The sequence below is a fragment of the Salmo salar genome, chromosome ssa06 (assembly GCF_905237065.1).
Source record: "Salmo salar chromosome ssa06, Ssal_v3.1, whole genome shotgun sequence".
NCBI classification, from domain to species: Eukaryota; Metazoa; Chordata; class Actinopteri; order Salmoniformes; family Salmonidae; genus Salmo; species Salmo salar.
This window is the reverse complement of record NC_059447.1, coordinates 44321179-44393267: the sequence shown is the minus strand read 5'-3', so window position 1 is coordinate 44393267 and position 72089 is coordinate 44321179. Positions and strand designations below refer to the sequence as shown.

General features: G+C 42.6%; 3 protein-coding genes across 14 annotated transcripts in view; 1 reads left to right on the top strand and 2 right to left on the bottom strand.

Annotated features, from left to right (window-relative positions):
• LOC106607483 (coatomer subunit zeta-1) overlaps window positions 1-2229 on the bottom strand; it is an 11712-nt gene extending 9483 nt beyond the window's left edge. For 7 of the 10 annotated variants that reach the window (XR_001329205.2, XR_006770247.1, XR_006770246.1 and 4 more), the window contains exons 1-3: window positions 1950-2229; window positions 329-397; window positions 89-173 (exon numbers count right to left, since the gene is read on the bottom strand). Coding sequence is in view for 4 of the 10 variants with exons in the window: in XM_014204475.2 (XP_014059950.1) it covers window positions 89-173; window positions 329-397; window positions 1950-2009 (214 nt within the window). In the remaining 6 variants the exon portion in view is untranslated. The remainder of the gene's footprint in view (window positions 1-88; window positions 174-328; window positions 398-1949) is intronic. The other 3 variants (XR_006770250.1, XM_014204476.2, XM_014204478.2) reach the window with 1 other exon arrangement.
• A 222-nt stretch (window positions 2230-2451) lies between these two features.
• On the top strand, window positions 2452-16550 carry LOC106607482 (endoplasmic reticulum membrane sensor NFE2L1). Its single transcript, XM_014204474.2, has 6 exons — window positions 2452-2822; window positions 4357-5124; window positions 10163-10330; window positions 12740-12829; window positions 12929-13084; window positions 13224-16550. Exons 2-6 carry the CDS (start codon window positions 4606-4608, stop codon window positions 14562-14564), a joined length of 2274 nt encoding a protein of 757 aa, XP_014059949.1. The 5' UTR covers window positions 2452-2822; window positions 4357-4605; the 3' UTR covers window positions 14565-16550.
• Window positions 16551-23602: 7052 nt separating this feature from the next.
• On the bottom strand, window positions 23603-57138 carry LOC106607485 (chromobox protein homolog 1). 3 transcript variants are annotated; one of them, XM_014204479.2, is made up of 6 exons: window positions 56914-57138; window positions 54598-54750; window positions 48661-48835; window positions 24410-24593; window positions 24210-24304; window positions 23603-24060 (listed from the first exon to the last, which is right to left on the bottom strand). In XM_014204479.2, the coding sequence occupies exons 2-6, from the start codon at window positions 54698-54700 to the stop codon at window positions 23916-23918; spliced, it is 702 nt and encodes a 233-aa protein (XP_014059954.1). In that variant the 5' UTR covers window positions 54701-54750; window positions 56914-57138; the 3' UTR covers window positions 23603-23915. The 3 variants fall into 3 exon arrangements, with proteins under 3 accessions (XP_014059954.1, XP_014059956.1, XP_014059955.1); XM_014204481.2 differs by lacking the exon at window positions 56914-57138 and adding an exon at window positions 56584-56886; XM_014204480.2 differs by lacking the exon at window positions 56914-57138 and adding an exon at window positions 54991-56550.
• Window positions 57139-72089: the final 14951 nt, after the last annotated feature.

The following is a 72089-nucleotide window of genomic DNA, read 5'->3' as shown; positions in this document are numbered from 1 at the left end:
TATTGGTTCATTAAAACTATAACATGGAATAGAATATCAGGCCTCAAGCTCAACCATCTACTTCAATAGTCTCCTGGGCAAAACTTACTGTCAGCTTTGTGTGTCTTGTTGAAAACGTTCTTTTCAAAGTTCTTCTGCTCCTTCATGGAGGGGTAGAGCTCTGTGTCGTAGTACTAAAACGCATCAAAGACAGATGCATTAGTTATGGTAAATACACCATCTACAACAGTGCTCATTTGGGGCAGATATTTGGGGAAGTTCTCACAATGTCTTGACTCCACAACAACAGCCAATGTGGGTCGCTATTGGACAACTGTTATTAGCATACCTTTGATAGAAGTCTATTGCCATCGTTATCCAGAATGAAGACCGCTTTCACCGTGTACAGCGAGGGTTCCTGAAAGACAGTATGACCAACACGTTGACTAGAATAAAGGACAATTTGCATTTCCATAGGACCTAGGCATACTGAACACGTTCCTAACCGTTATTAATAGAACAGTGATGATGAAGATGATATTGGTGATGACAATAAAATCTAGTCACGTTATTCAAAAACATGGAGGAATATGACAATATCAGAAAGAGATGTGAGTGTAGATGTCGATGGTTCCAGATCCTTCAGTACTTTCCATCCCACGGTGGCTTGGTTGAACCAGGCCAAAGTTCTGTTATGCACTGACTACCACAGACTCAGAGCCTAAGTGTATCACAGAACTTGGGCCAGGAACATCACATTCAGGACTTTAGACCTTGAATTGAGATGAATTGGAGGAAAGTGCAAACCAGTCATCCAGATGTCTGTGCCAATTAGAAACAGTCCATAAGTGGAACTAATTCCTTGAAAAGTTCAATGAGGTGCAGGTAACCAGTCCTATGGTCCTTTGTGCAACATTGTCTTATGCATTAAGCACAGTGAATATCAATATCAAGAGTGCATAACTTATGTCCACATCCTGACACTGTACTGTGCAGCCATAATGACTCTGCCTATTAACAGAAAACACTGCCAATTTACATTGAGCAATACATCAGATAAAATTATATCAGTAATTGTTTTATATATATGTATGTATATAGAGAGAGGTATTTTGAGGCCGAGGGTCAGTTACGGCAGGTTGGTTAATCAACGAAAAGTTATAGCGGCCTTGTCCAGCGCTGCTTGATTTAGTCTAAGTTTAAATTACAGTAAAAAAAAAAAAAAAAACTAACACAAACAATTTATCTTAGTGCAATGATCATCTGTCTAGAGTTTAGTTCAAAAGTGTAAAATTATTCTATGCATATTTAGTTGAAAAACCCACCTGTGGAATCAAGTTTTTGGTAAGCGTAAAATGCTGCGGAACGCAGCTCCTCCGGTTGAAACCAAATATCGTAGACGTGGCAGACAATATATTCACTGTTCACCCTTCAATGCTTGGGCAGGCTGATGTCACAGTTATAATAAAAGTATAACGGATAGCCGACAACTCATGCCATTCATTTAAGTGTAAATCATAACAAAGTAGGTTATAATCTCAGATATGTGACACGGGGTAGCTTTTTAGACAGTATGCCCCTCTCTCTGGGATAATTTGGCAACTGTTCGAGTTTGTACAACAGCAATTGCTCATTGACGAGGAAAAGTGCAACACATGTTGCTGCTGGTAGTGGAATTTCAGTACGCTACACTCAAATACATTCAGATTACAACGATAGTCACGCAGAATACAATACCTCCTAATGTCTGCTATCGTACCTGAAAATATTAGATCCAGCCAGTCAGAGACCTCAAAAAAAATCACTTAGGCTGGGCATGATGCAGAAATACCGAATACAACATTTTACGCAGCAAATGGCTACAATGAACGCTATTCAAGCAATGGCCAACGAGGCCTAATCATGCATTTGCAAGGTAATACTCGTTTAGAAATATATATAAAAGCTCCATATCCCTACCGATTGCTTACCAAAGACGCGATCTCCATAGTGGTTCTCTGGTGTTGACGTGGACAGGTTTGAGCTGTCATTCTAGTAGACTTCGCAAAATCCTCTGACTCATGGGTGGGCGGATCCTCTGCTGGCCTAGAGGCTCCGCAAAACCAAGCCCCTCATTCGGCCATGTTGGCTCCCTCCAATTGGTGAATGATGTTAGGTCCTTGTTCTCTAGGAACCACAATGGCGTCAGTTTCTTATAGTGGTGTTTTTACGCGTTACTCCAAAATGAACACCGCTAAGGTTTCGATGACCACCCACTTCATATGGCCAAGTAGTGAATTATGGGACATTATGCATATACATCCTATCAGTAGTATCTTTAATCTCATGTGTATAGAATATGTCATAAATGAACTACTCTTGTTACAAGTGATAGCCTACTTTATTTAAAAAAATATATGTTATTCAAACCATGTTGCGAGGCTCGTCTGGATTAGCCAGCGTGGATGTCTTTCTGTTCTAGTTCATTCTAGCACGGCAGATGGCAGCAATGCACATTGGGATGGACTGACAGACAGACAGTAGGATATTCTACTTTGGAGCCTGCGTACGGTGTGGCTGTGTGTGTGCGTCTTCAGTTGATTTGGCAGGGTTGATATAGACTGGCGGTATAGCCTATATGCGGGGTATGGTTTTTGACGCCGCGAAGTTATAGAAGAACAGAAAAGTGAAATGGTAGCCTTTACGTCATGTAGGGAGGGGACAGCAAACTGCTCCGTGAGCTGAGCAGGGTTTAAAATGCTTCCCTCTCTGATTTAGAGTCAGAATACAAAATCTTCCAAAAGGATTGGGCTTGCTGCGTTTCCACTGATGTGCCCATTTTTGACTTCTGTCTCCATAGTCCGGTAAGAGAGTCAAAACAGGAAACTAACATTATCGACACTTGTTTGTGTTATTTGGCAGTTATGTAGGCCTAATATGGGTGTTATTACTGTAAGTAAATATGTAAACAGGCTATACACATTGTATACCTTACATTGAGATGAAGTGGAGTTTATGGTACAGTTCATAAGTTTTACATGGGATATTCAGTTGCTCGACCCATTTCTATTTGCCAATAAAAGTGGAACATTTCTGAAGCATGAGGGTGAACAATTACTGTCAACGGTTTTCAGATCCTTGACGTTCATACATAATTCCAGATATTTTCAAATGAACTTCTAATGATTTCGAGGGGTCGTTCAGTGCCCTTTGATGAAGAAGCCTACAGGTTAAATTATCAACGCTCATCCTGTCAGACAGGTTCAAATTCAGTCATTTAAACCATCTTTGGTTGAACGGTCGCCTCATAAGACATGATGTTTCATGCAGGAACAACTGCAATAGACATGCCTATTAAAAACATCTAGCAGAATACCACTGGTCACCAGTTTATTTACATGGCGTAATACATTACAAACAGTTGCCTACAGTTACCGAAGTATTGCGTTGTCAAGTTATTCATTGATTGGCAGAATATGCTTGTTATTTCCCGGGTAACAGTGTGATTCACATAATGTGGTGTAACATTCACCACTGTCTGTCTAGTACCCGCCCTGGCGCTAACTACTGTACCAAACAACTTCTAGAACGAATAGAAGGAAGTACGTGGAAGTGAAGTATCTGGAGATTTATCTGGTATCTGTTGATAACAAGAACACTCCCCTGTTTGTTATCTTTAGGAATATATATTTTTAAATTCGCTTTGGGTCATACTCTTAAGTATACAATAATCATATATAGGGCACACTTAAGCCTTTTGGGGCACCGAAGCAAGATTTGGTTGGGTGGCCCCCCACCTCGCTCAAAACATTTTAGTGGCCCCCCTCTTGACAGTGGAGATACATTTATTTGTTTTTAAGTTAATTTCCCGCAACTCTACACATTTTGCCATGGAGCATAGAAAAAAAATCTGTTTTATAGCAAATTTCCTGCAATTCTACACATTTTGCCATGGGGTGGAGAGAAATTTCTGCAGTTTTAAAGCACATTCATGCAATTCTACACAGTTTGTAACGACTTAGGCATATTAATATAATTTCTGAGTGAGAATGACTAACAAAATCATTGTGGGCCCCATGGAGGTCAGGGCCCACGTGCCCAGTCAGTATTCGGCCATGATTACTACAAGTCTAGATTGCAGGCTAGACTAACTACCAATCAAAAAACATGTTATTTTTGGGTTATGGGCCCCCTAGTGGCCTTAGGCCCTAAGCGACCCTGATCTATTAGCATGGTGTTGAATTCAGCAGCCTTTTCCTCTGCTATTTCATCAATTACGTTGGATTCACTACTTTTTATTTTATGAATGGTCTTTTCAATGTGATATTCTTTTGAAATAACTAATCAATTAATTGTATTATCTAACTTTATTCTTTCATGTTGTGTTTGTCCGTATAGGATTTAACGATATTTGGAAGAGTGAAGAGGAGAGGATACATCACTTTTTTTATCTCACCATAGTGTCTATTTTAGTGTATCCAAAATAGCTTTATTTTGCCTCTTTATTACATTGACTTGAAGCTATAGATAACCCATCAACAGACAATAAGTCTTCTGAGGCTTACACTTGGCATTTTTCCACCCACCGCGTCTCCATTCCCTTTCCCTCATTTCTTGCACTCACCCTGTAAACTCTGAAGACAAGACATGGTGTGTCTGAAGAAATATTTTACAGAGGGCTTGATCCAAGTAGCCATCCTGCTTAGCCTGGTTGGCATCAGGGTAGATGTGGGCCCTTACTTTCCCCCCTCGCACGAGATGATCCTGGGCCCCACCTCGGCCCTCACCCAGACCCAGTTCCACAACCTCCACCCCAAGAGTGTAGACCTGGACGGCTTCTTCACAGCCCGGAGGCTTCTAGGCTGGGTCCGCTCCCTGGACCGCCTCCGGGTGCCCAGCTCGGAGCTAGAAACCTGGCTGGTGCGGCGTGAACCTGATGCCCTGGTGGTGGGGGCTCCTGGCCAGCCAGCCCCCCTGGAGGGAGGTGCAGGTGGGTTGGAGGTTCATGCGGGTGTCCAGGTGGGGTCGGTCATGAGGTCAAGCGTGGTGGCGGGGTCGCTGGAGTCGGATTACGGGCCAATCAGAGAGGACAATCTGGACACCATGGCGCCCCTTCTAAGAAGAAGCCATGAGGAGGAGGATAAGGATGAGGATCTCTATGAAGAGGTAAACTATGGTGAACTCTTCTACACTCTGTCAGTAAGACCAGTGGCAGCATAGAGTGGTGTTCAAGAGAATTGGCTGTGTCAGAGCTTATTCAATGTTCAAATACAATGCAGTGCCTTAAACAAATTAATACACAATAGTGAACTACATTACTGCAAATCAGTCCAAGACTCTGCCACTGGAGAAATGTGTTCAATTAGGCAACTATCAAACTGTTGATTTACGGTAGGCAAGTGATACACCGGTCATATATCACTAGGGATCAAGGGCAGGATTTACCGGAGGCTGAGATCACTATAAAAAGAGGCTTAACTGGGAGAGAAGAACACCCTTGTATGAAAACAGCCTTTCAGTAAACAGAGTGGGGATTCCCACCCTCCTCGGATTCAAGCAAGCGAAAGCTTCCTGGTTGTATTTGCTGTGTCATGCTGTTAATTTCAAACCTGCATAACTAAGAGATTGCGACGCACACGAGGCAAGATATTTACTATTTATAACTCCCTTAATATACAGCATTAGGGAATGCATCTAAGATTGCAAGTCAAGAATGAAGTGTAGGTTATTTTTCAGAATAAGTGGCTGATAACAAATCCTCAAGGCCTGCAGACTGTACGATTTTAGCCGTCTTACGCCACAATTTTGCCGTCTCAGACAAAATGTCCACGTCGTGCGCAAATTCTTAGGTCGTCAACGATTGTCAGACGTCTTGGCTTATTCATTGTGACCAACATAACTTAGCAGGCGTAAAAGACATGCCTGAAATTAGATCCCCTACATCTTGACGAGAAGGGGGGAAAAAGATGTCGGGGGGAGGTTCCCTTCTGCACTGATCTAGTAAATGTGGAGGAGTTGTTAAGATGGAGTGTAGCCTTGTTAACGTCTAAAAGAGGAAGTCTCGTCACAGGCTCTTTCCATTTCCCCTGAAAACCGGAACATCCGGTTGTTGTCGCGACAGGGTCTAGGTCTGCTGATGAAGTTCCACTATGTACGATCGTGGGCTCTGACAAAGTGTCAAGCCTTTATCGTGTAGTGTGGCTGGTGTTACGAGCCAATCCCAGTGACTGACCAATAGGAACACAGCCGGCACGGAGTACGCGCACAATAATATGATTGAAGTGTCAGATGAATATAATAGTTTGATTTAAACGTTTACATGCTTTGGAAGAAGAACGATTTCTCTAATAATCTTTCATCTTTTACATGACATCAGAAAATCAGGCTACCTAAATGGATTTTGATAAATGCACAAAAATCGCAACTCAAAATAAATGTTTTACCACAGTGACCATGTTCTTTTTGGGACGCATATTTGATTCTGACAAAGTTTGTATGTGAAAACAACTAGTAGACACATACTTTCACTTCACTCGTGCAGAAGCGTAGAAAGAGGTTTGCACTGCTGGTGCCGGCACATGTGCTGATCAAATACACCGCTGCGGTTGGCCTAGCCTACGTTGGCTGACGTAAACCTCTCAAGCCAATCGCAGAAATGTGACGACAAAACTGAAGCAAATCATACAATCTGATTTGGTTAACATCTCACAGTGTGACATGTAATAATCGTAAAAGACTGAATCCGACGTACAGGGTGGGAAGGCCTTAAAGTGACATTTTTTTCCTGTTCTAACATTTGTTTTATTATAGTAAAAAAGTTCCTAGGGATTGTATATTTGGCATGGTGTTTGGTGGGCTGCCCTCTTCAGATTTCAATAGCAGAAGTATCATGACGAGGCAAACCATTTAGGTCATTAGTAGTCAATATTTCCTCTCTGAGGACTTGCTGAACTTGAAAACACGACATAAATCACTTTAAAGACAGGAAAAACATCAACAGTCTTGTTTTATCCAGTCTATTTTTGATAAGTGTGGATATCCATCTGTATTGCAACAGTTACATTTCAGTAACTGTAAAAAATTACAATTAACCCAAGTCACAACCCCATCATTATGTTTTAGCATGTGCTCACTTTTGTTCGAGCCTGTGTTTTGGCACCCAAAACACTCATTGAGCAACAGTGTTGGGCATTGAATGACAGAATCACGGGGAGTTACTGCAGCAGCATGCCAAAAGCTTGGCTGGACATCCCCTTGTTTTTCCGACAGCTGAGGGAGAGCTGCTTGTTGACATGTTCCACTAACTGTGAGGGGCACGCTGGCCGGGCCCCGGCTACTCTGCCAGGGGAAAGTAGGCCAGAGACGGGTGTGTGACTAGAAATGTGTCCCACTTTAGCCACTGGCTGTTCAGTCTTGCCCCATACATACAGCTTTCGATGCCCATCACATCCCAGCAGATTTGGTGTAGGAATAAACTGTAAGAGTACACACATTCCATGTAGGACAATTGTATTTGTACACCAATCATATTTAGAAGTGCAATCACAATAATACTTGATTTTACTATGGAAATAAATGTATCTGAAGATACCTAAAATATTACAGTTAAAACATGTATTTATTCATTTACTCTCCATTTGTTGAATATTGCAAACACAGGGGACAGCTTTTTCTGCTCCAACCTAGACTTTGAAGGGGAATTCCCAAATCACTTTCATTTAGCACTGAGGTACAATATTAGTCACTTTGGGAGTGTAGGGAGTTTTCAGTCACTTCAGGGTCTAAACATATATCTGCTTGGCAACATGCCTGAGTATGCACCCTTCATTAGACTCATCAACACTCCATAATGAGCTTGTTTTGGATTGGGAAATGTTTTGTTTTAGTCCTCCGCTTGTCATTGTCATCTCCTGGCTTTTGGTCTTTCGGGTTATTGGACTGCGTACCCAGTCTCAGCCACGATGACTGCAGACATCCACAGACACTGGAGGCTTTAGTTTTAGCCTCCCAAATCAGCTGTCACTCTCCGGGCAGAGAAAGTGGTGGCATTTGGCCTGTCCACTGTCACAGTTGACCAAGTACGCAGTCCAGACTGGACGTGTAGCCCGGGTTGGCTATTTCTGGACAGGTTGGCATGTTTTTTTTGCATTGCTAACTGGTACTCAGTTTAAAATGTACATGCCTCATGTTTTCCCACCAACCCCCCCCCCATGGATGCAGTCCTGTTGACAAATATTTTGTTTTGGAACATAGTTAAAAATATATATTCTTGAGGCTTTTCCTACCATAGATGGTTATGCTTTCTGGGTCAACCAAGATTCCAGTAAGTGATATTGAACTGAGCATCTGAGACCAAGTTAGGTGCTGCAATCGTGATGTAACGATTCACCCATACCGATACTCTTCGTTCCTTCCAAGGATCTAAGCGTCCCTGATAACGATCTTCACCCAGACGAACTCATCAGTGAAGCAGCAACCCTACCGAGACAGCTGGGCTGCGTCATATTATGGCAGCAATATGTGGTACTGTCTGGGGAATGCCACCACATCTCCCCCTCTTATAGGTGTTGGTCTTGTTACAGGGCTAGGCTGGACATGTCTAACGTGCCAGACATCACCAGTCCTACAGTATTATGTGAGAGGAGAAAAGTCAACAACGCTTCCTCTGGGATAGTGCTCTGTGAACCCGTTGCCCTCCCCTCTCTCTGTGCATTCCTACAGAGGGGGGCCAAGGACCTCTCCTAAGGCCATGTGCTATAATTTGTCTTAACTTCCAAGACTTGTTATTCAGTTCTATTACAACTAATCTCTGCTCTATTACCTTGACTTGCTCAATGAAACACAAATGCTGCCAAGTTCATTTGACTGAGCATCTCAGGGCAGTAATATTGTGACATGTCAATATTGTGGAAGGTGGCAAACTGACAACATCAGTATTGACTCACCAGCTCTGCTGTAAACCACAGATGTTTGTCTTGGAAACTTGGACTCAGAGCTCAAATAGCACTCAGAGAGCTTTGTAGTTCTGTTACAATCAGAGCATTGGCCCTGTGACCACAGCTTGTTTGTTTTGTAACACGAGTTGGCATCATTCTAGCATACAGTTATACCTTTGATTTCGCAACGCTTGTTTACTGACTTAGGCTAGTAGTATATGACCTCTTCAGACAGGTGCATGTATATGTATAGCCCTATACCCAGAGCCCTCTACACATAGCCCCATGGACCCAATCCACTGCCCAAATCTGTCCAGAGCTGCTGCCTTTGGCCTCACACCCCCCTTACCTAACACTTCTCATGTTGTGCTTATGCTTGAGGAAAACATGCTGTGCAATCCCTTCCAGTCACATTCAAGTACACATTGTCCCAAACCCATAAGAGTGATGCCAGAGTAGCAGGACCACAGGCCTCAGGGAATGGTCAGAAGCAGGGATTGGAACCGGTTCAGGGAACAGAACAGAAAACCAGAGAAAAACATTTTGAGGAAGGGAAACAGAACCAGGAACCAAAGTGATCTCTATTCTTCAGGAACAGAACCGTTATTTTCTAACCTTGAGAACCGGTTAAAAATGTTATTTTCTGTTACCAAAATATTCCTAATGTGTAGTATATAATTTCGTTTCCAACCCCTGGTCAGACATCAAACATGTTGTCAAATACGGTTCAAGGGGTCACAAGATCAGAATGTTCCAAATCAGTCAAAGTGTCAAAGCCAAGGACAGGCCAAAGACAGTTAGTCAGTTTCACTCAGGTCGCTGTACTGTAAGGTAGAATCGAGGCATCACAAAAGGGCAACATGCCGAACTCCAGTTGTCCCTTTCAGCGGAGGGCGAGAGGATCAGCTGCAAATTTAGAACTGGTTTTCAGGACATGACTGGAGCAGTTGGTATCACTAAGTTCCAACTTAAGGAAAAGGTTAAGTCTATTCATAGCCATCTCACTGTTTGTATGCAATGTCTACTAATGTATGGGCCTTCATGGAAAAATTAAAACTATAGTAGATAAAACGCAAGGTGGCTCCGATCCCCTCTTTTTGTCCCTGGCATGTGTCCCATCTAAAAATAGTACAGCGATAACTTAAATCAAACATACAAGGATACATAGGGCATTGTATGGATGATTGAATGTCAGTTATTATGCTTAATAAGGAGGTGCAGATAACAATGCTACGCCTAACATTTCAATTATTATTGTGTGTTCACAGGATACAGATACGCTTTGGCAGGATCACTCTGATCGTGGACGCCATCAGTGGCCTGAGGAGGGAGAGGAGGAGGAGCTGGTTGGGGACACCTGGAGCGAAATCTGGAGGGATGGTGGACGCTCTTACGACCGTGCGAATAGAGAACTTGCACAGGATTTATCTGATCAGGTGGGACTCAGTCCTGAGGCTTACTTACAGTGGCAATAAAAAGTATGTGAACCCTTTGGAATTACCTGGATTTCTGCATAAATTGGTCATCAAATTTGATCTGATCTTCATCTAAGTCAGAACAATAGACAAACAGTGTACCTAAACGAATAACACACAACTAATTGTATTTTTCTTGTCTATATTGAATACATCATTTAAAACATTCACAGTGTAGGTTGGAAAAAGTATGTGAACCTCTAGGCTAATGACTTCCCTAAAAGCTAATTGGAGTCAGGAGTCAGCTAACATGGAGTCCAATCAATGAGACGAGATTGGAGATTTTGGCTAGAGCTGCCTTGCCCTATAAAAAACACTCACAAAATTTCAGTTTGCTATTGACAAGAAGCATTGCCTGATGTGAACCATGACTCGAACAAAAGAGATCTCAGAAGTCCTAAGATTAAGAATTGTTGACTTGTATAAAGCTGGAAAGGGTTACAAAAGTATCTCTAAAAGCCTTGATGTTCATCAGTCCACGGTAAGACAAATTGGTCTATAAATGGAGAAAGTTCAGCACTGTTGCTACTCTGCCTAAGAGTGGCCGTCCTGTAAAGATGACAGCAAGAGCACAGCGCAGAATGCTCAATGAGGTTAAGAAGAATCCTAGTGTCAGCTAGGACAAGAAATCTCTGGAACATGCTAACATCTCTGTTGACAAGTCTACGATACGTAAAACACTAAACTAGAATGATGCTCATGGGAGGACACCAGGGAAGAAGCCACTGCTGTCCAAAAAAAACATTGCTGCACGTCTGAAGTTTGCAAAAGTGCACCTGGATGTTCCACAGCGCTACTGGCAAAAATATTCTGTGGACAGATGAAACTGCAGTTGAGTTGTTTGGAAGGAACAAACAACACTATGTGTGGAAAAAAAAGGCACAGCACACCAATATGAAAACCTCATCACAACTGTAAAGCATGGTGGAGGGAGCATCATGGTTTGGGGCTGCTTTGCTGCCTCAGGGCCTGGACAGCTTGCTATCATCAACGGAAAAATGAATTCCCAAGTTTATCAAGACATTTTGCAGAAGAATGTTAGGCTATCTGTCCACCAATTGAAGCTCAACAGAAGTTGGGTGATGCAACAGGACAACGACCCAAAACACATAAGTAAATCAACAACAGAATGGCTTCAACAGAAGAAAATACACCTTCTGGAGTGGCCCAGTCAGAGTCCTGACCTCAACCCGATTGAGATGCTGTGGCATGACCTCAAGAGAGCAGTTCACGCCAGACATCCCAAGAATATTGCTGAACTGAAGCAGTTTTGTAAAGAGGAATGGTCCAAAATTCCTCCTGATCGTTGTGCAGGTCTGATACGCAACTACAGAAAACATTTGGTTGAGGTTATTGCTGCCAAAGGAGGGTCAACCAGTTATTAAATCCAAGGGTTCACATAATTTTTTCCCACACGGCACTGTGAATGTTTCCACGTTTTGTTAAATAAAGACATGAAAACCTATAATTGTGTGGTTGTTATTAGTTTAAGCAGACTGTGTTTGTCTATTGTTGTGACCTAGATGAAGATCAGATCAAATTTTATGACAAATTTATGCAGAAATCCAGGTATTTCCAAAGGGTTCACAAACTTTTTCTTGCCACTATAAATGTCCATATGGCATATATACCTGTACACTTGGACATCCTGGTTCAATTATGTTATAAACGCACATGCTGAAATGTTAGACATGGCAAGACCGGCATTCAAGATGGAATAGGAGCCGCTTTCCCCAAACACTGGAAACTTTCCGCCTCAACTCACAGACCGAGTGAGAGGCCCTGACAGGTGCACTTTGAGAAAGCGTAACACTCTGGTTGCTTGAAACAAAATATGGGTTTAATATCCTGGCTGTGCGTCGTGAAGCAGGATAGGGTGTTTGGGGTAGATGAGGTGGAGATAGGAAACAGTCTTCCCAAGTGTGTAAAATAAGAACATAACCCAGAAACCTTCCCTTTTATAGGGCAGTTTCTAACCCCAATCTCTTGCACTCCTATGGGTTAGAAGAGACCTGAAACCCTTGCTAATTCGCTATACCTAATTTTGGGAACAGGGGCAGCCACATATCATTACAAAGGCATTTGCACTCCTCAGTGGTGTATAGCTGGAGCATGAGATTGCTTGACCTAAGGAGAAATACAGTATAGTGAAATGAAATTGACATTCGATACCACACTACAAAATTATTCAGATAAAGCCACGCTGTTCTGTTTAGTTTACCCTCTTGCCATAACATGCTTTGTAAAAGCCTAATCATCTCCACCATCTCTCCACCATCTGTGTCAGTTCAGCTCAGAAGAAAGGAACCATTGTCACCATCCAGAACATCCAGGTAGCTCTCTGCTTACTCCTGTTCTCTTCTCCATCAGTTTGCCAGCTTGGAAGCTCAGTCCTCAATGTCCTTCCAGGAATGTCTACAACTCTTGGAAGACACCTTCCCGTTTGAAGAGGAGACAGAGGTACAGTACAGTTGTTTTATTTGATGGTACTAGGGTAAGAGATGACAATTGATAGGTTTGTTGACCATTGGATGACCATTGTGATGTTTCTGTTTTTAGCCGTCAGACCCAGTTGGCATAGATCTGAGGGAAGCCAGCGGAGAGGACCCAACCCCTGTCCGAGAGCTTCTTCTGTCCCCCCTGTCATCCCATGAGGATCCCTCTCTGGACTTGGAGCAGCAGTGGCATGATATTCTCGCCATAATGGAGCCAGAAGTAAGTCCTAAGAGGTTTCTGATTTTATCCCCTTCATAATTTATTTAAAATGTTGAAAAGTGTATAAACTTTGAAATACCCTTGCCCTGCAAGTAATTCAAAAGAAAATCTAATCTAACTTCTTGTACTATTTTGGAAGGATATGGACCTTGGCAGAGATGTAATGCAATCTGGATCTATTCAGAGTTCCAGCTTGATGGACCCCATTCACCAGGATGTCAGCCTTCAGCAGGCAATCCTGCCCAGAAGCAGCCAGGATAGTTACCCCTTCAACCCCAGCTTCGGGGGCAGTGTTCCCCTGGACGCCCCACTCCAGCTAGCCCTGCTCAGTCAGTCCTCCAGCGGACCTGACATTGACCTTAACTTGACCTTTGGCCCATCTGACCTGACAGATAGTGCCCTTCCTTTGGCACTCAATGGCACAGTTGGCAACCCCATGCCTTCCATTCAGTCAAGTCTCTTTCTGGAGGAACCAGTCCTGCCTAGACCACTCGGCTCCCTCTTGGATGATGCCTTGCTGGATGAGCTTAGCTTCCTGGACCTGGCTTTGGAGGAAGGCTTCAACCCAACACAGGCCTCCCAACTTGAGGAGGAGCTAGACTCTGACTCTGGACTTTCTCTGAACTTCAGCCACAGCCCTGCATCCCCTAGCGGCTCAGAGGCATCCTATTCCTCTTCTTCGTCCTCTTCATCGTCTGACTCTTCTGTGTTTTCTGAAGAAGGGGCTGTGGGCTACAGCTCTGACATGGAGGTTATTGTGGAGCGAGAGGAGGGTGCTGTGGGAGGCTACTCCCCAGAAGTCAGCAAGATGTGCAGCACAAGCTACCAGAAGCCTGGACGTTTCAACAACCTCCCTTGGTTGGAACAAGTGGGCCACGACCATACCTACAACCAGCCTAGGGCCACCTCTCCCAGGCAGGGAAAATCCCTCAAGCTACCAAAGTCGCGTTACAGCAAACCCTATGAGCATGACATTTCCGATAAGCTTTGGGGCCGTGATGAGCGCCGGGCTCGCACCATGAAGATCCCCTTCTCCAACGATCTCATCGTCAACCTGCCCGTGGAAGAGTTCAACGAACTTCTGACCAAGCATTGTCTCAGTGAGGCCCAGCTCAACCTGATCCGAGACATTCGCAGGCGGGGGAAAAACAAGATGGCCGCTCAGAACTGCCGCCGGCGCAAGCTTGATGTCCTGTTTGGGCTTGAAGAGGGGGTAGAAGGATTATGCCGCCACAAGGCCCGCCTGTTGAAGGAAAAGGCAGAGAACCTTCGCTCCGTCCGGGAAATGAAGCAGCGGCTCAGTGGTCTGTACCAGGAGGTTTTTTCCCGTCTGCGGGATGAGCAAGGAAGACCCTTGCCTGCCACTGACTACACCCTCCAATTTGGCAATGATGGACAGGTCCTGCTTGCTACACGGAACGGTTCAGCCAGTGAGCATAACCGCAAGCCCCACAAGAAACAGAAGGACAGAAAAAAGTAAAAAATTATTTGGGTGTGTAGTTTGGAGTTGATTGACAAGGGGATGGCTGTAAAGTTTCAAGAATTTCTCACAATAAAGAGGGAACTGAAAAGATGCAAGAGGATGTTCTTCCTAAATCGGTTTAATCTGCTCTGATAGTTTATTTGCTGGAAAGGATATGAAGCACAAATATGATCATGCAAGAATCTTGTGAGCATCATGGAAAAACAAAGGGAAAACCGGTCTCAGGAGCAAAATAACTGTTGGGAGGTCCCTGTCAGCCTTCCAAAGAAATACAGTAAATAAAACACTAAAGGTGACAAGGAAGAAGGGCTAGCCTAAGGCCTTCAGCCAAAAGACACAAGACCGGGCCCTTACCGCAATGAGGGCACATTGCCGTTCCGGTTTTCCAGTGCCTATATGTTGAGAGGTTGGGCCTAGGTTCCTTGAAGTCATCACTCACTGGACAGTTTATTAGGTATACATCTAATACAGGCTCAGACCCCCCTTTGCCTCCAGAACAACACAAACTCTTCTGGGCATGGATTCTACAAGGTGTCGGAAACCTTTGTTGCTCAATTGGTATCAAGGGACCTAACGTGTGCCAGGAAAAACATTCCCCACACCAGTACACCAACTAAAACCGCCTGTACCAGGCAGGATGGGTCCATGGATGCCAAGTTCTGACTCTGACATGAGCATGACGCAACAGGAACTGGGATTCAGCAGACTAGGCAATGTTTTTCCAGTCCTCAATTGTCCAGTGTTGGTGATGACATGCCCACTGGAGTCACTTGTTTTTAGCTAATAGGAGTGGAACCCGGTATGTTGTCTGCTGCAATAGCCCATTCGTGACAAGGATCAACAAGTTGTGCGTTCCGAGATGCCGTTCTGCACACCACTGTTGTACTGCAGCGTTATTTGTCTGTTTGTGGCCCAACTGTTAGCTTGCACGATTCATGCAATTCTCCTTTGACCCCTCTCATCAACAAGCTGTTTTTGCCCACAGGACTGCTGCTGACTGGATGTTTTTTTTAATTTGTGGCACTGTTCTCGGTAAACCCTAGACCCCGTTGTGTGTGAAAAGCTCAGGAGGGTGGACGTTTGAGATACAGGATCCGGCGAGCCTGGCACCGACGATCATGCCACGCTCAAAGTCAGTTAGGACACTCGTTGCCCATTCTAACGTTCAAACAAACAGTAACTGAATGCCTCGATGCCCGTCTGCCTGCTTTATATAGCAAGCCTCGGCCACAAGACTCACTGTCTGTAACGAGTGAGCCATTTTAATGAACGGGGTGGTGTACCTTAAATTGACCGGTGAGTGTATACCCAAGTAAAAAGGGTAAGACAGGGGAGCCTGGTTGAGAACAAAAGGGAACCAAAAAGGTTTGCTCCTGTCTAAAGCCTATCGAACACAAGTTGCCATTAACTGGCAGTGAAGGAGTTGGATAGTGCCTTTAGTAAAGCCTTAGTTACCCACACAGCTATCTGTGGTTCTCAGGGGATGTGACTGCATGACATGGTACAATGATATTCAGGAAATAGACTAGTTTAAAGTACCTGGAAATATTATCTACTCAGGCCCAGGGCCAACAATATTGTGTTAATGATACAGTTGTGGACTTTTATTTGTAACAAGTTGAAATTGAATGCCTTATCACCGGTATCATACTGGAAAACAACAACTGTTAAAGCTGCATCAAATATCACAGCATTTTCATAATGTTAAAAAGTTTTAAATGTATTAAATGCCACTACAAGTACTGTGATTGTGTCCTCACACTACTGTTATGCTTTGTCAAGCACTTTCCAAGTGTCCAATATCAGCAACAGAAAAGTATTTAACAAAAACACTGAATTAGAGGTGCTTTATTGTATTATTGGTTTGAAAAGAACAAGATTTTATTTTAGGAGGTGTTCTCACCCCATTCTGTTTCATACTTTTGAATACTTGCTGGCAACCAAGGGATGTTACATTTGGGTGAATAAAACATTTTCAACCTACATCTCTTTTTGATCCCTAATTCCTTGACGATATTTAGTGATATTACTAAGAATTCTAATACGTACTAAAGAATTACAAGTTAACGTGTTTCGACAAATTATATGAAACACCATTGTTAACAAAAAAGATTTATTGTCCAAAAACGTTTAAACAAGTAAAAGTAACCACTGCAAATGGTGACTGATTGAAAGCAAGAAACATGCAACAAGAGATGTATCTTCAGTAGACACAAGAAAGAGCCAAAGACAAAATAACTAAAAGGTTACATATGAGCCACTTGACTAGGATATACTGTATATATAGAAATCTTCCGGTCTGGTATATTAGAAAAGATATGCAGCCCTCTTAGACTTGTCCTGTTAAAATGAGCAGTAAAATACCAATTAAAAATCAATCCAAGGCAACAAGCTCTATACCAGGGCTGTAAAACCCCTGGTGTAATGGTGGTTGTTTTCAGTATCTAAACATTTAAATGTTAGTCACCATTACTCAGTTAAATCGATGAACAATTTTTCATACAAGCTATTGTTAGCTGTGATGAATCAATTAAATTCATTACTTAACAATTTAGGATTTAAAAGATGCCAGAAGAGGGATATTCAGGCGCAATAGAGCAGTGAACAATTCTTCAATTAATCCAGAGGTAGCAAAGCCCCACAAACCAAACTTGAGTATAACCCACCCACCTCTGTGAGGGTGTCAGTTCTTTAATTGGCAACTCATTTTAATCTAACAGATCCAGACACGGCGAGAATTAACATCAGAGCTCAAAGGTAAAGTCTGAAAGTAGAATTAACTTGGAGAGGTCGTCTTGATCTGGTCTTACAATTTCAGTTTGTCAGTTGTGTGAGATGAATAAGTTGCTAGATTGATCTATATTCCATGGCTGCCAACACCTTGGATAGATTTACTTTACACTATAAAACAGACCACCATAAAACCGTTGTATTTACTTTGAATCACAATATAGACTACCTAGGGACCCGTCGTCTGTATTTAAAACAGGGGTTTAGTAAAACAGAGGTGCATGTGCATAGACCAGGGCATTATAACCCTGTTCCTGGAAAGCTACTGTCATGTACAGTTGAAGTGGGAAGTTTACATACACCTGAGCCAAATACATTTAAACTCCGTTTTTCACAATTTCTGACATTTAATCCCAGTAAATTCCCTGTTTAACGTCAGTTAGGATCACCACTTTATTTTATGAATGTGAAATGTCAGAATAATAGAAGAGAGAATGATTTATTTCAGCTTGTATTTCTTTCATCACATTCCCAGTGGGTCAGAAGTTTACATACACTCAATTAGTATTTGGTAGCATTGCCTTTAAATTGTTTAACTTGGGTCAAACTTTTCAGGTAGCCTTCCACAAGCTTCCCACAATAAGTTGGGTGAATTTTGGCCCATTCCTCCTGACAAAGCTGGTGTAACTGAGTCAGGTTTGTAGGCCTCCTTGCTCGCACAAATTTTCTATAGGATTGAGGTCAGGGCTTTGTGATGGCCACTCCAGTACTTTGACTTTGTTGTCCTTAAGCCATTTTGCCACAACTTTGGAAGTATGCTTGGGGTCATTGTCCATTTGGAAGACCCATTTGCACCAAGCTTTAACTTCCTGACTGATGTCTTGAGATGTTGCTTCAATATATCCACATAATTTTCTTTCCTCATGATGCCATCTATTTTGTGAAGTGCACCAGTCCCTCCTGCAGCAAAGCACCCCCACAACATGATGCTGCCACCACCATGCTTCATGGTTGGGATGGTGTTCTTCGGCTTGCAAGCTTCCCTCTTATTACTCCAAACATAACGATGGTCATTATGGCCAAACAGTTCTATTTTTGTTTCATCAGACCAGAGGACATTTCTCCAAAAAGTACAATCTTTGTCCCCATGTGCAGTTGCAAACCGTAGTCTGGCTTTTATTTTTTAAATGGAAGTTTTGGAGCAGTGGCTTCTTGCTGAGCGGCCTTTCATGTTATGTCGATATAGGACACTTTTTACTGTGGATATACTTTTGTACCCGTTTCCTCCAGCATCCTCACAAGGTCCTTTGCTGTTATTCTGGGATTGATTTGCACTTTTTGCACCAAAGTACGTTCATCTCTAGGAGACAGAACGCGTCTCCTTCCTGAGCAGTATGACGGCTGCGTGGTTCCATGGTGTTTATACTTGCGTACTATTGTTTGTACAGATGAACGTGGTACCTTCAGGCGTTTGGAAATTGCTCCCAAGGATGAACCAGACTTGTGGAGGTCTACAATTTATTTTCTTAGGTCTTGGCTGATTTCTTTAGATTTTCCCATGATGTTAATCAAAGAGTCACTGAGTTTGCAGGTAAGCCTTGAAATACATCCACAGGTACACCTCCAATTGACTCAAATTATGTCAAATAGCCGATCAGAAGCTTCTAAAGCCATGACATAATTTTCTGGAATTTCCCAAGCTGTTTAAAGGCACAGTCAACTTAGTGTATGTAAACTTCTGACCCACTGGAATTGTGATACAGTGAATTATAAGTGAAATAATCTGTCTGTAAACAATTGTTGGAAAAAATTACTTGTCTCATGCACAAAGTAGATGTCCTAACCGAGTTGCTAAAACTATAGCTTGTTAACAAGAAATTTGTGGAGTGGATGAAAAAATTGTTTTAATGACTCCAACTGTAGGTTCTCGTCAATCCCCGTTTTAAATTTACCTGATTCACTTTATCAACCAGATAATTATTAGAATCAGGTGCGCTAGATTAGGGTTGGAGCGAAAACCTAAAGGATGGTAGCTCTCCAGGAACAGGGTTGGAGAGCCCTGGCATAGACACTACATTTTCCACTGTGTATATTTCTTGGGATAGATTTGGTTGCATTGCAATAAAAATAAAAATGCCATTTGCTTTGTCCATCCCTCATCTTCGCAACCACATTAAAACCATGGGCCTTGACTGAGCATAACCCTTCCCACCACCTTAATCCAAATCCACGTATTTCCAGTGCAGTTTGACAACAATACCAAACCTCCTAAAATCACCTCAAGGAAGCCTGTGAATGGTGAGCATGTACTGCACATGGGAATAGCTCAACAAGAAATAAGGACAGAATATGTGGGTGTTATAGTAAATAAAGCTTTCCACCAAAGATTCATCTGAGTGAAAGCCTATCTTTCGCATCTTCATCTCTAGCTTCTTACTTGGTGCCTGTTTTCTGAGGGTGTGTTATCTGGCAGGAAAGTAGATCACACCAATCAAGTCGTTTTAGCCATGGGTACGAGACCACAAACAACTCAGGTTATACTCAGGTTATACAGGTCATACTGGTGCTCCACAACAAAGTTAGTAGCTCCATACCAGGGTTTCTGTTAGCCGGTAATAGACGGTTTATGGCCGATAAAAAATGTGAAAAGCTGATAAATAAAATTGCCGCCAGCGAATTGTCTGTGAGAAAGAAAAAAAAAATCCCATTGCAAAATAATGCTCTTTTGCATATTCATTGATGGAAATACCAGTCGATGCAAATACATTTGACCGGTGAAGCTTATCGGTCTATAGGTTAATTTGCATAATTTTGTGGAATTAAATTGCTGCATGTGTATTTCCGTTAGTCTTTATGCATCTTAGTTATCACAGGCACACAGCATAGAGATGCAGAGGCTAATTTGAGCGGTAAATCTTTTTTCATAAAAATCGGTCAGACAATGGAGGAGCTGCTGGTAAAGCTTCTCAAACCGCCTGTTTGTTGCTGCTGGAGTGAAACGTGCTTTAATAAGACCAATCATTGCGCAACAATTCTAAACGCAATCGCTTGTTAAAAACGTTGATGGCCACCATTAAAATTAGCAACTATTTGTATTTCTTAACTGGTAATTGAAGCGTGCTTATTTTAAGTGCCTAGGCAACAGTATGCAGGCTTCAGTGCGCCACACACCACTTTGCAATGAAATGGAGGCAGTATGCATTTAGAAAACATTCGTAATTGTTTGAAACCTGAATGTTTTACTTCATATGAGACTTGCCTTCCCTTGCTTCAAAGTAGCCTAGCCAACATCCAACCATAGAAATGTAAAGGCAGTTTTAAAGTTCCATATGCCATTGAAACCAGTAGCCTATTTCTCTCATGTTCTATTGGTTTTCAAATCAACTCTTTCATTTTCCAGTAATCAAAGGCACAATCCTAGTCATATTAGCAACCCATGCTAGTTGTTGCATTTTTAGATTAAGAGGGGAGATCTAATGGACATTTTCATCTCATGAAACCGCTCGCATGTGCAGTGCGCATTTCACAAGTGTTTTCCTGCTAATTGCATTATGGAACGAACAGTCACGCGGCGCTTACTGCCCTGTGTGCATTGGTGCGCATACAGTGGCTTGCGAAAGTATTCACACCCCCATAGCATTTTTCCTATCTTGTTGCCTTACAACCAGTAATTAAAATAGATTTTTGGGGGTTTGTATCATTTCATTTACACAACATGCTTACCACTTCGAAGATCCCAAATATTATTTGGTGAAACAAACAAGAAATAAGACCAAAAACTGAAAATTTGAGCGTGCATAACTATTCAAAGTCAATACTTTGTAGAGCCACCTTTTGAAGCTATTATTAGCTTGCCACTAAGATTTTTGGCCATTCTTCAAGGCAAAACTGCTCTAGCTCCTTCAAGTTGGATGGGTTCCACTGGTGTACAGCAAACTTTAAGTCATACCACAGATTCTCAATTGGATTGAGGTCTGGGCTTTGACTAGGTCATTCCAAGACATTTAGATGTTTCCCCTTAATCCACTCAAGTGTTGCTTTAGCAGTATGCTTAGGGTCATTGTCCTGCTGGAAGGTGAACCTCCGTCCCAGTCTGAAATCTCTGGAAGACAAACAGGTTTCCCTCAAGAATTTCCCTGTATTAAGCGCCATCCATCATTCCTTCAATTCTCACCAGTTTCCCAGTCCCTGCCGATGAAAAACATCCCCACAGCATGTTGCTGCCACCACCATGCTTCACTGTGGGGCTGGTCTTCTCAGGGTGATGGGAGGTGTTGGGTTTGCGCCAGACATAGCATTTTCCTTGATGGCCAAAAAGCTCAATTTTAGTCTCATCTGACCAGAGTACCTTTTTCCGTATGTTTGGGGACTCTCCCACATGCCTTTTGGCGAACACCAAACGTTTGCTTATTTTTTTCTTTAAGCAATGGCTTTTTTCTGGCCACTCCTCCGTAAAGCCCAGCTCTGTGGAGTGTACGGCTTAAACTGGTCCTATGGACAGATGCTCCAATCTCCGCTGTGGCGCTTTGCAGCTCCTTCAGGGTTATCTTTGGTCTCTTTGTTGCCTCGGATTAATGCCCTCCTTGCCTGGTCCATGAGTTTTGGTGGGTGGCCCTCTTGGCAGGTTTGTTGTGGTGCTATATTCTTTCCATTGTTTTATAATGGATTTAATGGTGCTTTGTGGGATGTGTTTTATAACACAACCCTGATCTGTACTTCGCCACAAATTTGTCCTTGACCTGTTTGGAGAGCGCCTTGGTCTTCATGGTGCCGTTTGCTTGGTGGTGCCCCTTGCTTAGTGGTGTTGCAGACTCTGGGGCCGTTAAGAACAGGTGTATATATATATATATATATATATATATATATACACACACACACACACACGCACACACACACTCAGATCATGTGACCGATCATGTGCCAGATCATGTGCCAGATCATGTGACACTTAAAGTCCGCCTGTGTGCAATCTAACTAATTATGTGACTTCTGAAGGTAATTGGTTGCACCAGATCTTATTTAGGGGCTTCATAGCAAAGGGGGTGAATACATATGCACGCACAACCTTTCAGTTTTTTGTTGTTTGAATTTTTTGAAACAAGTAATTTTTTTTCATTTCACTTCGCAAATTTGGACTATTTTGTGTATGTCCATTACATGAAATAATAAAAAAAATCAATTTTAATTACAGGTTGCAATGCAACAAAATAGGAAAAACGGCAAGGAGGATTAGTACTTTTGCAAGGCACTGTATGTGAATAAATAATAGTTTAATCAACATTTTAAGCTAAATGTTCTGATCGGTTGCATCAGCTTCATTGCTTGAAGGTTATTTTTATAAAAAAATGTTATGTAGCCTAGGCCTACTGGTTATATGCATTTGGGATCTGTTGTCCCAGAGTATGTCTGGAGTAGGCCGTTTCTTTCTCGCACAGAACGACAAGCTGACCAATAAATAGGTCAAATGTTCTACTATGGGGAATAGTATATTGACATAGGCTAGGGATTTTTCTGTTCGTTACTCATCTTGTTGGCTGAGGAAAAGTAAATGTGGACAGTTATTCTAACATCTTCAAAGTGCGCATCGGAAATTCGGTAAGGATGCACGCTGTTGCATCCTCGATTTGCATGTTCTTTTAAAACAAATTACCATAATCTAAAATGTGATCTGTCATTCTGAGCACCGTGGCTGTACGCCCTAATCAGGTTACGCACACAATGCATATGGGTCGGGAAAATGTCTCAAATGTCTGGTAAATTAAAATGCTGCCAGTCAAATATCCAGCACCACGTTTTCCTAATGGAAACCCTGCTCCATACCATTGTTCACAACTCTATACACCTATGCATAACACTTAAAGACCAGAATCTAGGTTTACTCTAGTCTGAACATCCAAAAAACTCAAATAAAATCCTTCTTAGCTCGCTCTCATAATAACCAATTAAAACTAACCAAATATAACCACAACTATTTACACATTATATGATAATGATATGGCAAGGGAAGGCAGGTGCCAACACTTAAAACAGGTTTCTTAAAAAGTAGAAAGACTAACAAAATGCACTGCAAGTTGCTCGATGAGGGATGTGTAGGTACAAGATAACGTTCTGACAAGAAATCAACTTCAACATTTCACGCAAGAAAACTGGAGATTAAGATTGGCTATTTCAATTGAATTAGCTGAGAACTTTTGCTGGATCATGTTTTGGAATCTGACCATTCCATTTTGTAAACTCAGCTGCTGTAGTGATACCTCGCCAACTCAAAAGTGTATCTTGACAAAAGCTTTTCTGAGGCGAAACTACAGTAAGAGGAGCTGATGATTTTGAAGCAATTCAGTGCTCAGGGACTGAAAACTACTTATCCCATGATTCTAGCTAATGAGACCCAAAAGTGAGGCCTGATAAAGTGATCTTGAGACTTAGGAGTTCTATTTACCCATGCCCCCCCCCAACCCACCTCCTTGACAAGTCTTATCATCCCTACCCATCTGTCAACCTCTGCTTTAGTTTTAACAGTCCGGGTTTGCAGAAAGGTTTTGAGACAAATCAGCTTCCCTGTCCCACACCCTCCACCCCACCCTCTGTACCCCCTTCCCCTTCATCCTGGACCTGTGACTAGTTCTTATCATCCTTCTTCTCTTCCTCCTCAGTGGGGTAGGAGTGCCATGTCAGACGCTCCTCGTAGAAGGAGATGACCACCTGTGGACATTTAATGTTGGCCTCCTTGGCCGGCACCAGGTCAGCCTCATCACTATTCTTCCTGTGGAGAAAGAATTTAAGGGTGAAGCCACTTCAATCAGTTATGTCCCACTTTTTTTGGAGGGGATAACTAGTATTTGACAAATCTTCCACTCTCCTAGTACCGTATAGCGAAAAGTGTCAACATTTCCAATGCAGCCCAGAACTCACCATTTCATGAGGAACATCAGCTCTCCACTGGAGTCTGTGGCTCCAATGATCCGTTCGGGGTCAAGACCACGAGCAAAGCCTCTGGGCTTCTCTGCCTGAAAGAGTGATGGATAAGGAGAGAAGGTTCAGTACAGGGCTACATTCACGGTCTATAGTATCAGGCATGTTCTTTAATATTGAAACCAAGTACAGGCTCTCACCTCATCTTTCCTCTTCTTGGGTCTGCCTTCTTCACCCCCTGCCTCTGTGTCAGACTCGCCAGCTTTCCTCTTGCCACCAGACTCTTTCTTGAAACTTTCTTTTTTGTTATGATGATTCTGCATGTACTCCGCAATCAGGTCAGGGCAATCCAGATTGTCCTGCGGTTCCCATGTATTGTCCTCACTGTGGTAAACAAATACAGGTTCATTAAAAAGGCTACAACAGCTTGAATTTCCAAAATAAGACACTACCCGTAAAAGGTCAATTTATACCTGGGCTACAACCTTCAGATTCGGTTCCAAACCCCCCAGAACCAACTGATTGAAAATTCCCCAGCCCATGGACCAACTAACAATTGAGATCATTCCGATGTGGTCGTAATAGCACATGAAAAAAAAGGGGGCAGGGCCCGAGGTGGCAGGACTACCACCGCAACACTGGAAGACTAAGTAGTAAGACAGACGGATGCCAAATGTACAGCAGCTGGTCCATCTCTGTGTCACCATAGACCAGAGAAAGATGGAAATGTTTGTAATGGCTATTGACTTTTTGTAGAACGACGAGAGCAACAACAACCAACCAAAGGATAGAAGAAGAAAGAAAAATGTAAAAAAGAACTTCACCCAAGGTAAAGTTTTGTGATTTCACTCAATGGTTCAAATAATCCTAGAATTAGGTAGCAGGCCATGGGTAGACGTTTTCATTTTATTTAACTAGGCAAGTCAGTTAAGAATTAATTATTATTTACAATGACGGCCTACCCCGGCCAAACCGGACGACGCTGGGCCAATTGTGCGCAGTCCTATGGGACTCCCAATCACGGCCGGTTGTGATACATCCTGGAATCGAACCAGGGTCTGTAGTGAGGCCTTTAGCACTGATATGCAGTGCCTTAGACCACTGCGCCACTCGGGAGCCCACTGATGCAGTGCCAAGCCCAAAGAGTAGGGCCCTATAAAATCTGCGATATGGAGAAGCCGGACAGAATCACAGAATCCAGATATTAAAATGGAATTCAACAATATTCAAACATGTATTTTTGTTGATGTCCTATCATTTAGAAAATGTATTTTCCCAAGATTATAATATGACGAACTAAAAGCATAAGGGATTCATATTTTCCTTTAACTTTGAAGAGGCAATGGTCCGGGAATGCCCCTGTGTCTACCACATAGCCAACAGCGGTGATGCTAACTACAACGGGTAGATGGAAAGGCTTTCCCAAAAACCTTCTCAATTAAATGTTTACTACAAAGTAGTCTATGCCTACCTGGAAGAATTATTATTTGCATCAATCCAGTGGTGATTTGTTTAACAAATCTAAAATCATGTGTGCTACAGGTCTCTTGCTGGTGCCAGCCTGCACACGTGAATATAATAAAGGGTATCTACACCCAAAAATGACAATTTTTCCCAGACCTCAAAGGGGTCTGCGGGTGTGGTTTAAGCACTGTTGTGGACTTACAACATCCAATTTTGTTCTATATAAAAATTGGGGGAAAAACAAACTGAATTAGGCAATTTTATAGGGCCCTAAAGGAGCATACGCAAACTTGTGTAGGGAGCTGGAATTGGGTGATGTACCCCAGTTCCATAATCTTTCCCGGTTGTATCCTGAAGAATTCCATAAGCTAGTGGAGTTGGTGGCCCCTCTAAATCAGGAAGCAAGACACAAATTTCAAGGACAGCATTTCTGCGATTCCTGGCAACTGGTGAGCAATAGCTAACCTAATTTTTCAATGTTGATATTAGATTGTCATCATGACAATGAGACAACCATGAAGACAAGTAAGGGAAGACCCCGATGAAATGGACAAAAATGAATGGCATCTTACTGGCATTGGGCGAACCATATACACAATCGCAAATACCACAAATAAACGGCAGTTCTTCAAAAACATATTGCAAGCGGAACATGGCATCTGCCAAGTGTCATACTCCAAAAATCCCAATTGTGGCGGGTGCGCTCCACTGTAGATTTTCCATATGGGAAATGGTCACAAAGTCAGGTCCCAAGGGTGACATTTTCAAAATCTCAAAATAAATTCTAACTTTTAAAACCTCATAGCTCTTTCAGGACTGTTTTTCACCCCCCCAAAAAATTGATTAATTATACATATGTGGTAATTTTCTGGATATACATTTGTCTTATTTTATTGAGTTGTTCCATAAGGCCCATGTTTTGTCCATTTGCCATATATGATCATAGGAAGTCGGATTCCGAACCCAAAAGTTAGTGAACCATGTCCAAATGGCATAAGAAATGTCCAAATGGCATACATACTGACCAAATGATAGATCATTATGTTAAGCCCTGAATCAACCAGAAGGTCCATTTGTCATGTTTGATCATAGGAGGTAAGAATTTCTCGATGTCGATTCAGCATGTCCATGGGAAGTCCTTATGAATATGCAGTGGACACTGTCAACTTGCAGAAGAGCATGGTCACACTGACAATATAGCATATGTGTAATGGGCATTGTCCAATCGCTCGTTGGTGTTGATTTCAGCCTGTCCATTTGGTGATATTAAATCCCTCAGTTGTACATTTCCAATTGTACCATCACGAATTGGACATGCTGCAGAAATGCCCAATTGACTGGCTTGTTGAATTAGGGATGGCCGAGCAGTGATAGTGGTTCCTCTCCATCGCTCGTTGGTGTTGATTTCTGCCTGTCCATTTGGTGATGGTAAATCCCTCAGTAAATCCCTCATTAAGATGGCGTAGTAGTCTGAAGTGTGTTTTGTCCTTGTCACATCATGTCCCGTTGTAAATATAGTTTTCCTTGTATTTTTTCATATATATTTTAATCTCACTTCCCATCTACAGACTGAATATACTCTCCTGCAACCCACCTCACCCAATGTGGTAGGGTTCTGCTATTTTTAGACTTTAGAACCGGAATCCCCATCAGAGGCTAGCCAGCTAACTAGCTACAAGCTAGCAGTTAGCCACTGCTAGCGGACTTCACCGTTAACTCAGACACCAGCCAGCCTCAGCTCGGTCAATACCTGCCAGTCTGCACAGCGCAATATCAACCCAGAGCATTTCGGACTGCTTTTCTTTACCACATCTCCGGATTCCTACCGCAAGCTCTGGACCATTACACTGGATCATCGCAGCTAGCTAACTGCAATCCGAGTGGCTACTCCTGGCTAACGTCTCTGTCCCGAAGAAAGCACCAGTTAGCCTTGAGCTAGCCTCTAGCTAGTCCCAACTAGCCCCCAGCCCTGCCCAATATGCCTTAGATAGCCCTTTTGTCCCACCCCCCACACATGCAGTGACCTCACCTGGCTTAACCGGTGCCTACTCACATCCTACCATACCCTTGTCTGTACATTAAATATATTCTTCTGTGCCCAGAAATCTGCTCATTTTACTCTCTGTTCCGAAAGCACTAGACGACCAGTTCTTATAGCCTTTAGCGGTACCCTTATCCTACTCCTCCTCTGTTCCTCTGGTAATGTAGAGGTTAATCCAGGCCCTGAAGCCCCCAGCACCACTCCCACTCCCCAGGTGCTCTTATTTGTTGACTTCTGTAATCGTAAAAGCCTTGGTTTCATGCATGTTAACATCAGAAGCCTCCTCCCTAAGTTTGTTTTATTCACTGCTTTAGCACACTCCGCCAACCCTGATGTCCTAGTCGTGTCTGAATCCTGGCTTAGGAAGCCCACCAAAAATCCTGAAATTTCCATCCCCAACGACAACATTTTCCAACAAAATAGAACTGCCAAAGGGGGCAGAGTTGCAATCTACTGCAGAGTTCTGTCATACTATCCAGGTCTGTGCACAAACAATTCGAGCTTCTACTTTTAAAAATCCACCATTCCAGAAACAAGTCTCTCACTGTTGCCGCTTGTTATAGACCCCCCTCAGTCCCCAGCTGTGCCCTGGACAGCATATGTGAATTGATTGCTCACCATCTATCTTTAGAGTTCGTACTGTTAGGTGACATAAACTGGGATATGCTTAACACCCCGGCCGTCCTTCAACCTAAGCAAGATGCCCTCAATCTCACACAAATGATCAAGGAACCTACCAGGTACAGCCCTAAATCCGTAACCATGGGAACCCTCATAGATATCATCCTGCCCAACTTGCCCTCTAAATACATCTCTGCCGTCTTCAACCAGGTTCTCAGGAATCACTGCCTGCGTCCGTAATGGGTCCGCAGTCAAACGACCACCCCTCAGCACTGTCAAACGCTCACTAAAACACTTCAGCGAGAAGGCCTTTCTAAATCGACCTGGCCTGGGTATCCTGGAAGGATATTGACCTCATCCCGTCAGTTGAGGATGCCTGGTTGCTCTTCAAAAGTGCTTTCCTCACCATCTTAAATAAGCATGCGCCATTCAAAAAATGTAGAACTAAGAACAGATATAGCCCTTGGTTCACCCCAGACTTGACTGCCCTTGACCAGCACAAAAACATCCTGTGGCATTCTGCATTAGCATCGAATTGGCCCCGCGAAATGCAACTTTTCAGGGAAGTCAGGAACCAATATACACAGTCAGTTAGGAACGCCAAGGATAGCTTTTTCAAACAGCAATTTGCATCCTGTAGCACTAATTCCAGAAAGTTTTGGAACACTGAAGTCCATGGAGAATAAGAGCACCTCCTCCCAGCTGCCCACTACACTGAGGCTAGGAAACACTGTCACCACCGATAAATCTATGATAATCGATAATTGCAATAAGCATTTTTCTACGGCTGTCCATGCTTTCCACCTGGCTACCCCTATCCCGGCCAACAGCTCTAAACCCCCCTGCAGCAACTTGTCCAAGCCCCCCCACACGTAAATCGGCAGGGGCGGCAGGGTAGCCTAGTGCTTAGAGCATTGGACTAGTAACCGAAAGGTCCCCGAGTTGACAAGGTGCAAATCTGTCGTTCTGCCCCTGAACAAGGCAGTTAACTTCTTTGGGATAGGTGACAGTATTTTCACGGCCGGATAAAAAACGTACCCGATTTAATCTGGTTACTACTCCTGCCCAGAAACTAGAATATGCATATAATTAGTAGATTTGGATTGAAAAAACTAAAGTTTCTAAAACTTATTGAATGGTGTCTGTGAGTATAACAGAACTCATATGGCAAGCCAAAACTTGAGAAGATTCCATACAGGAAGTGCCCTGTCTGACAATTTGTTGTCCTTCTGTTGCATCTCTATCGAAAATACAGCATTAGTGCTGTAACGTGACATTTTCTAAGGCTTCCATTGGCTCTCTAAAGCCGCCAGAAAGTGGAATGGGGTGTCTGCTGTCTCTGGGCGAAGAACAGCAGGAGAATTTGTGAGTGGTCAGCCTGGGGACAGTGATACTGGAGATGCGCGGTCACGAGACTACTCCATTTTTTTCTTTCAGCCTTTGAATGAATACAACGTTGCCCGGTTGGAATATTATTGCTATTTTACGAGAAAAATAGCATAAAAATGTATTTTAAACAGCGTTTGACATGCTTCTAAGTACGGTAATGGAATATTTAGAAATTTTTTGGTCACGAAATGCGCTCACGCGTCACCCTTCGGATAGTGACCTGAACGCACAAACAAAACAGAGCTATTTGAATATAACTATGGATTATTTGGAACCAAAACAACATTTGTTGTTGAAGTAGAAGTCCTGGGAGTGCATTCTGACGAAGAACACCAAAGGTAATCCAATTCTTCTAATAGTAATTCTGAGTTTAGGTTGTCCCAAACTTGGTGGGTGTCAAAAAAGCTAGTCGTGATGGCCGAGCTATGTACTCAGAATATTGCAAAAATGTGCTTTCGCAGAAAAGCTATTTTAATATCTGACACCTCGATTGCATAAAGGAGTTCTGTATCTATAATTCTTAAAATAATTGTTATGTATTTTGTGAACGTTTATCGTGAGTAATTTAGTAAATTCACCAGAAGTTTGCTAGTTCTGAACATCACATGCTAATGTAAAAAGCTGGTTTTTGATATAAATATGAACTTGATTGAACAAAACATGCATGTATTGTATAACATAATGTCCTAGGAGTGTCATCTGATAAAGATCAAAGGTTAGTGCAGCATTTAGCTGTGGTTTGGGTTTATGTGACATATATGCTTGCTTGGAAAATGGCTGTGTGATTATTTGTGTCTATGTACTCTCCTAACATAATCTAATGTTTTGCTTTCGCTGTAAAGCCTTTTTGAAATCGGACAATGTGGTTAGATTAATGAGAGTCTTATCTTTAAAATGGTGTAAAATAGTTGATTGTTTGAGAAAATTGAATTGTGGTATTTTAGTTGGTTTTGTATTTCGCGCTGTGCGATGCCATTGGCTGTTGGCTAGGGGTTCCGCAGGCGGAACGGGTTTCCGCTAGCGGAACGTCTGTCCTCAACAGGTTAACCCACTGTTCCTAGGCCGTCATTGAAAATAAGAATTTGTTCTTAACTGACTTGTCTAGTTAAATAAAGGTAAAATTTAAAAAATCCAGATAGCTGATGTTTTGAAAGAGCTGCAAAATCTGGATCCATACAAATCAGCTGGGCTAGACATTTACATTACATTTAAGTCATTTAGCAGACGCTCTAAAACAACAAGCAAAAATTGTTGCAACCCCTATTACTAGCCTATTCAACCTCTTTCGTATCGTCTGAGGTCCCCAAAGATTGGAAATCCGCCGCGGTCATCCCCATTTTCAAAGGGGGAGACAAGACCCAAACTGTTATAGATCTATATACATCCTGCTCTGCCTTTCTAAAATCTTCGAAAGCCAAGTTAAACAGATCACCGACCATTTCAAATCCCACTGTACCTTCTCCACTATGCAATCTGGCTTCCGAGCTGGTCATGGGTGCACCTCAGCCACGCTCAAGGTCCTAAACGATATCATAACTGCCATCGACAAAAGACAGTACTGTACAGTCTTCATCGACCTGGCCAAGGCTTTCGACTCTGTCAATCACCACAAACTCAATAGGCTTGGCTTCTCAAATGACTGCCTCGCCTGGTTCACCAACTACTTCTCAGATAGAGTTCAGTGTGTCAAATCGGAGGGCCTGTTGTCCAGACCTCTGGCAGTCTCTATGAGGGTGGCACAGGGTTCAATTCTCGGGCCGACTCTTTTCTCTGCTAGTAAAACTAAATGTATGCTCTTCAACCGATTGCTGCCCGTACCCGCCCGCCCCACTAGCATCACTACTCTGGACAGTCCTGACTTAGAATAAGTGGACAACTACAAATACCTAGGTGTCTGTGTAGACTGTAAACTCTCCTTCCAGACTCACATTAAGCCTCTCCAATCCAAAATTAAATCGGCTTCCTATTTCACAACAAAGCCTCCTTCACTCATGCTGCCAAACATAACCTCGTATAACTGACTATCCTACCCATCTTTGACTTCGGCGATGTCATTTACAAAATAGCCTCCAACACTCTACTCAGCAAACTGGATGTAGTCTATCACAGTGCCATCCGTTTTGTCACCAAAGCCCCATATACTACCCACCACTGCGACCTGTATGCTCTCATTGGCTGGCCTTTACTACATATTCGTCGCCAAACCCAGTGGCTCCAGGTCACCTATAAGTCTCTGCGAGGTAAAGCCCCGCCTTATCTCGGCTCACTGGTCACCATAGCAACACCCACCCGTAGCACTCGCTCCAGCAGGTATATTTCACTGGTCATCCAAAGCCAACACTTGCTTTTGCCGCCTTTCCTTCCAGTTCCAATGACTAGAACGAATTGCAAAAATATCTCCCTCTCTAACTTTAAGCATCAGCTGTCAGAGCAGCTTACCGATCACTGTACCTGTACACAGCAAATCTGTAAATAGCACACCCAACTACCTCATCCCCATATTGTTATTTATCTTCTTGCTCTTTTGCACCACAGTATTTCTGCTTGCACATCATCATCTGCACATCTTTCACTCCAGTGTTAATGCTAAATTGTAATTATTTCACCTCTATGGCCTATTTGCCTTACCTCCCTAATCTTCTACATTTGCACACACTGTACATAGATGTTTCTATTGTGTTATTGACTGTACGTTTGTGTGTGTAACTTGTTTTTTTTGTTGCACTGCTTTGCTTTATCTTGGTCAGGTTGCAGTTGTAAATGAGAACTTGTTCTCAACTGGCCTACCTGGTTAAATAAAAAATAAAAATTGGAAATGTACACTGTCCATTTCCAATATAAAATGTACAATTCCAATATACACTGCTCAAAAAAATAAAAGGGAACACTTAAACAACACAATGTAATTCCAAGTCAATCACACTTCTGTGAAATCAAACTGTCCACTTAGACAACAGGTGGAAATTATAGGCAATTAGCAAGACACCCCCAATAAAGGAGTGGTTCTGCAGGTGGTGACCACAGACCACTTGTCGGTTCCTATGCTTCCTGGCTGATGTTTTGGTCACTTTTGAATGCTGGCGGTGCTTTCACTCTAGTGGTAGCATGAGACGGAGTCTACAACCCACACAAGTGGCTCAGGTAGTGCAGCTCATCCAGGATGGCACAGCAATGCGAGCTGTGGCAAGAAGGTTTGCTGTCAGCGTAGTGTCCAGAGCATGGAGGCGCTACCAGGAGACAGGCCAGTACATCAGGAGACGTGGAGGAGGCCGTAGGAGGAGCACTGCCAGAGCCCTGCAAAATGACCTCCAGCAGGCCACAAATGTGCATGTGTCTGCTCAAACGGTCAGAAACAGACTCCATGAGGGTGGTATGAGGGCCCGACGTCCACAGGTGGGGGTTGTGCTTACAGCCCAACACCGTACAGGACATTTGGCAGAGAACACCAAGATTGGCAAATTCGCCACTGGCGCCCTGTGCTCTTGAAAGATAGAAGCAGGTTCACACTGAGCACATGTGACAGACGTGACAGAGTCTGGAGACGGCATGGAGAACGTTCTGCTGCCTGCAACATCCTCCAGCATGACCGGTTTGGCGGTGGGTCAGTCATGGTGTGGGGTGGCATTTCTTTGGGGGCCGCACAGCCCTCCATGTGCTCGCCAGAGGTAGCCTGACTGCCATTAGGTACCGAGATGAGATCCTCAGACCCCTTGTGAGACCATATGCTGGTGCGTTTGGCCCTGGGTTCCTCCTAATGCAAGACAATGCTAGACCTCATGTGGCTGGAGTGTGTCAGCAGTTCCTGCAAGAGGAAGGCATTGATGCTATGGACTGGCCCGCCCGTTCCCCAGACCTGAATCCAGTTGAGCACATCTGGGACATCATGTCTCGCTCCATCCACCAACGCCACGTTGCACCACAGACTGTCCAGGAGTTGGCGGATGCTTTAGTCCAGGTCTGGGAGGAGATCCCTCAGGAGACCATCCGCCACCTCATCAGGAGCATTCCCAGGCATTGTAGGGAGGTCATACAGGCACGTGGAGGCCACACACACTACTGAGCCTCATTTTGACTTGTTTTAAGGACATTACATCAAAGTTGGATCAGCCTGTAGTGTGGTTTTCCACTTTAATTTTGAGTGAGACTCCAAATCCAGACCTCTATGGGTTGATAAATTGGATTTCCATTGATTATTTTTGTGTGATTTTGTTGTCAGCACATTCAACTATGTAAAGAAAAAAAGTATTTAATAAGATTATTTAATTCATTCAGATCTAGGATGTGTTATTTTAGTGTTCCCTTAATTCTTTTGAGCAGTGTATTATACTGCAATAAGGTCAGCCATCAGTCAACAAGATATCATACTGACACCAAACTCACTTTGTCCAACTCTTTTAGAAGCCAACTATCACATATTTCAGAGTCGGCCCACAATTCACAGCGCCTCCTGTTAAAATCTTTTTAATTTTTTTTACTTCAAAAACAGTTACATTCAAGCTGCGGGTCCAGTTCTGACATTATGTGTAGGGCCTAGCTGAGGCGACCCCGAATCCCGAGTTTCAGCTTGATAGGTCATTCGGAGACCGAGCAGCGACCTTAATTAGTGCTGAAAATGCACTTTTTCTGGGCATTGCAACGGGGTCCCTGAGAACTATCGGACAGAAACTTTAGGGTCCGTCTCTATGGGCCGAGGCAGTTTCAATGCGTCTAATCTTGTGATTCTGGGACTTTTCTAAATGTCGTCACTTTCGCGACGTTAAAAATGAAGTTAATTATTTCAAATGGACGAGGCTGTTTCTCGGCCTGAGAACCTTCTAGAGCCACATAACTCACCGTGCACTACCAACTTAAGCTCTAGAACAGGTTTGTAAAGTTCCAGAGATCTAGGTCTGACGGTTCTTTGATGGTGTGAACGCCAGTAACTATTGCAGGCTCTGCGTGTCTTTAAGCCCCACACTGTGTCACTCCACATTGACTGTGTGTGAGTACAGAAAAATCACAGAAATCACGTAGAGCTCCGAAACCCACCTTAACGGATTCGCCTTAACACGCCGTAACTGGATCTATAACGTTTTTGAAAAAACAAAACATTTGTTTAACCCTCAAACGAACGTTGTACAATTTCTCGTAAATTACGATAGATAAATGGCTGGTTCTATTTTTCCTTACACCGTAGGTTTCGGTACTTTGACGTGAAGCGGTCAAATTAGTGCTGTATTACCGTTTTCTACCTTTAATCCCAGAAAATGGGCATTAACTCAGAGCGTTGAGGCATCAACGCCATCTTGTTTCTGGGCTAAAAGTACATTTGGCCAAACCTGTGCTCACCGAGTTTTGTGTGCTCAACTCTTTTCTGCTTACGAGAAATGGCCATGTCCATTTGATGATGTTTTGTCCATTTGCAATATACAGCCAGTCACCATCTGGTGGAATTTTCCAGCACAGCAGAAAAATGTCCAAAAATGTAAAATTTTATAAACCAAACGTCCTAGAGACTTTATTTGATGACTTCCCGGGCCCTGGGGGAAGACCTTAGGCCGTCGGCCTATTTTAATAACACCCACAGACATCTAGTGAGGGACCGTACATTTGCAATATGGAGATCCTCATCAATCATACGGGAAATGCCACTCGCGTCCCTTAATTATGTACAACCTAGCCAGCTGACTGTGTATGCTCACTTGCTAGCCACATCAAACATAAAAACAATACATCAGCTAGCTAGCTAACATTATTTAAAATGTTTCTTGCAGCTATATTTCAAATGTTTGGTGTTGGCTAGCACGTGGGAATCCATAGCCAGCTGGCTTCATGGTTGTCTTTTTCTCACAATGTCCATGTAAATGTTCTGAGCTCCTAAATGCTAAATAAAGCATGAGGTCTATCTGTTAGCTGCAAACTTAACTAGCTAGCTGGGTTGACTTGTCTTGGTTGGTAACCCTTATTTTGTAAGCTGTCTTTGTGCAGGTGAGACCTACAAGATAATTATTGTGTAATTTATTATACATGAGGTTGAACTCTTTTAATAGTTCTGTGCTCTAGTCCAGGGGACGCAAAAATGTTCACCCATTTGATTGCCCAGCTATAGGTTACAGTTGTGTTCAAGTCATATTCATTTTGTTTCCAACCTCCAGTGTCCAACCACAGTGGCAAGAGGTTGCCCGGTGGATTAGAATGTTGGAATTCCTATGTTGTTTGGGGCCTCTTGATGGGAAACATATCCCTATACGGCCCCCACCAAACAGTGGATATACAGTCGTATGAAAAAGTTTGGGCACCCCTCTGAGGCTGCATAATAATTTTCTCTGTCGTCACAGAAAATGATCACAGTGGCATGCCATTTATTTTCTAATAAAAGCTGAGTGCTGGGGTATTGTCCAGACAAAGATTTTTAGTGTAGCAATATTACGTTGTATGAAATTAAATCAGATGCGAAAAGTAGGCTATGCAAAAATTTGGGCACCCTTGTCATTCTGTTGATTTGAATACCTGTAACTACTTAGCACTGATTAATTGGAACACACAATTGGTTTGGTGAGCTCATTAAGACTTGAACTTCATAAACAAGTGCATCCAATCATGAGAAAAGATATTTAAGGTGGCCAATTGCAAGTTGTTGTTCTCTTTGACTCTCCTCTGAAGAGTGGCAACATGGGTGCCTCAAAACAACTCTCAAATGACCTGAAAACAAAGATTGTTCAACATTATGGTTTAGAGGAAGGCTACAAAAAGCTATCGCAGAGATGTAAGCTGTCAGTGTCCACTGTGAGGAACATAGTGAGGAAATGGAAGACCACAGGCCCAGTTCTTGTTAAGGCCAGAAGTGGCAGGCCATCTAAAATATCGGAGAGGCAAAGGCGAAGGATGGTGAGAATGGTCAAAAACAGCCCACAGATCACCTCCAAAGACTTACAACGTCATCTTGCTGCAGATGGTGTCACTGTGCATCGTTCAACAATTCAGCGCACTTTGCACAAGGAGAAGCTGTATGGGAGAGTGATGCGGAAGAAGCCTTTTCTGCACACATGCCACAAACAGAGTCGCTTGAGGTATGCAAACGCACATTTGGACAAGCCAGCTTCATTTTGGAATAAGGTGCTGTGGACTGATGAAACAAAGATTGAGTTATTTGGTCATAACAAGGGACGTTATGCATGGTGGCAAAAGAACACAGCGTTCCAAGAAAAACACTTGCTACCCACAGTAAAATTTGGTGGGGGTTCCATCATGCTGTGGGGCTGTGTGGCTAGTGCCGGTACTGGGAATCTTGTTAAAGTTGAGGGTCGCATGGATTCAAAATCAGCAGATTCTTGTGAATAATGTTGAAGAATCAGTCACAAAGTTGAAGTTACGCCGGGGCTGGATATTTCAACAAGACAACGACCCAAAACACTGCTCAAAATCTACCCGGGCATTTATGCAGAGGAACAAGTACAATGTTCTGGAATGGCCATCCCAGTCCCCAGACCTGAATATCATTGAGAATCTGTGGGATGATTTGAAGCAGGCTGTCCATGCTTGGCAACCTTCAAACCTAACTGAACTGGAGATGTTTTGTAAGGAGGAATGGTCCAAAATACCTTCATCCAGAATCCAGACACTCATTAGAGGCTATAGGAAGCATCTAGAGGCTGTTATTTTAGCAAAAGGAGGCTCTACTAAATATTGATGTGATTTTTCTATTGGGGTGCCCAAATTTATGCACCTGTCTAATTTTGTTTTGATGCATATTGCACATTTTCTGTTAATCCAATAAACCTCATTTCACTACTGAAATATTACTGTGTCCATCAGTTATTTGATAGATCAAAATTAAATTGCTGATCCAAACACCAAATTATTTATAAATGGAAATCATGGAAATTGTCAAGGGTGCCCAAACTTTTTCATACGACTGTACATACTACAAGAACACATTCTCCATTGCCCTCATGGCCATTGCTGACAGCATGTATTTTATTTTAACCTTTCATTGCCTACATCTGTTTGGATTTAACTTCTTAGGGCTAGGGGGCAGTATTTTCACGGCCGGATAAAAAAACGTACCCGATTTAAACTGGTTACTACTCTTTTCCAGAAACGAGTATATGCATATAATTGGTAGATTTGGATAGAAAACACTAAAGTTTATAAAACTGTTTGAATGGTGTCTGTGAGTATACCAGAACTCATATGGCAGGCCAAAACCTGAGAAGATTCCATACAGGAAGTGCCCTCTCTGACCATTTCTTGTGCTTCTGTGGCATCTCTGTCGAAAATACAGCATCTCTGCTGTAACGTGACAATTTCTAAGGCTCCCATAGGCTCTCTGAAGGCACCAGAAAGTGGAATGAGATCTCTGCTGTCTCTGGGCTAGGTACAGGAGCGCTGTTTGTGAGTGGTCAGGCTGGTGGCTCAGAGACAGGAGATGCGCGGCCCCGAGAAGTGGCAATGTTTTTCTATCAGCCTTTGAACGAAAACGTCGCCCGGTTGGAATATTATCGCTATTTTACGAGAAAAATAGCATAAAAATTGATTTTAAACATGCTTCTAAGTACGGTAATGGAATATTTTGAATTTTTTTGTCACGACATGGGTCCGCGCGTCACCCTTCGGATAGGGACCTGAACGCACGAACAAAACGGAGGATATTTGAACATAACTATGGATTATTTTGAACCAAAACAACATTTGTGGTTGAAGTAGAAGTCCTGGGAGTGCATTCTGACGAAGAACAGCAAAGGTAATCCAATTTTTCTACTAGTAATTCTGAGTTTACTGAGCCTCGATGTTGATGTGTCTGTTTAGCTAGCCTTGATGGCCGAGCTATCTACTCAGAATATTGCAAAATGTGCTTTTGCCGAAAAGCTCTTTTAAAATCTGACACCGCGATTGCATAAAGGAGTTCTGTATCTATAATTCTTTAAATAATTGTTATGTATTTTGTAAACGTTTATCAAGAGTAATTTAGTAAATTCACCGGAAGTTTTCGGTGTATATGCTAGTTCTGAACGTCACATGCTAATGTAAAAAGCTGGTTTTTGATATAAATATGAACTTGATTGAACAAAACATGCATGTATTGTATAACATAATGTCCTAGGAGTGTCATCTGATGAAGATCATCAAAGGTTAGTGCTGCATTTAGCTGTGTTTTGGGTATTTATGGCATATATGCTAGCTTGAAAAATGGCTGTGATTATTTCTGGCTGGGTACTCTCCTAACAATCTAATGTTTTGTTTTCGCTGTAAAGCCTTTTTGAAATCGGACAATGTGGTTGGATTAACGAGAGTCTTATCTTTCAAATGGTGTAAAATAGTCATATGTTTGAGAAATTGAAGTTATAGCATTTTTAAGGTTTTTGTATTTCGCGCCACTCGGGTATGTGGGACGATTTTGTCCCACATACCCGAGAGAGGTTAAGTTAGTTTTGCCAATTTAATTAATATTCAAATGTATTGTACCCACAATTCAGCATGTTGCTGCCACTTGTACAATATTCTGTTGAAAAATAGTCAACAACCATTCTCTCTCAGGTACATGTTTCTATATGTGGACATTGGCTGTAATGGTATGGTCTCTGATGTATTTTAGCAAATGTATTAAAAATAAAAAATAGATATACCTTATTTACATAAATAATCAGACCCTTTGCTATGAGATTTGAAATTGAGCTCAGGTGCATCCTGTTTCCTTTGATCGTCCTTGATGTTTCTACAACTTGGAGTTCACCAGTGGTAAATGCAATTGATTGGACATGATTTGGAAAGGCACACACCTGTCTATATAATGAATGTCAAAGCAGAAACCAAGCCATGAGATCGAAGGAATTGTCCATAGAGCTCCGAGACAGGATTGTGTCGAGGCACAGATCTGGGGAAGGGTACCAAAACATTTCTGCAGCATTGAAGGTCCCCAAGAGCATCCTTAAATGGAATCAGTTTGGAACCACAAAGATTTTCCCAGGGCTGGCCGCCTGGCCAAACTGAGCAATTGGGAGAGAAGGGCCTTGGTCAGGGAGGTGACCAAGAACCCGATGGTCACACTGACTTAGCTCTAGTGTTCCTCTGTGGAGATGGGAGAACATTCTAGAAGGACAAGCATCTCTGCAGCACTCCACCAATTAGGCCTTTATGATAGAGTGGCCAGACGGAAGCCAATCCTCAGTAAAAGACACGACAGCCCGCTTGGAGTTTGCCAAAAGGCAACTAAAGACTTTCAGACCATGAGAAAAAAGATTCTCTGGTCTGATGAAACCAAGATTTAACTTTTTGGCCTGAAAGCCAATCGTCACATCTGGAGGAAAACTGGCACCATCCCTATGGTGAAGCATGGTGGTGGCAGCATCATGCTGTGGGGATGTTTTTCAGCAGCAGGGACTGGGAGACTAGTAAGGACTGAGGGAAAGATTAACGGAGCAAAGTACAGAGAGATCCTTGATGAAAACCTGCTACAGAGTGCTCAGGCCCTCAGACTGGAGTGGAGGTTCACCTTCTAACAGGACAACAACCCTAAGCACACAGCCAAGACAACGCACGTATGGCTTTCGGGGCAAGTCTCTGAATGTCCTTGAGTGGCCCAGCAAGAACTTGGACTTGAACTCAATTGAACATCTCGAGAGACCTGAAAATGGTGCATGAGGAGATGGCTTACGCTTTACGGTCTCCTAAGGAATGGTGCTTTTAACCTGTTGGGTCTAGGGGGCAGCATTTGCACGTCTGGATAAAAAAAATGTACCCGATTTAATCTGGTTACTAATCCTACCCAGTAACTAGAATATGCATATACTTATTATATATGGATAGAAAACACTCTAAAGTTTCCAAAACTGTTTGAATGGTGTCTGTGAGTATAACAGAACTCATTTGGCAGGCAAAACCCTGAGACATTTTCTGACAGGAAGTGGATACCTGATGTGTTGTATTGACTTTAAACCTCTCCCATTGAAAAACACAGGGGTTTAGGAATATTTTGGCACTTCCTATTGCTTCCACTAGATGTCACCAGCCTTTACAAAGTGTTTTGAGTCTTCTGGAGGGAGATCTGACCGAACAAGAGCCATGGAACGGTGATGTCCCATTAGACACCTGGCGCGCTACTTCATGTTGGGTACCCTCGTTCCAATACGTTATAAAAGGCTATGCATTCGTCCACCTTGAATATTATTCATGTTCTGGTTAAAAAAGGCCCTAATGATTTATGCTATACAACGTTTGACATGTTTGAACGAACGGAAATATATTTTTTCCCCCTCGTTCATGACGAGAAGTCCGGCTGGCTTACATCATGTGCTAACGAGACGGAGATTTTTGGACATAAATGATGAGCTTTTTTGAACAAAACTACATTCGTTATGGACCTGTGATACCTGGAAGTGACATCTGATGAAGAGAATCAAAGGTAATGGATTATTTACATAGTATTTTCGATTTTAGATCTCCCCAACATGACGTCTAGTCTGTATCGCAACGCGTATTTTTCTGGGCACAGTGCTCAGATTATTGCAAAGTGTGATTTCCCAGTAAGGTTATTTTTAAATCTGGCAAGTTGATTGCGTTCAAAAGATGTAAATCTATAATTCTTTAAATGACAATATAATATTTTACCAATGTTTTCTAATTTTAATTATTTAATTTGTGACGCTGACTTGACTGCCGGTTATTGGAGGGAAACGATTTCCTCAACATCAATGCCATAGTAAAACGCTGTTTTTGTATATAAATATGAACTTGATAGAACTAAAAATGCATGCATTGTCTAACATAATGTCCTAGGAGTGTCATCTGATGGAGATTGTAAAAGGTTAGTGTATCATTTTAGCTGGTTTTATGGTTTTGGTGACCCTGTCTTTGACTTGACAAAACATTACACACAACTCTTGTAAATGTACTGTCCTAACATACTCTAAATTTATGCTTTCGCCGTAAAACCTTTTTGAAATCGTAAAACGTGGTTAGATTAAGGAGATGTTTATCTTTCAAATGGTGTAACATAGTTGTATTTTTGAAAAATTTGAATTTTGACATTTATTTGGATTCAAATTTGCCGCTCTTGAAATGCACCTGCTGTTGATGGAGTGCACCACAGGTGGCACGCTAGCGTCCCACCTAGCCCCAAGAGGTTAAGTGTGTTTTTCGCATTATTTGTAACTTATTTTGTACGTAATGTTTCTGCCACTCTCTCTTATGACCGAAAAGAGCTTCTGGATATCTGGACAGTGATTACTCACCTCGTACTGGAAGAACATTTTCTCTTTAACCTGTTGGGGATAGGGGGCAGTATTTACACGGCCGGATAAAAAACGTACCCGATTTAATCTGGTTATTACTACTGCCCAGAAACTAGAAGATGCATATAATTATTGGCTTTGTATAGAAAACACCCTAAAGTTTCTAAAACTGTTTGAATGGTGTCTATGAGTATAACAGAACTCATATGGCAGGCAAAAACCTGAGAAGATTCTGTACAGGAAGTGCCCTCTCTGACCATTCCTTGAGCTTCTTGACTCTTTTTATTGAAGACTGAGGATCTTTGCTGTAACATGACACTTCCTACGGCTCCCATAGGCTCTCAGAAGGCGGGAAAAAAGCTGAATGATGTAATTCCAGCCACTGGCTGAAAAACATTAGCGCTTTTGGCAAGTGCTCTATCAGAGGACAATGGGCTGAGGCGCGTGCACGAGTCGACCCCATGTTTTTATTTTCTTTCGTCTTTGAACCTAAACACAGATTCCCGGTCTGAATATTATCGCTTTTTTACGATAAAAATGCCATAAAAATGGATTTTAAAACAGCGGTTGACATGCTTCGAAGTACGGTAATGGAATATTTAGACATTTTTTGTCACGAAATGCGTTGTGCGCGTCACCCTTCTTTACCATTCGGATAGTGTCTTGAACGCACGAACAAAACAGAGGATATTTGAACATAACTATGGATTATTTTGAACCAAACCAACATTTGTTATTGAAGTAGAAGTCCTGGGAGTGCATTCTGACGAAGACAGCAAAGGTAATAACATTTTTCTTATAGTAAATCTGATTTTGGTGAGTGCTAAACTTGGTGGGTGTCTAAATAGCTAGCCCTGTGATGCCGGGCTATCTACTGAGAATATTGCAAAATGTGCTTTCACCGAAAAGCTATTTTAACCCCTGTGCGGCATACGGGACGGACATCCAGCGAAAAATCATATCGCCATTAGCATAACAAAATGTAATACATTTTTTTTCATTTTTTTCCCCAAATTATATCGTTTTATAGATACACCTCTCCTGAATCGAACCACGTTGTCCGATTTCAAAAAGGCTTTACAGCAAAAGCAAAACAGATTATGTTAGAGGAGTATATCGTAAAAGTAGCCACATAGCATATAATGTCACATAAACCCAAAAAACAGCTAAATGCAGCACTAACCTTTTACAAACTTCATCAGATGACACTCCTAGGACATCATGTTACACAATACATGCATTCTTTTGTTCGATAAAGTTCATATTTATATAAAAAAACAGCATTTTACATCGGCGCGTAAGGTTGACTAACTATTTTCCCTCAAATGCATCCGGTGAAACAGTGCTACAACTTACTAAATTACTATTTGAAAACATTTTTAAAATGTAATATTGTCATTCTAAGATTTATAGATGAATATCTCTTGAAAGCACCTGTAATGCCAGATTTAAAAATAACTTTACTGGGTAATCACACTTTGCGATAAAAGGGGATGCGATACTCAGAACAATAGGCTAGCAATAGCAATAGGCTAGCCATCTTGGAACAATCACATATCACATCTAGTCTTGTATACTATTGTCAATAATCCCTTACCTTTGATTATCTTCATCCTTAGGCACTTCCAGGAATCCCAGGTCCACAACAAATGTATTTTCGTTCGAAAAAGTTAATCCTTTACGTCCCAATAGCTTGTTCTTGTTAGCGCGTTCTGAAGGCTTCACCAAAAGTTCCGACGTGCACGGGGCTACTCTTTCAACAAAATGCACTTTTTTCTTATTTAGATTCGTTCAAACATGTCAAACGTTGTATAACATAAATCTGTAGGGCCTTTTTCAACGAGAGCTCCAATAAGATTCGAGGGGGACGATTGCATTGTGTTTCAAAACGTTTCGAAAGGGGAGGGTAACCAGTGGCGCCGGCGTCATAATGGTGATGGCCCTCTCCGTGTGACCACGTTCCACAGCGTGTCCTTCTGTCAGTTTTCACAGTAGAAGGCTCAAATCACTTTGTAAAGACTGGGGACATCTAGTGGAAGCAATAGGAAGTGCTCAATGAACCATAGCTCACGGTGTGATTAATAGGCAACGTGATGAAGTTGAGTTCGCAATTCAGAATTCCACTTCCTGTTTCGATCTGTCCCGGGGTTTTGACTGCCATATGAGTTCTGTTATACTCACAGACACCATTCAAACAGTTTTAGAAACTTTAGGGTGTTTTCTATCCACAAGTATTAATAATATGCATATCCTAGCTTCTGAGTTTGAGTAGTAGGCCGTTTAAAATGGGCACGAATTCTTTTCAAAATGCGCTGTGGCGCCCCCTATCCTAGGCGACCGTCAAGAGGTTAAAATCGGACATAGCGAGTGCATAGAGGAGTTCTGTATCTATAATTCTTAAAATAATTGTTATGTTTTTTGTGAACGTTTATCGTGAGTAATTTAGTAAATTCACCGGAAGTTTGCGGGGGGTATGCTAGTTCTGAACGTCACATGCTAATGTAAAAAGCTGGTTTTTGATATAAATATGAACTTGATTGAACAAAACATGCATGTATTGTATAACATAATGTCCTAGGGTTGTCATCTGATGAAGATCATCAAAGGTTAGTGCTGCATTTAGCTGTGGTTTGGGTTTATGTGACATTATATGCTAGCTTGAAAAATGGGTGTCTGATTATTTCTGGCTGGGTACTCTGCTGACATAATCTAATGTTTTGCTTTCGTTGTAAAGCCTTTTTGAAATTGGACAGTGTGGTTAGATTAACGAGAGTCTTGTCTTTAAAATGGTGTAAAATAGTCATATGTTTGAGAAATTGAAGTAATAGCATTTCTAAGGTATTTGAATAACGCGCCACGGGATTCAACTGGCTGTTGAGTAGGTGGGACGAATTCGTCCCGCCGACCCTAGAGAGGTTAACGAGTCGACACAAAGGATTTACTTCAGACACCCGACAAGGCCCTCATCCTAATCATTCGCAGGAGAAAGAGACGGAGATATCAGTGACGTAGGTCGGGGTGCCTTGTAAGGATCCGACGGCGAGTGAGTAATCTGCCTTTACCATCAGTCCTACTAGCCAACGTTCAGTCATTGGAAAATAAAATAGATGAACTACGATCACGTATATTCTACGAAGGAGACATTAAAAACTGCAATGTCCTAAGTTTCACTGAGTCGTGGCTGAACGACAACATGAATAACATACAGCTGGCAGGTTTTACGCTGCATCGGCAAGATATAACAGCCACCTCTGGTAAGGCAAGGGGTGGCGGTCTATGTATATTTTAAACAACAGCTGGTGCACGAAATCTAATAGTAAGGAAGTCTTGAGGTTTTGCTCACCTGAGGTAGAGTATCTCATGATAAGCAGTAGCCCACACTATCTACCAAGAGAGTTCTCATCTATATTCTTCGTAGCTGTCTATTCACCACCACAAACCAATGCTGGCACCAAGACCACACTCAATGAGCTGTATAAGGCCATAAAGCAAACAGGAAAACGCTCATCCAGAGGCGGCGCTCCTAGTGGCCAGGGACTTTAATGCAGGGAAACTTAAATCAGTTTTACTAGCATGCAAAATGTGCAACCAGAGGGAAAACATTTCTAAACCACCTTTACTCCACACACAGAGACGCATATAAAGCTCTCACTCGCCCTCCATTTGTCAAATCTGCCCATAATTCTACCCTCCTGATTCCTGCTTTCAAGCAAAAACAAAAAAAGCAGGAAGCACCAGTGACTCAGTCAATAAAAAAAGTGGTCAGATCAAGCAGATGCTAAGTTACAGGACTATTTTGCGTGCACAGACTTGAATATGTTCCGGGATTCTTCCTATGCTATTGAGGACATCAGTCACCACATCAGTCACTGGCTTCATCAATAAGTCCGTCGATGACGTCGTCCCCACAGTGACTGTACGTACATACCCCAACCAGAAGTCATGGATTACAGGCAACATCCGCACTAAGCTAAAGGGTAGAGCTGCCGCTTTCAAGGAGCGGGACTCTAACCTGGAAACTTATAAGAAATCCCGCTATGCCCTCCTACAAAACCATCAAACAGGCAAAAGCATCAATACAGAACTAAGATTGAATGGTACCACACCGGCTCCGATGCTTTCCGGATGTGGCAGGGCACACAAACTATTACAAACTAAAAAAGGGAAGTACAGCCGCAAGCTGCCCAGTGACACAAGCCTACCAGACGAGCTAAATGACTTCTATGCTCGCTTTGAGGCAAGCAAAACTGAAACATGCATGAGAGCATCAGCTGTTCTGGACAACTGTGTGATCACGCTCTCCGTAGCCGATGTGAGTAAGACCTTTAAACAGGTCAACATTCACAAGGGCGCAGGGCCAGACAGGTTACGGATACGTGTACCCAGAGCATGCACTGACCAACTGGCAAGTGTTTTCACTGACATTTTCAACCTGTCCTTGACCGAGTCTATAATATCAACATGTTTCAAGCAGACCACATTTTTACATTTTAGTCATTTAGCAGATGCTCTTATCCAGAGCGACTTACAGTAGTGAATGCATACATTTCATATTTTCTCCGTACTGGTCCCCCGTGGGAATCGAACCCACAACCCTGGCGTTGCAAACACCATGCTCTACCAACCGAGCCACACGGGACCATAGTCCCTGTGCCCAAGGACACTAAGGGAACCTGCCTATATTACTACCGACCCATAGCACTCACGTCTGTAGCCATGGAGTGCTTTGAAAGGCTGGTCATGGCTCACAACACCATTATCCCAGAAACCCTAGACCCACCCCAATTTCCATACCGCCACAACAGATCCACAGATGATGCAATCTCTATTGCACTCCACACTGCCCTTACCCACCTGGACAAGTGCAACACCTATGTGAGAATGCTATTCATTGACTACAGCTCAGCATTCAACACCATAGGGCCCTCAAAGCTCATCACGAAGCTAAGGACCCTGGGACTAAACACCTCTCTCTGCAACTGGATCCTGGACTTCCTGACAGGCCGCCCCCAGGTGGGAAGGGTAGGTAAAAACACATACTCCAAGCTGATCCTCAACACAGGGGCCCCTCAGTGGTGCGTGCTCAGTCCCCGTTCACTCATGACTGCACGGCCAGGCACGAATCCAACACCATCATTAAGTTTGCCGATGACACAACAGGCGTAGGCCTGATCACCGACAACGATGAGACGCCTATAGGGAGGAGGTCAGAGACCTGGCCATGTGGTGCCAGGACAACAACCTCTCCCTCAACGTGATCAAGACAAAGGAGATGATTGTGGACTACAGAAAAAGGAGGACCGAGCACACCCCCATTCTCATCGACGGAGCTGTAGTGGAGCAGGTTGAGAGCTTCAAGTTCCTTGGTGTCCACATCACCAAACTATCATGGTCCAAACACACCAAGACAGTCGTGAAGAGGGCACGACAAAGCCTATTCCCCCTCAGGAGACTAAAAAGACTTGGCATGGGTCCTCACATCTTCAAAAAGTTATACAGCTGCCCCATCGAGAACATCCTGACTGGTATGACAACTGCTCGGCCTCGACCGCAAGGCACTACACAGAGGGTAGTGCGAACAGCTCAGTATACAACTGGGGCCAAGCTTCCTACCATCCAGGACCTCTATACCAGGCGGTGTCAGAGGAAGACCCTAAAAATTGTCAAAGACTCCAGCCACCCTAGTCATAGACTTCTCTCTGCTACCACACACCAAGAGGTACCGGAGCACCAAGTTTAGGTCCAAAAGGATTAACAGCTTCTACACCCAAGCCATAGGACTCCTGAACAGCTAATCAAATGACTACCCAGACTATTTGCATTGCTCCCCCCCTCCCCATCTTTAACACTGCTGCTACTCTGTTTATTATCTATGCATAGTCATTTTAACTCTACCTACATGTACATATTACCTCAACTAACCGGTACCCCTACATATAGCCCCGCTACTGTTAATTTACCGCTGCTCTTTAATTATTTGTTACTTCACACTTATTTTTCTTAAAACTGCATTGTTGGTTAAGGGCTTGGTAGGCATTTCACTGTGTTGTATTCGGCGCATGACAAATAACATTTGTTTTGAAATAGCTGTGCAGCAACACTCCCCATCTAACCTGACAGAGCTTGAGAGGATCTGCAGAGAAGAATGGGAGAAACTCTCCGAATACAGGTGTGCCAAGTTTGTAGCGTCATACCCAAGAAGACTTGAGGCTCTAAACGCAGCCAAAGGCGCTTCAACATAGTACTGAGTAAAGCGTTTGAATACTTATGTAAATGTGACATCAGTTTTTTTATAAAATGTGCAAAATAAAAAAGTGCTTTGTCATTATGAGGTATTATGTGCAGATTGATTTTTTTTTTTAAATGTCCCACATCAATTTTAGAGTAAGGCTGTAACGTAACAAAATGTGGAAAAAGTCAAAGGTTCTGAATACTTTCCAAATGCACTGTACTTGCCACCCACTGGCAAGTGTTCCACACCACCACTTGTCTCAAGCCAGAGAGATTGGAGACCATTGTAGACCTTGAACAATATGCTCTGTGAGGAAAATGGCGACAACTCCTGTTGCATGGCAACAAGACCCCCAGCTACCCCAAGCGCCACTACCCCATAGGTACCAATAAAGAGATGCAAAATTATAATAAAATATGTAGGCAGGATTGTATGTAATGTATGATAATTTAATTTATGTGACTGTAGCATTTCAAGAATTAAGTCTTCACTCACTCTGAGAAGCCTTTCCATTTGAGCAGAAACTCCACGCGTCCCTTTACCACCCGTCGGTCCAGCACCTTCTCCACCACATATTCCTCCTCCTCTTCCTCTACCACCTCCTCCACTTTCTTCTTGGTCTGCTTCTTCCCTGCTGTTGCCGCCAACTTGACCTCTTCCTTGGGGGGCTCTGGTGAAGGGAAGGAGTGCAGAACAGTTTGGTTAGACTCCAAAGACTTTGTTGACAGCTATAAGCCCCAATTATTATGGGCACACTTCACTATGGTCAGATTACACAGATGGGATTCGTCCCAAAATGTAGGATTCAAGTCCAAATCATCTGTTGGACTTGATTTGCTAATCAAAATACAAATGGTGGTCTTTTTTGCAATTAAGCAGCAGTGCCAGCATGGCAACCTTTGTACCTTTTTATCATCAACCCTGTTTGCCAACCCTTTCTTCATTACGGCTCATGGAAATGTATGCTGAGACGGGCTCTCTGATGTAGACGTCAGTGTGCCTCAAGATCTCTGGCTCTGAATCACTAGCATCTGGCTGATCCACTTTCAAATTGGGTTTTTGTAACTCTGTAAATGTAACCAAACCATGGCAATGGGTTTCTGTATTCAAAGAGAGATCCTCCAACTGACCCTCATGGAACAGTTTTTAGAAGGAGTTAGATGAGCTTGGTATGCTCCTGGGGTAGTTTTAAAAGGTCCGGTATGGGGGACTGGACCCAAGGATTTAACATTTCAAGGACATACACTACTGTTCAAAAGTTTGGGGTCACTTAGAAATGTCCTTATTTTCCATGAAAACATACATGAAATGAGTTGCAAAATGAATAGGAAATAGTCAAGACGTTGACAAAGTAATAAATAATGATTTTTAATTGAAATAGTGTCCTTCAAACTTTGCGTTCGTCAAAGAATCCTCCATTTGCAGCAATTGCAGCCTTGCAGAACTTTGGCATTCTAGTTGTCAATTAGTTGAGGTAATCTGTCGAGAATTCACCAGATGCTTCCTGAAGCACCTTCCACAAGTTGGATCGGCTTGATTTATTTTACCTTTATTTAACTAGGCAAGTCAGTTAAGAACAAATTCTTATTTTCAATGACGGCCTAGGAACTGCCTTGTTCAGGGGCAGAACGACAGATTTGTACCTTGTCAGCTCGGGGATTTGAACATGCAACCTTTCGGTTACGAGTCCAATGCTCTAACCACTAGGCTACCCTGCCGCCCCGATGGGCACTTCTTACGTACCATACGGTCAAGCTGCTCCCACAACAGTTCAACAGGGTTGAGATCCGGTGACTATGCTGGCCACTACATTATAGACAGAATACCAGCTGACTGCATCTTCTCTAAATAGTTCTTGCATAGTTTGGAGCTGTGCTTTGGGTCATTGTTCAGTTGTAGGAGGAAAATGGCTCCAATTAAGCACCGTCCACTGGGTATGGCATGGCAAAATGGAGTGATAGCCTTCCTTCTTCAAGATCCCTTTAACCATGAACCATTCTCCCACTTTACAACCACCAAAGCACCCCCAGACCATCACATTTACTCCACCATGCTTGACAGATAGCGTCAAGAATCTTTTCATTTTTTCCACGTCTCATGAATGTTCTTCTTTGTGATCCGAACACCTCAAACTTAGATTTGTCTCTCCACAACACTTTTTTCCAATCGTCCTCTGTCAAGTGTCTGTGTTCTTTTGCCCATCTTAAACGTTTTTTTATTGGCCAGTCTGAGATATGGCTTTTTCTTTGCAACTATGCCTAGAAGGCCAGCATCCCGGAGTCGCCTCTTCACTGTTGATGTTGAGACTGGTGTTTTGCGGGTACTATTTAACCTGTTGGGGATAGGGGGCAGTATTTGCACGGCCGGATAAAAAACGTACCCGATTTAATCTGGTTACTACTCCTGCCCAGTAACTAGAATATGCATATAATTGTTTGATTTGGATAGGAAACACCCTAAAGTTTCTAAAACTGTTTGAATGGTGTCTGTGAGTATAACAGAACTCATTTGGCAGGCCAAAACCTGAGAAGATTCCAAACAGGAAGCGCTCTCTCTGACTATTTCTTGGCCTTCTTGATCATCTCTAACCAAAACAGGGGATCTCTGGCATAACGTTACATTTTCTAACGCTCCCATAGGCTATCAGATGGCGCCAGAACGATGAATGGTGACTTTGCAGGCCATGGCTGAAAAACAGTAGCGCATTTGGATAGTGGTTGATCTGAGGACAATGAGACTGGAGGCGCATGCACGAGCCGACACCATGTTTACTTTCTCTCTCTGAACGAAAACAACGACTCCCGGTTGGAATATTATCGCTTTTTTACGAGAAAAATCGCATAAAAATTGATTTTAAACAGCGTTTGACATGCTTCGAAGTACAGTAATGGAATATTTAGAATTTGTTTGTCACGAAACGCGTCGGGCGCGTCACCCTTCTTTACCCTTCGGATAGTGTCTTGAACGCACGAACAAAACGCCGCTATTTGGATATAACTATGGATTATTTGGAACCAAACCAACATTTGTTATTGAAGTAGAAGTCCTGGGAGTGCATTCTGACGAAGAACAGCAAAGGTAATCAAACTTTTCTAATAGTAAATCGAAGTTTGGTGAGTACCACACTTGGTGGGTGTCAAAATAGCTAGCCTGTGATGGCCGGGCTATCTACTCAGAATATTGCAAAATGTGCTTTCACCGAAAAGCTATTTTAAAATCGGACATAGCGAGTGCATAAAGGAGTTCTGTATCTATAATTCTTCAAATAATTGTTATGTTTTTTGTGAACGTTTATCTTGAGTAATTTAGTAAATTCACCGGAAGTGTTCGGTGGGAATGCTAGTCACATGCTAATGTAAAAAGCTGATTTTTGATATAAATATGAACTTGATTGAACAAAACATGCATGTTTTGTATAACATAATGTCCTAGGACTGTCATCTGATGAAGATCATCAAAGGTTAGTGCTGCATTTAGCTGTGGTTTGGGTTTTTGTGACATTATATGCCATCTTGAAAAATGGGTGTCTGATTATTTCTGGCTGGGTACTCTGCTGACATAATCTAATGTTTTGCTTTCGTTGTAAAGCCTTTTTGAAATCGGACAGTGTGGTTAGATTAACAGGAGTCTTGTCTTTAAAATGGTGTAAAATAGTCATATGTTTGAGAAATTGAAGTAATAGCATTTCTAAGGTATTTGAATATCGCGCCACGGGATTACACTGGCTGTTGAGTAGCGTCCCACCTAGCCCATAGAGGTTAATGAAGCTGCCAGTTGAGGACTTGTGAGGCATCTGTTTCTCAAACTAGACACTCTAATGTACTTATCCTCTACCTCGGTTGTGCTCCGGGGCCTCCCACTCCTCTTTCTATTCTGGTTAGAGCCAGTTTGCGCTGTTCTGTGAAGGGAGTAGTACACAGCGCTGTACGAGATCTTCCGTGTCTTGGCAATTTCTCGCATGGGATAGCCTTCGTTTCTCAGAACAAGAATAGACTGACGAGTTTCGGGAATAAAATTATTTGTTTCTGGCCATTTTGAGCCTGTAATCGAAACCAAATGCTGATGCTCCAGTTACACAACTAGTCGAAAGAAGGCCAGTTTTATTGCTTCCTTAATCAACACAACAGTTTTCAGTTGTGCTAACATAATTGCAAAAGGGTTTTCTAATGATCAATTACACTTTTAAAATGATAAAACTTGGATTAGCTAACAGAATGTGCCATTGGAACACAGGCGTGATGGTTGCTGACAATGGGCATCTGTACTGCTATGTAGATATTCCATAAAAGAAAAACAGCTGTTTCCAGCTACAATAGTCATTTAGAACACTAACAATGTCTACAATGTATTTCTGATCAATTTGATGTTATTTTAAATGGACAAAATGTTTTGCTTTTCTTTCAAAAACAAGGACATGTCTAAGTGACCCCAAACTTTTGAACGGTAGTGTACATACATGGAGAGGGATGCACTGTCATTGCTGATTTGAAGCCCAAATAGACATACAGGTTGGGCAAAGGATAAGAGGTGTCATACAGCCAATGAAAGGTTTCGGTCACACTTTATTTGGATATCATCTGTAGAGCACCTACAGACGAACTATCAACAAACTACCTGTTGATAAGCAACTGCTTGGTAAGGTTAGGTTTAGAATAAGGGTTAGGGTAAAGGCTAGGTTTAGAGTTAGGATAAAGGTTTGGCAGATAATTAGTTGAAATGTTACTGATAGTCTGTAGAGCATCTACACTTAGACTAGCCAAAAAAAAGTGTTACCAATTTTTTGGAAACTATGGTGCACCTCTAGCTTGGACCATAGCATCAAAGAGCGGGTCTGCACCCTTGAAAAAGTAAAGGGCATGACCTTTAAGATTCTTGGATATCTGAAAGAAGATGGACAAGATGGTGTTAAGGATGACGATCAAAGCAAACAGTCACAGATGAGTGCATAGTTGACGAATGCGTGTGTGTGTGTGTGTAGAGTGTGGACACAGTGCATATTACATATTAGGCTTGGGCACTATACCGTATACTGGGGTACTTGGAAAAAGCTATGGGATGGTTTTTCCAATACCGTCAATACTGTTTAAACTATTTATTTGAAATGTTTTAATAAATTTGAATATTTGTAGCTACTTAAGCAAATACCTGCAGTCAACTTCTGCAATACGTTAGATTTCCGCTGTCATATTATTATGAAGCTTACGTTAGGTCACAGTCATGTGATTTGTTTACAAGCACACAAAGAGAAGAGAGCGGAGCCTTGAGTCACTCACTGTTGTGCAGCATGCGCCAGGTGATCCAATTACAGTATGGAATTCACAGTTAAATGTTTGCCAGCTAGATATCTTATAACTATTAAGTTACCTGTCTAAATGTGCTAAATGCTCTGCAGTTGTGGATTTAGTAGCTAGTTCGCTATCTAGCTAAGTGGTTAGCTTCTTCCAAAATCAAGCATTCGCTTGGTAACTGCAGAGAACCCCCTCCGGGATCAAGAGCCTTGCTGGCTAATATTTGTTATTCGCGTGCAGCAAACCGAGTATCATTTTTGAGTTACTTGTATAGTTTAGGTCAGAAACTATACAAAATGTTTGCAATGCCCTTGTTAGCATTTAGTTAGCATTCTCTATGGAATTTTAGATGTACTTTTTAGCATTGCTAACCTTCAGATTACCGAGTATCAGAGGTGTTTGAAAACATGGCCCCTTGTGTTCATTGCCAGTATTATATCCCGGTATGGCACAAGGTCTGTATGAAGGTATGACAATCTGGATACCGCCCAAGCCTAGTACATATCCCCCTAATCTGGTGAAGGTGGGCAGCCAAGTAATAGATAATCCTCTGGAGGCCCCACAAAAAGATATTTGGAGGTAAATCCTCTTCTAGAGCGGAAAAGCTTGTTTAGGTTCCACCTCTGAAGAATGACGCAAGCAACATTACATATTCACGAATTGGAGGTGAGAAGGAACGTAGAGGGAATAATCTCAATTGCATAACCCTCACGTCCTCATCTCCTTCTCAAAACCCATTGGATGAGAAAGCCAGAGGTCCTTCCCCTCTGACCTTATCCTCCAATGGGTTTTGAGAAGGAGACGAGGAGAGAGGACACGAGGATTATGCAATTGAGATCTTCCAGAGGTGATTTCCACGTGGAGTGGAAAAACATGACTGAAAAGTATTAGCACGTCATCTCATAGGGGAAACACACGGCATTGACACAGAAAATATCTGAAGTTATCACTTCAAGCCCAAATATATCATACTTTGACTAAAGCGACTGGCTTAAATCCTTCTGCAACATCATGGGTAAGCTACGGCATCGTCTTTTACCCCCCCCAAAAAATTATTTCCGCTCGCGGGCATTTAAGTTCTGCCAAAGTTGGCCAGTCCACCCCCCACCCCTATGGCATTCATAAGACAGAAACAATAGATTACCGTTTGCATTAGTAGAAAGTTGGTCTACACCTTCAGTGGTAACACCAGTAGTAACACTGGGGGTCACATCACTAGGGGGTTCTGTAGCGGTAGGCTCACTCATTTTCAGGCTGGGAGAAGGCAGTGGAACCAGCGGGTTCCTTGTCAACAGAGCTAAACAGGTTGAGAGGGGAGGGGTTGAGAGGGGGGGTTACTTAGGCATGGGGGGGGGGGGAAATCACATTAGGAAGGAGAGAATGGCATTGGTAAGAACAACACACGGTATCATCTCTCACAGTCAAATCGATTACTAACGTGTAATGCATGCATACCACTACAGCGCAGATAGAACAATGAGACAGATGTTTCAGCGGATGTATACATGTGAAGCATCCAGTTGGCATTTCCACTCACCACCAAATATGGTGACCAGAGGAAGACCAGTGGTCGGCAGTGGGAGAAGATGGAGCGAGATGGATTTTGGCCGACATTCTGCTTATTTTCTCATCTATAAAACATTTGATCTCAATACAGTTCTGTGACCAAAACTACAATCTGTTACAAACAGAATGGACTAAGCTTTGAAAACTTTATCCTTGCCAAAGTTTTAAATTCTGATCAGGACAAAATGAGTTATTGCATGCGCACTTCAGAGTAGGCTTTCCCTAACAGAAACATGCAAATACATGCTAGAACGCGCCAATAGGATCTCACTAGCTCGTGCTTGGCTCTACCCACCTCCTTGCTTGTTCTGCCTACTATGAATCATTTGCGCCTATTGGAAATAGGCTGTGGTCCATCTTGGGTTAGTTATAAAATAATCTTTGACTACAGTTCCTACTACATGGTCAGTACTAAAACGCATGGAGTGGCGACATATTATGTTCCTATTAAAAAAAACTGGCATGCATTGATTGTACTGCATGTCTGCAACTAACGCAAACAAATACACAGAAAAACACATATGACTAGAAGCCCTCTAGGTTTGTCATCACTACTTCCAGAAATATGTATGACTAGACAGTCTAAATGATGGTATACTGTTGGTGTGATTCCCAGAGGAGAGCCCTAGGGGTTGGTACCTGTCTAGAATACATGATTTAGGCAGGGGGTAGGGACTATACGAGTTCTTGAACATTCCACTGAGCTGTAGCCTTGATGTGGTGTAGACCAATGCACACCTACTAATATGTTTGGAAAGTTTAAAATGTCAGAAGCACAATCATATCAATCAGACCAGCAATCACACCGTCAAGTACATCAAATTCCATGAGATTCAGCATGAAGGGGTCAAGCTTCAAATCTAGACATCAATGGACAGTTTTGCCACATACAGACAAATCAACTTGGGCACACAATCACTACAAACCACTGGTAAAAAAACAAACATGGTGAGAACAAGAGAATGTCTGGAGGAGGAGGAGGGGAGCACACTGACACCCTGATTCTTACCCTATGGAACACACCAAGAAAACGCTTACCCCACCCCTTCCTAACTCAACATTGGGGTAAGCAGGGGTAAAGCATCACTATCACACAAACACACATGTATTAAAAACATAATTAAATAAGACATATCGTTTTTCAGTATCATCAAATATTGTGTAGGCTAAACAACGCATTTGAGTGCCAGCTTTGACGTGCAATTCAACAGTTTGTTTCAAAATGTAAGTAATTTCAAGAAGGTGATAATTTCTGATTCCATTGGGGTAGCATTGCTTTTAGGTGCACGCTGCAGTTCAATGATGCGAATTTAGCCACTTGTAAATCGATGCAAATATATTTGTCTCATAAGCAGTCCTTTCTTTGCTACAGCACGTTTCCTCTCTTTCATGAGTAGCCAATTCGATGAGCCACATTCCTGCCTGAAAGGGGGTAATGAAATGTAGCAACCTAATCGTTTTCCTACTTCAATAATAACGGGCAATCACGCAGTGCAACAACGTAAAAGGGTCAAATACACGGGAAATGTAAAGGGCTACACACAATTGCAATGTATTAACCAACCCGTTCACTATGCCATCAGCCGTTCCCGTTTCACATGATGGTGCTAGGGGTTTTTCCCCCCAGAGCACCTCGAAATGGAATGACTAGTCGTCCATGTTGACCTGAATCATAGCATGAGCAATCTACACGAACTTTGCGCGGAAAAACAATACAATTGAATACTCAAAACAGAATTCGCACGCAACAATGTAGCAAGATGCACATTGCCGTGTCAATATATTGGCCTATCGAGATATGTTTATCACACATTGTGCATTATAGGAGGTTAACGTTAACGTTGGGGGGACCGCTAAAGAGCAGAAGGCGATGGTGAAGTAACTAGCCACTTACCTTCACAGAGATTTGACTCTAATGAATGAATTGTCGGAAATCGAGATAATTTTATCAAATGAAAACTAGTATTATACCAATGATTTATCTAAAAAAGAAAATTTATGTTGTGCTTATCTTATGTAAAGATCAGCTTGTAATATATTTTAAAAGGACACTCTTCTCGTTTTTGCGTAAAGCTATAGACAATAGCTATCCAGTGCCTCCCTCGTACCCGCCAACTCCGACAAAGCGTGGCTACGCAACGTGTTATTGTATGGCACCATGGGAGATGAAGTCTTTAATAAACATGTTATTTTTCTTTCTTTCTTTCTTTTCTCTATTATAAACATATTATTCAGAGATGTTTTGATGATCTTTATTTTCAATGTTTAGTTATTGGTCAAGCATGCCAATGGGTAGAGCAATTACTTTACTTACAATGTCTTGTACTTGGTTCTATACTCTAGAATTTCAGGATTGATTCATGAATTTACCATAAAAAATGTATAATTTTAGAAAGACAATAGTAATTCAAAAACCTATGATCAGTTGTGGAAGCCTGAACTCGTCTCCTCCCACCTTGCTCTCCATGTTTCTCTCTATATTCCCTTTGGCTGGTTAGCCTTCACTGACTTCAGCCAGTGAAAGAAAGGCGACTGACAGACTTTCCCTTCTTCTCCATTGGCAGATTTTTTTTAACTGACTGCACTGACACTTGCATCATACATATTCTGAAGGTATAGCATCTTTGATGTCCTGACTGACAAACTGCTGTATGTGAAAACCCTCAGACCTCTGATGAAGATGTCACCCATGAGAGCTGCCATCTTCACCCTCTCTGTGTCCTCTGGGATATCATTAGAAGCCTTCCTGTTCATTTTTGTTGTTGTTGATTAATCATAATAGTTTACAGTCAATAGCCCAGACAAACAATGCTTCCAAAATGTGCATTCATTATGGTGTCATGTAAATCAAAAGGAACAGATGAAAAAACACAAAAGTAATGTTTAAAGGATTTAGAGCATGGCAGTGATGCGTACTAACAGAAGATCAGTAAAAAGCTTGCATTACCTGCACATGCACCAGTCAAAGTTTTGTTAAAAACAAGACTAGACTGCTGCAGAGCTTGTCCTTGCGGCTGACACTGTATCCAACGTGTTTGTGTGTGTGTGTGTGTGTGTGTGTGTGTGTGTGTGTGTGTGTGTGTGTGTGTGTGTGTGTGTGTGTGTGTGTGTGTGATATTATGATTTGTATCTCGAATGCACGAACCAAAGCCATTAAATAGGATCTTCTGCTCTCCTACATCTACAGTATGTGATCTTGTCAAAGCACATAGGGTCATATCCTCTTTGTTCCTTTGACACTGAAAATAAAGAGGTGTCCAACCATACCTGTACTTTTGGAATGGAAATGCAAATGCCTCTCCATTTCCCATCAAAACCATGAATTTAATCAATTGGACAGGATTGCATTAGAGGAGAAGGCATGAACTCACAGGTCTATTAGGGCAGGTGGACAGTATAATGTTTATTTGTTTATGTAGATCCCTAATTGATTTGACTGTGTGGCGAAGCGTTAAGTGTCAGGCAGGATGACAAGTGGTGTGATCATGTCCCCTGTCTCCTGAGACTGGGTAACATATGTGTTCTTCAAACACATGAATACACACAACACACACACACACACACACACACACACACACACATGCATGCAAACACACCTATTCCCCCTTCAAACACACATCTGCACCCCTACCCCCTTTTGCATGTACACAAACACATGCACACATACGGTGTCTGCATTAGAAGTATGAGTAAGTGGGAAGAGGAGGGAGATGGGTAGGGGGAGGAGGACAGGGCAAACAACACGTTCAGCTTCATTAGCCAATAGCAACCCCTTTTAACAGGAAGCCCATTATTCACACAGGATCCCAAGTCAATTACAAGTAGGAAGGAGTTGACTTTCGTTGACTCTCATGGTACATGAAAAAATGATATAGTGGTCAAAGAACTGCTCCAATTGTCTGGTCCATGTCCTTAGTCTATGTAGTTGATGATTGTGTTTTAGTTAGTATTGCCAATGTTATATTCAAATGTAAGTTGCACTCACAAATCAGCATGTTGCTGCCACTTGCCACAATGTTCTGTCAAAAAACAGTAGAAAAGAGAACATTCTCTATCTCTCTTCAACCAGCAATCTCAGTTCACAATAGAGGAAAGAAGTGAACAAAAATTGAAATAAGTTGTCAACAAACTGGGAGGAAACGATGACAAGGAAAAGTTTGAGCTCTCGGTTATCCGAGGTTGAGAGGGGTGAAGTCTACCCAAGTAGGATGAAAGAGGGTATAGAGAGAGAAGGGGTGAAGGGAGAGGTGGGGAAGGAGGGAGGGGGATAAGGGGTGAGAGGGTCTCTCTCAGGTAATGTTGAGGAAAGAAACCTGATTGGGTTTTAGCGGAGAACAAAAGAGGAGAGCACACAGAATTCATCTTCTGTCTCTGCAGCATGATTGGTCTAATTACCCCATTACTCACTAGGAGCAGTGGCCCTGTGGTATTGGGGGGGGGTGAGAGAAAGACAGAGACAAAGAAGGGTAGATATAGAGAAACAGAGTAATAGGAAAAGAGAGAGTCAGATGAAGAGAGAAAAATAAAGACAGAGAAAGTGATGTGTTGTAGAAAAAAAGTGTCTACAATCTACATACAGTGATAACAGCATGAGATCAACCTTTCAAGAGATGATGTGCTACCATTGGAATGACTATTATAATTAAGCAATAAGGACTGAGGGGGTGTGGTATATTGCCAATATAGCACAGCTAAATACTTATGCGCGAAGTGGAGTGCCTGTATACAGCCCTTTGCCGTGGTATATTGGCCATATACCACAAACCTCAGAGGTGCCTTATCGCTATTATAAACTGGTTACCAACATAAATAGAACAGTAAACAAGTATTTTTGAATAGCCGTGGTATATTGTCCGGTATACACACGGCTGAAATGCTGTTTCAGCCAATCAGCATCAAGGACCCATCTGTCACATGCTTCATAAACAATAGGTGTAGACTAACAGTGAAATGCTTACTTTCCAACAATGCATAGTTAAAGATATATATATATATATATATATATATATATATATATATATATATATATTATTATTATTAAAAAAATTGAGCAGTGTATATATATATATATATATATATAGAAATAGTAACATGAGGAATAAATACACAGTGAATAATGATTAACAATAACAAGTAAAAATAACATGGCTAATACAGGGAGTACCGAGTCGATGTGCAGGGGTATTAGGTAATTGAGGTAGCTACATTATATATACAAAAGTATGTGGACACCCCTTCAAATTAGTGGATTTGGCTATTTCAGCCACATCCGTTGCTGACAAGTGTATAAAATCGAGCACACAGACATGCAATCTCCATAGACAAAAATTGGCAGTAGCATGACCTTACTGAAGAGCTCCGTGACTTTCAACTTGGCATCGTCATAGGATGCCACCTTTCCAACAAATCAGTTTGTAAAATTTCTGCCCTGCTAGAGCTTCCCCGGTCAACTGTAAGTGCAGTTATTGTGAATTGGAAACATCTAGGAGCAACCATGGCTCAGCTATGAAGTGGTAGGCCACACAATCTCACAGAAAGGGACCTCCAAGAGCTGAAACCAGTAGTGCGTGAAAATAGTCTGTCCTCGGTTGCAACATTCACTACCGAGTTCCAAACTGCCTCTGGAAGTAACGTCAGCAAAATAACTGTTCGTCGGGAATTTCATGAAATGGGTTTCCATGGCCGAGCAGCTGCACACAAGCCTAAGATCACCATGGGGAATGCCAAGCGTTGGCTGGAGTGGTGTAAAGCTCACCGCCATTGGACTCTGGAGCAGGGGAAAAGCGTTTTCTGGAGTGATGAAATATGCTTCACCATCTGGCAGTCTGACGGGTGACTCTGGGTTTGGCGAATGCCAGGTGAACGCTACCTGCCCCAATGCATAGTGCCAACTGTAAAGTTTGGTGGAGGAGGAATAATGGTTTGGGGCTGTCATGTTTCGGGCTAGGCCCCTTAGTTCCAGTGAAAGGAAATCTTAAGGCCATTCTAGACATTTCTGTGCTTTTAACTTTGTTGCAACAGTTTGGAGAAAGACCTTTCCTGTTTCAGCATGACAATGCTCCTGTGCACAAAGCGAGGTCCATACAGAAATGGCTTGTCGAGATCAGTGTGGAAGAACTTGCCTGGGCTGCACAGAGCCCTGACCTCAACCTCATTGAACACATTTTGGATGAATTGGAAGTTCCTGCAGCAATGTTCCAGCATAGAGTTGAAAGCCTCCCCAGAAGAGTGGATGCTTTTATTGCGGCAAAGGGGGGACCAACACCATATTAATGCCCATGATTTTGGATTGAGATTTTCGACACGTAGTTGGTCATGTAGTGCATGCATGGTGCCAAATTCAATTCAAAAGTCGAACGGGGTGGGATGGTGCTCACACGAAAAATGAAACATCATTGGGCTCCTGAGTGGCGCAGTGCTAGAGGTATTACTACAGACACCATGGTTCGAATCCAGGCTGTATCACAACCGGCCGTGATTGGGAGTCCCATAGTGCGGCGCACAATTGGCCCAGCGTCGTCTGGGTTTGGCAGGTGTAGGCCGTCATTGTAAATAAGAATTAGTTCCTTACTTGCCTAGTTAAATAAATACAATTGCGCGAACAAACACCGGAGTTGCAAGAGAATAAATGTTTTGTCAAGCGAACAGAGTACGGGACTGGCGAACGCAGGCCTGCGTGGTGCGCAAATTAAACTTGCGAGCTTGCGAGTACAACTGCATTTCTGCATGCAGTAAAATAATAACAGAGCAGATATTTTTGTTTCCCTGAAGAAATACCTATATGTCAAGACTCAGAAATGACTGCACTCAGAAATACGGCGCGTCCCTACACGGATGTCTTTTCTCCCTCTCACACCAATTTTCCAGTTTGCTCTCCAAAATCCATTTAGCTCTCGCTACTACTTAATATCATTTTATAACAGGTGGAAATTCTAGACAATGAACAGGGTGGGTATAATTTGTGGAACAAACTATGATTTCAATATTGAAATTGAAGTAAGTAGTTATTTGGTCTTCTGTTATTAAAGCAGGTAACATTAGCTAACTGTTAGCTAGCTAGCTAGCTCTCTAGCTAACGTTTAATCATGTGGTTTAGTTTAATATACCGTCTCTGGTTTAGCATTGTACCTAAATTGAGTAGGGGTTTAGTAAAGGAGGACTTAGAAGACCAGCATGACGGGGTGGCAGAAGAGTGGAGTGGTGAGAGGAAGGGTGAGAACCGACAGTCGAACAGGTCAGTGATTGAGGATGGGTAGGCAAGTTAGGTCAGGCTCTTAATCAAATAATAGCCATTATTGTAAACTGCTAACTGCATAATTTGAGATACAAACGTTATTTCAATCAGATTGTTTAACTTTCACTTTTTTTTGTGCAGTTAAAATAAATGAGATTGACCTTAAACCATTGCTCTCTCTCCATCCCTCTTTCCATGTAGGTCCACTGTCACCAAAATGTAGTGGTGAAGTTGTTCTCAGCTCAGCTGACAGATGGGAGATACAGGAGCCCATTCTGTTCCAAGTAGGTTACCTTGGCTCTCCTGTATGCACAGCACTCTGGAGACTTCCTGCAGGGAACCATGACATCCACCAATCACCCATTTAACTTAATCATTAGTGGTACTGAGAGTTTCTCAAATTTCTTTGACGCTGTATGTAGCCATTGTGCATAGGACATTTGTCACGTGGAGAGAATGATGACCAGCTGCTGTCTATTGGTTAGGAAAATGGTTCTATACTGAATGTATGTGATAGCCATTGCTAAACAATAGCTTTCCACGAGGTGGGTTGGGCATGAAATGACAGCAGGCTGTTCAATACTGAGCCATGCTGACTGACAAGTAGTGTGGATTGGTACAGGAAAATTCCACAGTCTCAGAGTATTTGTATTTATTATGGATCCCCATTAGCTGCTACCAATGCAGCAACTATTCCTGGGGCCTAGCAAAATGAAGACAGTTTATACATTTTTAAAAACATTATCATACATTCATAGATTTCACAACACACTGTGTGCCCTCAGGCCCCTACTCCACCACCACCAGGGGCGAAAATCTGATATCAACTTTGGAGGGGACAATTACATTACATTTTCTCAAGAGCAATTCCTGAGGGGGACACCAAAAGTAGTGCTGTAACACATAGCCTACGTTTAATATGGTAAATGTATATTGAGGAACCAAAGAAATAAGGTGTTTGCCGTACTCCTAACTACCGGTACCCAAAACTACACAACTAATCACAACAGCAATACCATTGCCTTTAACAAATCTTAGTTCAGTCACCAGTTTAAGTTGAGAGTGGGGGTATCCATGGCATTTTCCAATTATGTTCCTATTTTACAAGTAAAAAAAATTGAGAACCTTTCATAATGTTGCCAAACGAAGACTCAACAAACTTACCTGAGACTCCCTGTCTCTGCCAGTCTGTCCCTGCATATCTGTCCCCAACTCTGCTGTCTGTGTGCCATCTGTTGCCTGCTCTGCCTAATGACATCATTGTGAAACATTTCCATTAGAATTTCATTTCTTTCTTATGAACATTTAGGGTTCTTACTTTGCGTTTTGGTGTACTGAAAAATACTCTGATGTCCGTCTTTTTTCTGCCATTTTTCTGCCATTTTTCTACCTGGTTGGCTACACACACACAGTATGTAGGTTATTTACAGTAGGAGATGGGCTTCTATCATCTTATCTTCTATCATTCTATATGGGCTTCGATCTAAAAGGTAGCTAGCAAATGTGAAACGGATTGCAGTGACAAGAGTTGACAGCTGTATGAGTTCACCATTTACACAACATATGCTGCAACCTTTTGTAATTTTAATCGTTTGTTTCATATTGGCTGGCTTCTAACAATAGCTGAATTTGCAAAGCTAGCGAGCACCAATTCAGTTTCAGTGGTGTTTGCTATAATCTTTGCTATCTGGGTTAAATAAAGGTGAAATTAAATAAATAAAAGTTCCCTTGCGACAATTTAGCTTTTGCAACGAGACCATTAAATATATTTAAAACAATGGTAGAAGAGAGTGTAGTTCTGTTCAGTTTATCGCTAACCTCATCACAGGGACTTTGAAGCACTAACTTACATGCATGCTGATCTTGGAATAAATTGACGATAGCAAAGATTCCATCTTTGACGACGCCACATAAATGGAATAGGTACTAGCTAGCTTAATAGTTAATATTTGCGCGCTAGCTCTGCATATTCAGCTAGTGTGTGTGCGCGATTGACTGGATTAACCTCACGTCAGTTACGTGCATTGAGTGCCTTTCAGACAGTAGATACGACCTCTACGTTACCTCGCAAGCTAAGGAACTGGCACTGGATCAAACCATTGTGAGGCAAAGGGTGGGGGGGTCGCAATCTTTTGAAACTTAAAAACGAGCTATTAAGTGTCTATAATCAGCACAATTGCTTTCATTGCGTATTATTAATATTATTTAAATTACATAGTTATGTTTCAGTGATATATTGGAGGGGACAAATCATATTTTTCCCAGGATGGGGGGGTCGTGCCCCCCCCCGTCCCCCCCCGGGATTTCCGCCCCTGACCACTACCACATTTTATTTTATGAATATTTTTTTAATTTAACCTTTCATTTAACTAGGCAAGTCAGTTTACAAAGATGGCCTACCGGGGAACAGTGGGTTAACTGCCTTGTTCAGGAGCAGAACAACAGATTTTTATCCCCATATCTACATGACAAAATCCATGCCTACGTGTGTGTATAATGTGTATGTTATCGTGTGTGTGTGTATATGCATGTGTTTGTGTTGCTTCTCAGTCCCCGCTGTTCCATAAGGTGTATTTTTTATCCGTTTTTTAAAATCTAATATTACTGCTTGCGTCAGTTCCTAGATGTGGAATATAGTTCCATGTAGTCATGGCTCTATGTAGTACTGTGCTCCTCCCATAGTCTGTTCTGGACTTGGGGACTTTGAAGAGACCTCTGGTGGCATGTCTTGTGGGGTATACATGGCTGTCCGAGCTGTGCGCCAGTAGTTCAAACAGACAGCTCGGTGCATTCAACATGTCAATATCTCTCATAAATATAAATAGTGATGAAGTCAATCTCTATGTGAGCTCTCTGTGTCCATCCAAGGGCCAACCCAGCTCTCTGTGTACATCCAAGGGCCAACCGTGCTGCCCTGTTCTGAGCCAATTGCAATTTTCCTAAATCCCTTTTTATTGCACCTGACCACATGAGTGAACAGTAGTTCAGGTGCGACAAAACCAGGGCCTGTAGGATCTGCCTTGTTCATAGTGCTGTTAAGAAGGTAGAGCAGCGCTTTATTATGGACAGACTTCTCCCCATCTTAGCTACTGTTGTATCAATATGTTTTGACCATGACAGTTCATAATCCGGGGTTAATCCAAGCAGTTTAGTCACGTCAACTAGCTAAATTTCCACATTATTTCTTACAAGATTTAGTTGAGGTTTAGTGAATGATTTGTTCCAAATACAATGCTTTTAGTTTTAGAAATATTTAGGACTAACTTATTCCTTGCCACCCACTCTGAAACTAACTGCAGCTCTTTGTTAAGTGTTGCAGTGATTTCACTCACTGTAGTAGCTGACATGTATAGTGTTGAGTCATCCGCATACATAGACACACTGGCTTTACTCAAAGCTAGTGGCATGTCATTAATAAAGATTTGAAAAAAGTAATTGGCCTAGACAGATGACCTGGGGAATTCCTGATTCTACCTGGATTATGTTTGAGTGGCTTCCATTAAAGAACACGTTCTGTTAGACAGGTAACTCTTTATCCACAATATAGCAGGGGGTGTAAAGCCATAACACATACGTTTTTCCAGCAGCAGACTATGATCGATAATGTGAAAAGCCACACTGAAGTCTAACAAAACAGTCCCCACAATCTTTTTATCATCAATTTCTCTCAGCGAGTCATCAGTCATTTGTGTAAGCGCTGTGCTTGTTGAATGTCCTTCCCTATAAGCATGCTGAAGTTTGTCAATTTGTTCACTGTGAAATAGCATTGTATTTTTTTAGATTCCGTCTCTCACAGTTGAAGTGTACCTATGATAAAAATTACAGACCTCTACATGCTTTGTAAGTAGGAAAACCTGCAAAATCGGCAGTGTATCAAATACTTGTTCTCCCCACTGTAACTTGTGCTCTTTCCACAGATGGCTCTGGCTTGCTGATAACATCTGATCTGAGACTCCCTATGCAATTTGACTCCTGTAATATATTCAATAAAACTTGCAATGCCAAGTTGAAATAATTTTAGATTCTACAATTGATAGACAATGGTAGTTCCTAATCAGACAATTATTATAAAACAAATCTGTTTCCCTCAGTGCAATGTTTGGTGAATGCATTGGACTAATCCTTGGACTTTTATCCCAGAACTGCACATTGCTCTTTGCACTCTCCTCACATCTCGTACATGTGTAGCACGTGGGGATGTATAAAACTTAATCCTCAGCCTTAAGTGTCCCGTTTGTGTCGCCTTATTACAGGGATGACACTAGTCACCTTTCGGCGAAATTCGCCGTTTTGAATCCAAAATAGGTGACCTATGTAATACATGTAGATCCGATGGGCTTTGGATGACTACTGGCTGTAAGTAAACGAGTGATGCGCGTTTGGAGCAATACTGGCTGCAGGAAGTGCAAAAAATAAAAAGGGTCACATTTTTGGGCCCATTTTTTGGCCTATTCCTCCTGTTATTAGCTAGCTTTTGAGGTGGTGCGATTGGCTAAGACGCTTGAGAGACGTGTGTTTGTGAGGCAGAGGTCCTGAGTTTCCGCCAGCTATGGACCAAATCGGGAGGAAGTGGAACTCGCTAAGCAAGCAGCGTGATGTCCTTTACAAATGCATCATTTATAATGTAGCTTATTGTGCTCCTAGTGTACATACTGTATGTGGATCTGCATCTATGTATATTTTTTGTCTGTATATTGTGTTTGTGGTAGCACGATTTCACATATTCAAATTCCTGTACATGCTAATTTATTTGGTGAATAAAGCTGATTGACATGTTTTAACTTGACTAGCTGGTTTATCATGTCAGTTTACATTCTATTATTTTTGGACTGGTTATGTACTGTATGAACTGCAGCAGGTAGCAGCTTCTCCCCTTTGTGTCTTCCCCTACGTGTCTTCATGTATGTTACAGGGTCTACAGACAATAACGGATTACAAAGGGAAAACCAGCCACGTCGCGGACACAGACGTCTTGCTCCCGAACAAGCTAAACACCTTCTTCGCCCGATTTGAGGATAACACAGTGCTACTGACACGGCCCGCTCCCAAGGACTGTGGGCACTCGTTCTCTGTGGCCGACGCGAGTAAGAAATTTAAGCTGCTGGCCCAGACGGCATCACTAGCCGCGTCCTCAGAGCATGCGCAGACCAGCTGGCTGGAGTGTTTACGGGCATATTCAATCTCTCCCTATCCCTACTCTGCTGTCCCCACTTACTTCAAGATGTCCACCATTGTTCCTCTAACCAAGAAAGCCCGTAGCACTCCTGTCATCATGAAGTGCTTTGAGAGGCTAGTTAGGGATCATATCACCTCTACATTACCTGACACCCTAGACCCACTTCAATTTGCATACTGCCCCAATAGATCCACAGACGATGCAATTGTCATTGCACTGCACACTTTCCTATCTCATCTGGACAAGAGGAATACCTATGTAAGAATGCTGTTTATTGACTACAGCTCAGCATTCAACACCATAGTACCCTCCAAGCTCATCATTAAGTTTGGGGCCATGGGTCTGAACCCCACCCTGTGCAACTGGGTCCTGGACTTCCTGATGGGCTGCCACCAGATGATGAAGGTAGGAAACAACACCTCCACTTTGCTGATCCTCAACACAGGGGCCCCATAAGGGTGCATGCTCAGCCCCCTCCTGTACTCCCTGTTAACCCATTACTTCGTGGCCACGCACACCTCCAACTCAATCATCAAGTTTACAGACGACTAAACAGTGGTGGGCCTGATTACCAACAATGACGAGACAGCCTACAGGGAGGAGTTGAGGGCCCTGGCGCAGTGGTAACTCCCTCAACGTCAACGAAACGAAGGAGCTGATTGTGGACTTCAGGAAACCGCAGAGGGAGCACGCCCCTATCCACATCGACAGGACCGCAGTGGAGAAGGTGGAAAGCTTCAAGTTCCTAGGCATACACATCACTGACAATCTGAAATGGTCCACCCACACAGACAGTGTGGTGAAGAAAGAGCAACAGCATCTAAGACCCTCACAAACTTTTACAGATGCACAATTGAGAGCATCCTGCCGGGCTGTATCACTACCTGGTACGGCAACTGCACCACACTCAACCGCAGGGCTCTCCAGAGGGTGGTGCAGTCTGCCCAACGCATCACCGGTGGCACACTGCCTGCCCTACAGGACACCTACAGCACCTGATGTCACAGGAAGGCCAAAAAGATTGTCAAGGACATCAACCACCCGAGCCACGGCCTGTTCACCCTGCTATCCTCCAGAAGGCGAGGTCAGTACAGGTGCATCAAAGCTGGGACCGAGAGACTGAAAAACTGCTTCTATTTCAAGGCCATCAGACTTAAATAGCTATCACTAGCCGGATACCATCCGGTTATTCAACCCTGTACCTTATCGACTGCTGCCCTATATACGGTTATATATGGTTAGTGTTTATTGGCTGTTTATTGTGTAATATTGGCTTATTTCACTGTAGAGCCTCTAGCCCTGCTCATTATACCTTATCCAACCTCTCAGTTCCTCCACCCACACATGCTATGACATCTTCTGGTTTCAATGATGTTTCTAGAGACAATATCTCTCTCATCATCACTAAATGCCTAGGTTTACCTCCTCTGTACTCACATCCCACCATAACTTTGTCTGTACATTATACCTTGAAGCTATTTTATCGCCCCAGAAACCTGCGCCTTTTTCTCTTTATTCTGGACGTCACAGACGACCAATTCTTATAGCTTTTAGCCGTATCCTCATACTCATTCTTCTCTGCTCCTCTGGGGATGTAGAGGTGAATCCAGGCCCTGCAGTGCCTGGCTCCACTCCTACTCCCCAGGCGCTCTCTTTTGATGACTTCTGTAACCCTAATAGCCTTGGTTTCATGCATGTTAACATTAGAAGCCTCCTCCCTAAGTTTGTTTTATTCACTGCTTTAGCACACTGTCGTGTCTTTGGGTACCATTAAACGGAAGACATGTTTATCAATTAACTCCCTGTAATTATTATCACGCGATTAAACTGATTAATCGTTTAATTGTAATTAACTAGGAGATCGGGGCACCAAGGAGAATATTCAGATTACAAAGTTATAATTTTCCTAACATAACTTTCCTATATTATTATATAGGCCGATTATCTTCTGGTTTAAATGTTGTATTTTACCTCTAGTCCAGTCTCATTCCAAACGTCGTAAATTGTTGTATCTGCACGAACCCAGTCTTTACTAAAATCATCCATACATCAATTGTCTTAAAATCATTTATTTACTACACTAAGTAATTAACAGAAAACATACAAACAGCAATTATCGTCACAAAGGATTGGTATAGTAATGTGCCCTAATGGCTAACAAGCATGGCTGGTCTGTTAGACAATGGGTCATAAACGGTCAGCTGAGAAGTTACACAGAGTTCATTAATATTAACAATTGACAATTGAAGGCTCACTCATTCGGGAACAATTGCAATCAATACATATTTACGCTCATGTGTCGTCGTGATCCTTGTTCGAGAGTTCTGTTCTGTTGGGGAGTTTTGTCCGCGTTCTCTCTCTCTCTCTCGGTTAGAATGGATCTTTCAGAGCGACATTCATTAATGTCGTCATCAAATGGTTGTTTCGTTGGTCTTCGCGTTCAATGATATAATTTACTTAGCTGCAGACTAATAATTAATATATAGTTGAACCTACACATGGCAAAGAATGATTATTGTTGCCATTTGTTTTGGAGGTGGACAAGTCCACTGGACTTCCTTTACGACCAGTGTGGTACACCTCAGTACTATCTTAGATGTCTTGTAAGATAATCCCCGTCTAGGGGCCTGTCTGCTCCTCACTGTGCTCATAGGAGAGTTTACAACTAGATTTGATTTATGCTCTGGCGGCCTCGTACGGTGTTGTCCGTAGTCTTGACCCCCCCACCGGCCTCGATGAGGCTCATCATGGGTTTGGGCTACTATTCCCCCCCTTTGTGCCTCGGGACCCCCCCACCAGCGGGTGGTGTTGGTGTCCGATGCGCAAATGAAAAGGTCGGACCCTATGTACGAGTTGTCAGCGGCCGCGTTGTTATGAGAATGGCTGTAACCTTTCAACCAAATCTCCTGGTGTTTGTGCTTCAAAACGCTCAGTGGCTGTCGAGGCACCACCGCGTCCGTGTGTGGCAACCTCTTCATTACCTGCGAACTGAGACGAGGATATCGGTCTGTGATATCGCAAAGTGTTTCACCAGTGGGAGTCATCGGGTCAGTTGCTGGACTGACGCCATTAGTGTCATTGTAAGGGGTGACAGTCCCCAACAAAGCGGAAGGTGTATCATCGGAAGCAGAGTATACTCTGTGCATCAATGTTTTACTTGCTGAGACGGCCGCAGTGCTTGCGGAAGTGTCCGAAGGGCAAGAGAAGTTCATCTCAACTATCGTATTGCACGACTGCAAGGAGGAGGGAAGTTGCTTATTCACAGAGACAGCTGGCTCGAAATCATGAAAATAATGGTCAATCAGGTTGGCTGATGGAATGTGTCGAGATATGGTACTATCTCCATGGATCGGATTCTGTACCAAGAGGTTTCTAAACGTCTTTTTCCCGAGGGGTGCATTCGACAGATACCCCTCGTGAAGGACTGCGTTGCAGCTAGCGTTAGGGGAAGACAGTGTGGTCAGTGGAGAAGGCACTGTGGCCTGTGACCATACCTGGTTGGTTTTCCAATCCATCAATGGGAGTAACCGATCCATCAAGTCTGCGCCAAGTAGCAGGGTTACAGTTTCGAGGCTGGTAACATACACAGGGTGAACGAGCGATACGTCCTGGAAGTGTAGTTTCAGCATGACTCTCAATGTGAGAGGCGAGGTAGTCTGAGTGACCCCTCGAAGTTTAGTGTCGCATCGTTCCACTTTTAACCAACGTTTAGTTGGTTTCAAAGCCCTTTTGAGATCATCAAACAATGTTTGAGAGATGAGTGATATTGTCGCACCCGAATCAATTAGCGCATGACAAGCTAAGCAGTCCTCCAGGACTGTTTCCAGGTATGGCCGTTTAGATTCGTGGTTAGTGGACATATTCCCCACAAAGTGGAGTGGTCGTTCGCAACGACGTGATGTGCCATGTCTGTTCAAGATGGAAGCAGATTGACTTTTCCGATTTTGAGTGGGCTTGGCTTTAACGAAGCATTTGACCTTTTTCTTCGCAACTTTTGTATCAGAGTCTATAGACAGAGCCCGGGGGCTTGTTTCTTGATCAAGCGGGCCCTGGATAGGGTCTTGAATGAGAGCGGGAGAAATTTGAACTTTAACGTCCATGCTATGGGTGTTAATTCCTGCGGACCTGGTGTCCGGTAATTCCCCGTCTAGTCCTTGTGACTTATCTTTTACCCTTTTCTCAAATTGTTCTCGCTTAAGTTCTTCCCGTAGTGGGACTTCTGGAGAACATTGGTCTACGTTTTGATCGTCCTTCAACCCTTTGTTACCCTTGTGCTCTGACACTTTTTGTGGGTTGGGTGCAGGAACGTAGCGAACGGGTCGATTGTAGCGGTAGTCATCAATCAATCAATCAAATTTATTTTTATATAGCCCTTCGTACATCAGCTGATATCTCAAAGTGCTGTACAGAAACCCAGCCTAAAACCCCAAACAGCAAGCAAAGCATGTGAAAGAAGCACGGTGGCTAGGAAAAACTCCCTAGGAAAAACTCCCTAGAAAGGCCAAAAACCTAGGAAGAAACCTAGAGAGGAACCAGGCTATGAGGGGTGGCCAGTCCTCTTCTGGCTGTGCAGGGTGGATATTATAACAGAACATGGTCAAGATGTTAAAATGTTCATAAATGACCAGCATGGTCAAATAATAATAATCATAGTAGTTGT

What these genes read in the sequence shown, in the direction of transcription:
- LOC106607485 (XM_014204479.2), bottom strand. Translation starts at nt 54,700, where the DNA reads ATGAGTGAGCCTACCGCTACAGAACCCCCTAGTGATGTGACCCCCAGT. An exon ending in ACTTTCTACTAATGCAAACG is followed by an intron (nt 48,836 to 54,597) that starts GTAATCTATTGT and finishes TCCCTTCACCAG; the next exon opens with AGCCCCCCAAGGAAGAGGTC. An exon ending in AAATGGAAAGGCTTCTCAGA is followed by an intron (nt 24,594 to 48,660) that starts GTGAGTGAAGAC and finishes TGTTTACCACAG; the next exon opens with TGAGGACAATACATGGGAAC.
- LOC106607482 (XM_014204474.2), top strand. Translation starts at nt 4,606, where the DNA reads ATGGTGTGTCTGAAGAAATATTTTACAGAGGGCTTGATCCAAGTAGCC. An exon ending in CGTTTGAAGAGGAGACAGAG is followed by an intron (nt 12,830 to 12,928) that starts GTACAGTACAGT and finishes TTCTGTTTTTAG; the next exon opens with CCGTCAGACCCAGTTGGCAT. An exon ending in TCGCCATAATGGAGCCAGAA is followed by an intron (nt 13,085 to 13,223) that starts GTAAGTCCTAAG and finishes CTATTTTGGAAG; the next exon opens with GATATGGACCTTGGCAGAGA.